Source organism: Triturus cristatus, chromosome 6, assembly GCF_964204655.1.
Source record: "Triturus cristatus chromosome 6, aTriCri1.1, whole genome shotgun sequence".
Lineage (NCBI taxonomy): Eukaryota > Metazoa > Chordata > Amphibia > Caudata > Salamandridae > Triturus > Triturus cristatus.
In genome coordinates, this window is record NC_140589.1 from 1,614,919,068 (window position 1) to 1,614,991,156 (window position 72,089).

Below are 72,089 nucleotides of genomic sequence, written 5' to 3' on the forward strand. Positions count from 1 at the left end.
AGGTCGAATCTTTATTTATGGTCAAATCATCTGTTTTTCTCTCAAGCATGTTTGACAGATTCATACCAAGCAGCTGGGATTATTCTAACCAAACACTAAGCAACCACAACAAGAAAATATAAATGGAATAATTAACTACCAAATAAAATATTAGCAGAAGTTACCCGTAATACACACTGGACATAGAGATCTCGCTGGCATGTGTGCACCACAACATTAGTGACATCCTCAACAATTTGGCTACCTCAAATTGAGAGCAAATGTAAAACTAGACTGAAATCGTCCACTAAGAGATTTACTGAAACACTGGCCAAACTCAAATGTGAACATCAATGGCACAAGCCACTGTCCAAGGAGTATGGAGTATGCTGCAAGAGATACAATAATGCTATAGTAAGTCCTTCATCTCAATTGCATGCATGAAGACCTAAATCTGACAAAATATATCTTCATCATCTATCTCGAAATGACCAGCCCAGAAGCCATAACTGGTGCCCCTCGTCATGAATAACAAGAGCACAGAGAGGACCTTCTAATGTGCTTTGAATCCAAACGTTTGAGACTCTGGCTTGCTTAACCATGGACTGTCAATGCACCACCCAACCAACTCCACCTGAAAAACCATCCGTCTACAGAGATCTGTGGGAGTCTTTCTCAATTTTAAGTTTCACATGAAAGGCAAATCCCTCCTTCTCATGTGAAACTCCTAACAGAAAAGCTTGGAGACTGTTTTAACCATGTGACATAACCTTTGAGCTACTTACATGCTCCTTGACTTTAGCTGTATCACACTCTGGAATGACATGGCTGTGGAACAAAATCAGGGATTTTAACTTGGGGCTGATGGTGACTGTCTGGAGTAGTGTTTTAGTTATTTCTGTTCTTATTTGGTCTTAATGTTTTCTTTGATGCCCTTTATGTGGAAACTTTGTGGGTGTCAATTAATGGGATTGTTTGTTCTTTGTGGGTTTCTTGACTATACCAGGGACATGTATACTCTTGTGGTTCTGCGAATGGTTGAACTTGCATAGGTGCCAGTTCAGCAGCTGCCTCTTTAATACATCCTCATATGGTGATGAAATGCAGTTTTGACCTATTGGGTTTAGTGGGCCACATGTGCACATTTCGTCATGTGTTCCTTCGGCAAAGTACCCGCTCAAGCTGTTAATACTCTTGTGTGCCACATATTTTGCTATTTCCAGCAATTATGCTTGGGCATTCTAATTTCGCAAATGCGTATATGTGATAGTTCCATATTTCAAACTTAGCTGAAAGGTAATGTCCTTTAAAGAGAAGTATCTACAACTCTTTCCTAAATAGGATCATGGTTGATCAAGATCCTGGGTACATAGACTGAGGAAAAAAAATAGTATTGTGTTTTATTCAAAAATCTAGTTTAATGCTTGTTTCATGCGCAGGTGCTATGATCTTCTGTTAGCTCATTGTTCGTTCTCGGCTGAGGCACTGCACTCACCCTGTCTTTCGAGATCTATTGTATCTGAAACAAACCTAAAGTGGGATTACAGCCCACCCACTACTTACCATTGGTTGGCAGCTTCATCACTCTCACTTTGTTTTTCTCTTTCTTGGTCAGTGACAGCTGATCTGGTTCCATGTAGCCGGCCAGTCTTGCTCCAGACTAATTTAGATCTCTCTCTCCCTCTCTCTCTCACTTCACTCTATGCCACATTAAGCCACTTTACTCCTCTATAAGCCACTTCACTTCACAACACTAGACCACCCAACTTCACTCTAGTCCACTCCACTCTACAACACTCTTCTCCACTCTACTACAGTTTGCACCACGCCACTCATTGGCTCTCCTTCACCATGAGTCACAGCAATTTACCAAAAAACAAGTGAGAATTAGTGCCCTTCAGTACCAGGGCTTTAGGGCAAATCTCTCCTTTAAGTTTTTTACTAATTTTTATACTTTTATTTTCTTTTTTATAACTTTGCGAAACATGCATGTTTGCTAATGCTTGTTTTTAACCCAGTCTTCTCACAATAACGTGTTCAAAACACAGCGTATCCTTTTGTCAGAGAACTTTAGCTAATACATGCAAAATGATACAATTTGGGAGAGTTTAACCAAGCTATTCTCTAGGGGTGCTAATTTAGTCCTTTTGGACTACTTCGAGCAACCCCTGTGAGCAGACCAACTTGATGGCTAGTCTTTTAAAAATGTATTTTACTTATATTTTTTTCTTTTAGTTGGTGGGTTGCAGGAGTTGTATGTGATTTCATAAAATAAAGATTTCATGGAATATCATTACTGAGAAACACATCAACTGTTATTGAAAATGTGCAGGATGAATGACATTTACCATTTCATAGAAACAAATTAATAGAATGATTTTTTTTTAAATGCCTTTTTGCATGCTTATTTTTTAAGGTGTGAATACAATGGTCTTGGGCCTTAATGACATTTCAGTTGGTGGTATTTAGTTCATTGGTTTTCTTCAGGGTATATTACTTCGGATTAAAAGGTTTTATGTTGTTAAACAATTCACTCAGATGCTCCTAATTTGCTGATCCCCGCCACTAAACAGCATTGATCCCTGACCCTCTTCACAACCCATGAGCACCTGCATCCCTAGAGCAGTGGTTTTCAAACTTCTCAATGCTGCACCCCCCTGTTAAAACAAACAAAAAAAATGTACTTGGACCACCTCCCAATTTTCTCACAATTATTCTGTTAAATTGGCAACGTATAGCTCTTCAATCCCTGGTTGGATTTCCCAAAGGGAGTATTATATAGGGGAAAGTCAACCTTATTTAATTGACACTGTTTTCGTGAATATGGTATAACACGCACTTTTTTCAACATGATTACTCCACTGCAAACAAAAAAATTTAAGTAAAAAAAACATGTCAAAATGTTTTATCTTATTAGATTCAGGTTTGGCATTTCACACTTTTTGGTTTCTTATCCTCGCAAAGCTTACTGTGATGCTAAGCTGGATCTATGTCCATGTGATTCCAAATCCACACAGAACACGCTGCACTTCTTATTTTTTTTTGTCAACTTTATACCAAGCTGAGGCGGGATTTTATTATACCCCTGTTAAAATGTTTAAATATCAGGAAGTCTCGGCTGGCCCTATTCCATCCCCAGCCTTTAAATGATGAATATACATGTTTATTAGTCTATAGATATATATCCACAGTTGTCCAATTACGGAATCTGGTTGGGAAATGATTGTTTTTCTCTCTATCGGATTATGTGGTTTTAGGACATAGGGTTGTCTTAAAGTTTAATATTCGCTGTTTGTATCTCATGCTGCTATTTGCTGAAATACTAACTTAATTATCACTGTCACATTTCTGATTTTGAGTTTTCATTGTTATTAAGCCTACTATATATTGTCTGTATTATATTTTAAATGTTTTTTAAAATATTTTTGATGTACTCTTTTACGGCTGCAAGTCAGCCGAATAAAGATATTTGACTGACTGACTGAAGTAAAAAACATTGTCATTGACAACGTCAGTAGCTCTAACTTTCACAAATGTAAGACCGTTTGCGTTGCAAATGCTTGTTTCTTTTTGACGGTTAAATAGATTAGGAAAAACACTGGCAAGGCAAAAGATGAGACTTATTGACTTTGCCATTGCTTGCAAAACTACAACCTATTAATGAGCACCCACTTTAGTATGACAAGTGTGTTTTGTAAAGTCATAATGCCACTTTGTAACTTTACCCCTTCCGATGCTGCTTCTACCAGAAGCATTCACCTATCATAGGAGAGTTCTTGTGGGCGAGAGAGGTGAGGAAGAAGGCAGTGGAGCAGCAGCGGCCAAAAAATGGTGGCACGCACATATGGGAATCTTCGGCTAGCAGCCGAAAGCTGTGTCTCAATAGCACAGGGACAGCTAACGAGACAGCATAAAGAAGAAACATGCTGAGAGACACTGCACAGATGGATTGACAAAGTAGAAACAGTGTGTAGAGCAGGGTCTCCTACTTTTTTGTACAACGTGAGCTACTTTTGTTTAATGAAATAGTGCTGGGTTACTAATGGCATTTACCATTGATGTAGTAGTGACCGCATTAAACCGAATCACAATAGTGACCACAGCTTGAAGGATTACTAGCATTGACCTCCAGATGTATGTCACATAATCAAGTAACAAAATATTGTCATGCCAAAATATCATATCTAGAATAGTGACTTATAGATGTAGGGAAGTATAAATTTACTATTTTTAACTCCACATCTACGTACCCTGAAGATACACATACCTTCAAGATAAATAGATGTGGAGTTAAGAATTTACATAAAGTTAAACTTGCCTCTAAATACCTACTTTCATGATATTGTCAAAGTTGATATTCTGGGTTCAATGTTAAGATGGATGATATTTAAAACTCAATATTGTAGTAGGACACCAACCGCCCCAGTGCATAAGAGTGCGTTACTAACAGCAACATAAGTAAATGCTTTAACAATGTAAAACTCCTCCACACAATTAATGAATTGACAGCGACAGCATAAAGTGGCCACTGGCACTAAGGAAAAACATACAGCTATAAATCTCTACTGTGTTTGAACTATCATTCAAAGAGCAGCTATAAGTATGTTCTGATTTTTAACCATTTTGTTTTTAAATATCAGCATATTAATTTCTCAAAATACATGATTTTCTACCTAATAGACATGCCTAGACTCTCTCTGGCAGCCCCCACTTTAGAAGCTCCACTCTGGCTATTGCTAGTACTTCTTTTCTGGCTCGGGTTTTACAAGTAATGTATGACTAATAAAGTGGCTCTGGCTGGCAGTCACTCGAAGGATACGGAGATGTGTAGCGTTGCCATCTTCAAAATGGCTAGACCCTCATGAATTATGGACTGTGCTGGGCTGCACTTCAGGGAGCTACTTCCAGGGTGTTGACAAGCTACAAGTAGCTCCAGAGATACCTGTTGAATACCCCTGATATAGAGAAAGAACAGAAAAAGTGCACAGAGACAGATAGCAATGAAACAGAGTGAAGAGACTGAGGGGTATATTCGCAGGAACGTGTGATAACAACCGCAAGAGTAGCGTAACGCAACTTCAAATATTGCAGCCTATTGTGGGAAAATAACCCCGTTCGAACGTGGAATTCACAACAAGGCGGTACCATGCGATAGTCCGCCGACACCGTGGACAATGTCCGCGGTACAACCACCACGACGGAGATCAAACCACAACACCAAAAAACACGCGATGGGCTAAAGCGCGATGAGGAAATCAGCGATAAGCAGCGCCAGGCCTGCAACACACACCTGCCAGGCCGAAAAAATCACCACGAAAGTAGAAAAAACACACACACACAATCTGACCTACACCCAAGCACCATGGAGGCAGCCGGAGCAGGCGCAGAGGACAAGCACAACCCCACAAGCACCCCGGACGACCAGCCAGGGACATCGGGGACAGGGAAGGGCAAGCACAAGAAGACGAGAAAGACGAAGTTCAGTCCGCAGGCGAACAGGATCATAGTCACGGAGGTGATGGAACACCATCAACAACTCTTCATCACCTCCAACGTGTAATTGGGCACCAAAACTGGAACATGGCGGGACATCGTCGACAAGGTGAATGCTGTCGGAGAGCACACACGGACAATGGGCGAGGTCAAGAGGCGATGGAATGACATCAAGCGGAAGACCAAGGAGAAACTCTCCGCTAACCAGAAGACAGCAACGCAGACCGGAGGTGGGGGCCCAGCGCCACAGCTCGTGCTGGATGACATGGAGGAACTGGTGTCGACAGTCATCAGTGTGGATACTGTGGCTGGAGTCAGGGGACCGGACACTGCTCGACAGGACACAACACAACGGCAACAGGGTGAGTGACCACCAGGTACTGGGGGGACGGGTGGAGATGGCCACGATGGCACACATGCACAATCAAGCAGGGCACAGTACACACCCACAATGACCCTGGCTCCTCGCATAGACCCACAGACTGTCACAATGTACAATGCCATGCTGTCAGAATGTCAACCTGTACCATGCAGCTACATACATGTGGACACATTGTAATACACCATCTCCCCTTCACATTGCAGGGGCATCGTCAACACCTCCTGCAGAGCAGTCCCATCCACTCTTCACTGATGACGAGGAGGACAACACCAGCATCGACGCACAAGCCCTCCTAGACATCATTGACCTCATCCGCGACTCACCTCCAGGATCAGGGCAGTCCAGCTACATCGAGGAGACCCCACCCACCACCCAAAACACCCATCAGGAGGCACCCACAGCCCCGGCACCATCCCAAGTCCCCCAGGAACAACAAATGGCCTTCCAACGCCGTGTGCTGGAGGGCCAGAGGGAGACGGCTGAGCAGGTGCGGGTGGGGTTCGAACTCATGGCTGCCAAACTGGACGCCATCTTTGGGTGTCTGTGTCCGCCCCTGGTCTCCAACGAGCCCTGACTGACATCGCTGGAGTCTTGACGCAGAGATTAGAACAGTTGTACGCTCAGAGTGGCTCCAGCGATACAAGCCATGAGCTGGCACACATGCGGAGGTTCATGGAGGACATGGTGCGTATGGAGGCGGAAAGGATGGCAGCCACCGCTGCACATCATCGAAATGTAGCAGGGATCTATCATGCCCTGCAGACCTCCATCATAGCATTGCCGCCACAAGGTGTGGCGCTGATGAATGCTGCTGCCCCCACACCATCCATATTCCCGCCCCCTGGTGTGTCAGTGCCTTCCAGTGCGGCAGGCGTATCCACTCAGGCACCTGATGTGTCAGTGGCACCTGATGTGTCAGTGGCACACAGTGCTGCCGACAGTCCCCCTCCGGCCCCTGATGTGTCAGTGGCACACATTGCCACAGCCGGTACTGCAACACCCACAGGGGGGGGCAGGGCACACATCCGGGGACGAGGACGTTGATGGGTTTGTGATCAGGAGGCACTAGCATTCATTTCCGCCACCTGCCCTGTTTCTGCTTGGTGCCGCACATGGCCTCATGACCTTCCACTGACCCCCGATACACTCCGATGCACTCACCTTGGACAGCGACATGGACTGCCACATCGTGTTCGACGACCAATGACACGGTGGACAGACTGCGGACTGTACCCTTCCTCTTCTGCAGTACATGTCATCCCCAGATGGACTCTGGCTGGCCCTCCACGGGCCCATATTGTGTAGTGTGCTCGGCATTGCCCTGTACCGCGCCAGCTGCAGAACTGCACTGGATGTGCAAATAAACATCCAGTGATGCATGCTGTGTCATGTCTTACATCTATCATGTATGAATGTGTGGATGAATGTAGGAACAGTGATTTCCCTGCGTCAATGATGCTCATCTTGTGGGATACCAGTCAGAGGTTGCAACATTGCATATTGTGTACCGGGTCCCGTGAACACTACAACAGGAACACACGCATCAGTCACTTCCTTGTCTGGACATGGACTGGCCAACGCCCGAGCCCATGAGTCATTGTGGCAAGCCCTGCGCTGGTCCGGCGTATGGCAGGCCAGACCACTTTGATGACGCACCGAGGAGGGGCCATCATTGCTACCCAACAAGGGTGTACGCGCTGGTGGTGTGCAGGTCACTGGTCTAGTCGTCAGCATGTCACAGCCACTCCCTGAGGGCAGGTTTGCACACACACCACACCCATCCGGCGCAGGCGTCACTGGCCATGTGACTCTGCCAACATAAGGGGCCGACGACATCACATTCCCCTCTTCCGGTGGTGACTGGATGGCGGCCGCTCCACGCTTCTTATTCATAAAGGGCCCATGAGTTGTTGTGCACAGGGTTGGTGGCATCCGAGGCCTGGCGCACGACACGGACCTACTGCCACGTGGCGCTGACTGGGCTTGCACAGGGTTAGTGGCACCCGAGGCCTTGCGGCTGTCACAGGCACCCTGCCACGGGTGGGTGACTTTGGGTGTACTGAGTCAGTGGCACCTTAAGCTGCTGAGCAGGTGTGCAGCTCAGGTTTAGTGTACCCTGCTGGACCGCAGTGTAGGCCAGAGCCAGCGGGCAGCGCAGGCCTACCGCCACGTGGCGCCGCTTCTGGGATCCCAGAGTTAGTGGCACCCATTGGGCTGAGCGGGTGTGCAGCCTGCAATGGTGCCGGGTGCACTGGTATGTCCTCTGCCATGGAGTAATCAAGACCCAGCACCAAACGTGAGACCTGTGTGCCTGCGGAGCGTGGCTGCATGGTGTGGAGGGTACCATGTCCACGGGCCCCAGGCTTCTGGCTTGCAGCGGCACGTGGTGGGACCTTCCGTCTACGCGCCGGTAGCGGGAAGGTGAGCAGTGAGGCCTGGGTGTGCATGGGCGGGCATGCTCAGATGGGCGGCGGGAGGGATTGGGGTGCCTCTACCTGGGTGTGCATGGGCGGGCAGGCGATGTTGTCTTGTGCAGGTGTGTGTATTGTGCCAGTCATCAGCAGACAGCTCTGACTCAGATGTGTGACCTGGTGAACTGAGATGCATACCGGCAAGTGGTTGGAGACACACCGGTGGCAGCAGGTGAGCAGTGTGGCCTGGGTCCGCAGGGGCGGCACTCTCTCTCTCTCTCTCTCTCTCTCTCTCTCTCTCTCTCTCTCTCTCTCTCTCCCTCCCCCTCTCTTCTTCTCTCTCTCTCTCTCTCTCTCTCTCTCTCTGTCTCTGTCTCTGTCTCTCTCTCTCTCTCTCTCTCTCCCTCTCTTCTTCTCTCTCCCTCTCTTCTTCTCTCTCTCCCCCCACTCTTCTCTCTCTCTCTCTCTCCCCCCACTCTTCTCTCTCTCTCTCCCCTTCTCGTCTTCTTTTTCTCTCCCTCTCTTTTTCTCTCTCTCTTCCCCTCTCTTCTTCTCTCTCTCTCTCGCCCCTCTCTTCCCTCTTTGTCTCTCTCCATGCTCTCTTCTTCTCTCTCTCCATGCTCTCTTCCTCTCTCTCCTCTTCGCTCTCTCTCTGTCCTTTGATGTGCGTAGGACACACCTTCTCCTCATGTTTTTTGTCTTGCAGGCTGGGACCTACGGATTGTCCAGGGGGAAGCCGCCATGTGTCTTCATTTCGTTTCAGTGTTCATTTTAATAAAGTTTCATTTGTTGCTTTGAAAGTGAATGTGTGCTGCTCATTTCTGTGTCGACACATGCATGTAACCAGTTGTGATTATGCCACGTCAGGCGGATTATTTTGTGCATGTTTAGGTGTAGCTGATGTGGCATGTCTTTGGTTGGGGGTACCAGGGAGAAGTGGTCCTGGGGGTGGTGTCAGTGGGTGTTGTGGCCCTCTTTCGTGTCCGGGCCGCATGATGGGTGGCTCCATGGCATCTGTTGCCTTTCCGATGTGGCTGTGGGCTGTGTTCCCTTTTGTTGTGCAGGCTGCCGTCCGACTTTACACAAGGTCAGAGCAGGTGTAGATTTCCTGGTGTTAATGCGCCTTATCGCCTGTTTTGTGTTTTCATCGCAGTTCTTTCTGGCCGTTGTGAATGTTGAGGTGTGATGTTGTTTCGGCTTTTGGCACGGAAACGCCCACTCTGCATCTCATTACCGATAGTTGTGGGGGGCCTCTGTGGCGATTTTTTTTTTGCGGCTGCTATCGCGGGTATACTTGTACTGTGGGCTGTTAACACCAGCTTGTAATGGGGCGATATATTTCTCTCAACTATGGCTGCGATAAAGTGCCATTGACTCGGTGATAGTTTCTTGTGAATATGCCCCTGAGTGCATTGAGAGATAGACCTACAAAGCGAAAGGCAGTTCAGAAAGAGTGCAGAGTGTGAGAGTAACAAGGAACATATAGGGGGAGAGTACAGAAGCACAGACCAAGTATGCAGGAAGCTTTAGACAACAGACAGACACAGGGAGAGCACACATTTTAACAGACAGTACAGATGGTGTGGAACAAACAAAGACAAAAGTGCAGAGAGAGCTGAGATGAGGATTATTCTGACTGGGGAAAGAGCAGAGATAATTTGCTAGAGAGCTTGGAGAAAGTGCAAAGTTCAGAGGGTCTTAGTGCAGACAGCACAGAGAAATAGAGACTGCATTTAGACAGATTAGACAGACACTCGGTCGAACCTTTCCTGAGTCTGACAAGATGCCAGTCAGGGCATGGTAGAAGGTAGTCCCATTTTATGGTCTTGCATTGTGAACACTTCCGAATAAATCTTGTGCCATAAGCAAAAGACCTCAAGAAGCTCCTGAACTCTAAAGATGTCAATTGTGTCCATTTAGGAGACCAGCATTCCCCAAAACCAGCTTGTCTCTGCCCACCCAGTCGCTCCTCATCAAGGTATTTTAGGCCAAGGAAATGCAAGATTGTATTGTATTGTATTTCAGACTTATAAAGCGCGCTGTAACCCTATGGGCATCCTGGCACTGCGGTACAAATACTCTACCACCATACTTCCGGGCTAGCTTGTTGCTAGGCTAAGTCTGTACTCTAGGGAAAAGCCAAGTTTTAATTTTTCTCCTGAACTTCATCAGATCCTGCATCTGTCTTAGCTCAACTGGCAGACTATTCCAAAGGCGTGCTGCCGCATAGCTAAAAGCTCTTCCGCCAGATTTAACTTTCTTAATCTTGGGTATATTCGCCAGATTAGTCGAGGAGGACCGAAGGCTGCGGGTGGGGTTATACCAGTTGAACTTAGATTGCAACGGTATCGGTCCCATCCCATGCAGAGCCTGAAGACCATGCACAGTGATTTAAATTGTATCCTCTGGAATACCGGAAGCCAGTGCAGCTCCGCCAACACCAGGGATGTGGATGACCGTCGTGGTCTAGATAGGGCCAGTTTAGCCGCCACCGTCTGGACTCTCTGGAGTCTCCCAATCCGGTATCTAGGGGTTTCCAGCAGTAGCGCATTACCATAGTTCAGACGACTCAGAATGACGCTCCTTACTACGTGTGCTCGTACCTGATATGGGAGTAGCGGAAGAATCTTCCGGAGAACCCTAATGAGCGAAAAGCTGCTTCCCACGATTTTGTTGACTTGGGTTTCAAGGTTCAGCTTATCATTAAAACTGACCCCGAGATTGCGTACCGTCGTGACGGGTAGCAAAGATGTCTCTGTGAGAATGGGCCAGAATCCTGAAGGGAGAGAACAGGGGACTTTACCTGCTGCACAGCAGAGTATCTCAGTTTTTTTCGCAATTAAACTGTAAGGAGTTGTTTTTCAGCCAGTGCACCATTTTTAGCATACAGGCATGAAATGTTTCCAGCGAAACCGCTTGGTCTCCCTCCAATGATACAATGAGCTGTGTATCGCCAGCGTAGTTTACCAAGCTGACCTCATATGATTTAATAATCGCGATCAGGGGGCTCGTATAGGTATTAAACAGTATTGGGCTGATTGCTGAGCCCTGGGGAACCCCATGCCTAATCTCAGCAAACTCCAAACGATAAGGGGGACGGCCACCTCCTGTCGTCTAGTTGTCAGATACGATCAAAACCACTCCAGTGCTACACCTCCCACCCCTACTGTTTTCAGCCTGGCCATGAGAACTATGTGGTTGAACGTATCACATGTGGCAGACAGGTCCAGTAAGATCAATATAGCTGATTGTCCCCTGTCTGCTCGCACTCGAAGTACTTCCAAAATGATCACCGGAGCTGTCGCTGTCCCATGACCTGGGCGACACCCAAACTGCACATCCTCCAGCTTGTTGTTACACTCCAAGAACTGGGAGAGTGCCCTACTAACCACACATTCTATGATCTTTACTGGGTAGGGGAGGAGGGATATAGGTCTGTAATTCTTAGGGCAGGCTGGATCAAGTGTGGGTTTTTTCAGCAGAGGTGTAATTATTGCTTGTTTCCAGCTCGCCGGGACCTGTCCACTGCTCAATGATTGATTGCACAGCTGTCGGAGTATTGGAAGTAATTCACCTCCCAGCACCTTCCAAGTTTTGGAAGGTCCAAAGGAGAGCCCGAAGAAACTCCTGAGGCTATCTTTTTAAACTCCTCCTCAGAGGGAAGCTCAAAATGATCCAGGTAGACTGCCTGATCCTCCGGCTCAGCCTGCCATTCCCAACTTTTTTGCTTACTCGTTGACGGTTGTCCCTCTATCTCGCCAGATATAACTGCATCGTCAATTTCCAGGCCTTCTATGATTTTTCTTATTTTGTCATCGAAAAATGTGGCTAGGCTATTACGTAGCTCTTGACTAGGTGGGATTCTTTTATTAGTGCATTCGGGACTAGCAATGTCCTTCATGATTTTAAAAATACCCCTAGTGCTATTGGGCGCCTTCAGGATAGTTTCAGCGTAGTAGTCTGCCTTAGCATTCACAATTTTCTTTTTATAGTTGGCTAATTTCTCCTTCCATAGGGCTTTGTCTATCTCTGCGTATGCCTTCCTCCATTGTCGCTCTGCCAGTTAACATTCCTTTTTTATAGTCAATGTTTCATTGTACCATGGGGCAGAGGGTCTCCCCAACTTCCTGATTTTCTTGACCGGGGCAATCTGATCAAGAGTTTCGATGACTGCCCTGCTCCCACTTCAGAGCCGCTTTAACTATGACCACGCACATAAATGTAATCATTCATAAGATGAGGAATTTGCAGAAGGAATCATCCATTGAAGAAAAAAAAAAGTTACCTTCAGTAATTATATTTCTAGTGGATACCATATGTTCTTGCAGATTCCTAACCACCCCTTCCTTCCCTCTTTCTGAGATAGTGGCGGTCATTATAAGGTCGTAAGGTATGTAACTGTTGTTTCTGCTTTATTATTCAGTTGTTATCGTTTTTTTAACTTAGATATTCACGGCTTTGTTGTATATAAAAAAGAATTAAGAAAGTAATTCCAGAGCACCATGCATCACCTTATGTGGGACCATGTCGTCACATCCTGGGTAAAAGGAGCCACGAATGGAGTCTTGCGGCACCACCTGTCAGCCCTCTAGAACTTTTGCTGAAGTGAAGGTTTTCCAGATCCAGTCTGGAATCTGTGGGAAGATACTGTATCCACCAGCAATATTACCAAAGGTAAGTAACTTTTTCTTCATAGCCCTCCTTGTACGTACAGACAAACTCATCAAATCCCATCTTAAGCACCAATGCTTGCAGTCCTCCCAGGTATGTCATACATTTTTTCACTAAGAACTAACTTTGTCATCTCTGTCACACCTGAACTTCTGTGGCCACTATGCACTTTCTTGTCACCACATTTTACAGTTTCACTCTTTACCTTTGTCTTCCTCTAACAACCCCATTCTTCTTCAAGAGGTTGACACCACTAAAAGTTTATTTTGTCTTCATTTAACATTTCTTTTGCTGTGCGTTTACATGTCACATTTCTGGCTAAACAAACATGTTTTAGGACATTTGTTTATTAAAAAACTTCTAACACCTAAAAGAGAAATAACAAATCAACAAGCTGTACACAATGCATTCATTATCATTCGAAGGAAAGTGTTTATATCCTGTTGACTGGAGCTGATAAATTGATTTGAAAAATGGCATTGGTAAACTGTAACCATCTGTGTAAGGTTGGGCTGACGAATTAGTTTTTAGTTCCAGTGAACTGAGGGATCCAAAGCTGAAATGGATGTTAAGGATAGCATTGAAGAAGGCATACTGGCACCTGAAGTGTTAATTGACCTCATCGGACTGTACCAATCATCATGCGGGTGAGAAGGTGGTGGAGCAGTAGACAAATGTGGGTGATTGCTTGAACATGGAAACTGACCAACAGTAGGATGCGGAGAGTAGCTGGTACTAGCTAAAGAGGAGAAGCGTGGCATGTGGTTGAGGGAATGTGGATACTGAAACTGGCGGGATGGAGTAGAACCTGCGCATACTCCCGGCATTAGACTACTGCAGGAAGGAATCACGGAGGACGTCAGTGATTTTTGGATCACCCTTTCGTGCTTGCGATGCTTTGCTCTTCGATTTTGGAACCACACCTTTAGAAAATATGAAACATAACTTTTATCACTACAGTATAGTTAGCAGTGACCACACTTCATTGCATGATAATAACTCAATATACATAAAAGAATGACAAGAGAGAGTTAACAGTTCTGGATATTATTATACTTCTTTAAATAAACTTAACTTTTTCTTGTACAACGAGTCATGTCTTGCACATGAACAAGGCAGTAAATACATTACATAAACAACTATTTGTGTGTGTCTGCTAAAAGTACAATAATCATCTTTACTAGACATTATGTCAATCATCTGTAGCATCAACATTTCTGTATACAACTAATTCCAATACAGTTCCAGTATTGTTTCAGACTTCTAATTTGCCTCCTTTTTGTCTTCAGAACTTGACCGGGTGGGAGCAGATCACCAAAACTATAAACCAGACAGCTGCCATAATATTGTTTTGTTGGTTTCATAGCTTTGGAAGCTCATGGGTGATAGCTCAGTGTGGGTCTGCTGGGGGTATGAGGACTGGGGACATAGAATTGGATTGAGGGGTTACTGGGAGGGCAGGTTCAGGGCGTTGTAATTTACTGAACCCTGAAGGGTAATCCAAATAGCTCGACCAACTGCTTGTAGAAATGTTGGTCTTTGCGCCATATAATTTAGTCTTGCTCAAAATCTCTGTAATTTCTTGTTGGAAATTTGGTTACTGATTGAGGGGTTGAACCCCTACTGAAGCAGCTACCCACAATCTCGGTCAGGGTGAACAACAAGAAAACCCCAGAATAGCTTGTGGTTAACCCTCAGGTAGCTTGGCACAAAGTAGTCAGGCTTAACTTAGAGGCAATGTGTACAGTATTCGTACAGCACCACTACCAGTAATAAAGTAAAAACACCACACAAGAAAAATCCCACACCAATTTAGGAAAACAAAGTAACATTTACGAAATATTTGAGATCAAAACAACAAAAATCCAATCCGTAGAAACAGAGATATGTAATTTTAAAGTTTAAGTGAAAACAGCGCTTTAGAAGCACAAAGTGCCAACTGTGGTTACCTGATCACGCCGGACTGGGAAAAAGTCACAAATTCGGGCTGACTGCGATGGAGTGCGGACCGGATACAGGCACCAAGTTAGGCCTGCCTAACAAACTACCTTAAATACTAGTTTGTGGAGCGTTGTGAGATCCCACATCGAGGATACGTCACGCAGCAGTAGTTCAGAGGAAGTTGCGGGGCTGCATTGTGGAGTCCTGTGTCATTGTTGAGGATGCCATCGACGAGGGGCTTACTATGCAAAGTCCAGCATTGAGGTTGTGTAGCACAGCGGCAGATCAGAAGAAGCTGTGGGGCTGCGATGACAAGACCTGCATTGTCTTCGAGGATGCCGTCCACAAGGGGCTTGTGATGCAGAGGCCTACATCGAGGATGCGTTGTACAGCGGCAGATCTGAAGAGACTGTGGGCTACGATGCGAGGTCCAGTATAGGGAATGTGTCACGCTGCGGCAGGTTCCAAGCTGAGATGAATCGTGCTGCATCAGTTCTACCCACAGGACAACAGCTGTCCTGGCATATCGCCTTCAGGCCCACGTCGAAGGGTCCAGGACTGGGGTGGCACCACTCGAGGGTAGGGCTCATAGCAAATAGAGTCCAGGCAAGGTGTTTGGAGCCTTTTCTGTCTCTGAGTCTCAGACCAGGAAGCCAGCCAACTAGCCTTTGGAGTCACATTGGTGGTGCTGGGTTCAAGATACAGGTCCAGTACTCTTCACTCAGGCAGCAGGGCATCAGAGTAGCAGTCTTTCTTGCAGGGTAGCACAGGTGTCCTTTTGAGTCTTCCACAGGTCCAGAGTTGTACTTAAAAGTTGGGTCTGAGGGTCCAATATTTATACCTCGTGCCCACTTTGGAATAGGAGACATTTCTAGAGGTTTCCACCCCAGAGGTGTCTCAAATGTACTGCTTCCCTGCCCTGACCCCAGCTTGGCTGAGGTCATAGAAGACTAGTTGTTACATGTCCAGGACAGACCGTTCATCACTCACCAAGTCAGATGAAGCGGAAGGTGTTTTGGGAGCGGGGCGCCTCCGTTTATCAGGCACTGAAGGCGGCATGTTCACAGGAGGAATCAGAAAATCCAGCATCCCAGCGATATCGGGAATGTGAACCTCCCTGGCAGTCTCCAAACACTACAACACCCATGAGCCTGTGTGGCGCGTCGCGCGCACACAGGATGTGACGAGGGCGGAGTTCCCAGAAGGCTTGAAAAGCCCGTTCTGGATGCGAAAACGCCGCAGATTATTCTGGTTGGAGTTTGTATGTGCCAGGACAAAGGATCGTGAGTCTAAAGTATCCGGTGGGGTAAGAGTGTCGTTGACACCACCGCTCCTGTTCTATTGTAGTCATGCATTGTTACTGGAATTACCACATCTTGACATTCTGCTGTATATAGTGCCCTGATTATATTTGAGTTTACGGAACTATTCAACAGATGCTCTTAACTGCGCAGTACCTAATACAGGAGTCTAGTGATTATTGCGCATCTAAAGTTACTCCAATATACCAGGTGGTATATTATCTACCAAGCATTACAGTGGCCATACCCGTATGCACAGGGTGTTGTTTAACCCGCATTTCCTTTTGGATAATGTCCAGTTTGCTCGAATAACATGGCCACATGAATGTTGAATATCGTGTGTCTTTTGTTTGTTTTCTAGCAGGGGGACAGAGAGAGGTTGCTGCCTAAGCCTAACCTTCCTCCCTTGTGAATTACAAATTCACACCACTATTGGTGAGTAGTAAGTCCTCACAAAAAACGGCGTTTAGGGGTTATGTATGTTATTGAACCTGGCATAATTATGTTCCCATTTAGCAGTATCTTATGTCTGAAACCCTGGGGTTAAGCCAACTCTTAATCACGGAAGTAATGGTATCCCTTGGAAGGTCCTTGATGAAAACCTAATCGTCCTCCTTGATGAAAACCTAATCGTCATTCTAACGAATTATTACAAGATCTTTTTATTTTATTTTACAGGTATATAAGGAGATAGTAATCCTAGTGTAGTGTAAAGAAGTGTGAAGGTGTTTAATGAATAGTATTTCTATAATTAGTGTTTTCTCTTCACAGGTCTCCTTTCCTTCCCCCGATTGACCTCCTTAATCTTCCGTGCCATAACGGCACTTCAGAATTGAGGTTGTCAATAGGTGGAGCCATTTGAGCAACGAGCCGATCCTGAGAGGCCTCCAAGGGACACGTGACACTAGTTTTAACCCCTTGGTGAGTGTGCTCAGGCAGAGCCTTTGTGATGTGCAAGTGTGGTAGGTGACAGCTCCTCCCCCTCATCAAGTCAGAGATGGCATATCCTGCCAACATCTATTCCCCTTTTATCTCACTGTCTGGGAGCAATACACAAAGACCACCTACCAGCTACACCTAATCATGTGAACTAGGATGCAGGTTACAGGAACCAAATGGTTAGGACAAGAAAATGCCATCTTTCTATAAGTGGTAGTATCAAAATTGTGACTTAAAATCTGACTTTACTATTAAAGAGGGATTTGAATTACAATTCCTTAGTCACCAAACTCAACATTTGTACCTGCTCCCAATTGAAAGTTGTCACTTATTAAATGTAATAAGTTAAACCAATGTTATCCTATGGAAGAAGCAGGCCTTTCAGTAGTGAAAAACAAATGTAGGTGTTTTTCACTACCAGTACATGTAAAAGTTAACAGTACATGGCCCACTTTTTTAAATACATTGCACCCTGCCCTTTGGGCTGTGTGGGGCCTAGCCTAGGGGTGAAATTGGTATTACACAGGAAGATTGAGCCTTGGCAAGAGGTTTATTTTGACAGGTCGAAATGGCAGTGTAAACTGCACACACAGGCTATAATGGCAAGCCTGAGACATGTTTTCAAGGCTACTTAATTGGGTGGCACAATCAGTGCTGCAGGCCCACTAGTGCCATTTAATTTACAGGCCCTGGATACATGTAGTACCACTTCACTAGGGCTTACAAGTAAATGAAATGTGCCAATTGGATGTAAGCCAATTTTAATATGTTTAGAGGAGAGAGCACAAGCACTTTAGCACTAGTTAGCAGCGGGTGGATGACCATGCAGAGAGGAGTATGTCTAACAATTCTGTACTGACATTTAATATGCATCAAAAGCTTTGCTTTCCTTTTAAAGAAAGCTCATTCTGTACAGGCTCATTTTTGTTCTCTGTACCAGCAAATATGCTTAGATTTTCTTCTCTAGCCTTCCTTTTTGTTCTGTCAGAGAGAGCTTTAGCTGTCTGTCAATTGGTTTGAAACCACTAAACAATGATACATTGCAAGAGTGTCAAAGGATCAGCCTCCCTCAGCCACTGCTTATTGTGTCATTCACTTTTTTAATGTGTGCACAATACAGTCATTTGGTGTGGGTAGGGCCACTCTAGACACATCCACGGCCCCTGCACAAGCACCACAAGAGACAGCAGAGAGTGAGTCTGCCACTGACTTTCGCCATGTGTTGCCGAGTACCACCAGGTTTATTGGCACGAGGTAAGCTAATGATTGATTGGACCCAAGACTTTCGGTCACCCAAGAACCAGCCTTGAGCGCAGCACCACCTGAACACCTGGCTGAATGATGGCAAGAATTTCCTGCTCTGTAAATATGTAATATATAATTGTCCAAGCCTAATCGCTCTTAAAATGTAATCCTGAGTGAATTTGTAATTTGTATATATATTTATTTCTAACCACTCGTATATGTAGTAGACCTTTGTACTTACTACCATTCCTATGTGATTTTAGAGTTTATCTGTGTGTATCTCTTCCTTGAGTGACTTTACATCTTGTACATTTGTATTTTTATCCCTCCTTTCGCTTCACTTGTACATTTGCAATTCTTTTCCTGTTTATATTTCTTATGTAACTCATGTAATCCAAAGTCCTTATGTAACGCAACTGGTTCTTATGTAAAGCTCTCTGACACCTTCGGGTAATGTTCGCGCTATATAAAATCTCATAAAATTAATATGAATAAAATAAAATAAAATTTATATGACCTCTAAGAGACCAGTATTTTGCCACATTTATGGCCATATTTTTCTTTTTTTTAGGCAGGTTTTTATGAACGTCCATTAGACTGTTGGTATTCTTATTCTCGTATACTTTTCTAAGATGGCATCCGCGTTAAATGTATATGTCGTTACCGAGCCTAATATTTCTCCTATTTAACTTTAATCCATATTTAACGTGTTACTAAGTATGCCCTGGATAAAAAGGTGGGCATTCCTGTTTGTGCTCCCCCACATCCCACTTCTAGGTTATTGTAACTACTACTGAGCAAGTGGTTATAGAAGTGGCGGGGTATAACACATGTGGGTTATTTATACCGTGATAAGTTATTGCTTCCCCTACAGCAATTCGAAAAGGGCAGCCCATTGGGCGACTTTATTTACTTCAGATGTAGACTACTAAGGCACAGGACCCTTCCTTTCCAGAGGAACCCCCTGAACTCATACTCTTAACCAGAGTATTACAATTGAAACGGACTAGGGTTTGGGTAGCTATTTAATACCACTGGACAGTACAGAAATTCTATCTACAGACACTGGGAGTTGGTTGTGGGGGACCAGTGGTCAGCTGAATAGTGGGACATACTACTGCTTCCAAACTGCCACCACTTCTATAAATTACCTACACAAAGTTTTGCCCTTTAAATTCTTACATAGATTTTATCTTACATTCACTTTGCACCATAAAATTGATCACGTGCTGATCATGCCTGTCCCAGATGTGATGTTCCACATGCCTTGGCTCTGGCCAGATGTTCAGAATTTCAGGAGAGAATCTATTCAGATGATATCGAAGATCATAAACTCTGAAGTTCAAAAATCCACATTAGTGACCCTGCCAGGATATTGAGCAGTTATCTTCACACCATTGAAGAGTAGTGATGAGATGGATCAAAGGCCCTGTCCCACTCTCTAAAGGGTGGCTACTACATGACTTGACAGAGTAAGATAAAAACTCCAAAACATATGGTTCTCTGTAGCCTGAAGCAGCCAGGCCCCTGTGATATATGAGCCACAGTTTAAGCATATCTTCATTGCAAGTAGGACTTGATAATATATCAACATATTTACTAAAATGGAGGGCTTGTTCCCAGAACGTGGAGTAGGTATTTGGAGGGAGACATGAAGTAGGCCGAATTGCAATGGATTTTCTATATATCCAGTCGCATAATCCAAAATGATGGGTCCCCCATGCAGAATGGGATGACGGCCCTTAAATCTCCCATGTATCACAGATACTCATTAGCCTTGGGCTGATTGCGGGCTCTCTAAGAGCTGCCGGACTCTTGAAGGGTTGTGGGCCCCCTTGCACCGCAGGGGCTGCAGGGGTCTTCATTATGCCCTTGTATATATCAGGGAATGTCCACTAGCATGTATATGCACTGACTGTATGACTTGTAATGCTGTCATATATCATGATGTTGGTAGACTAACTGTGATACGTATTCTGTATAAGTCTTGCTTAAATGCATTCTGGTGGAACAGTGGGCTACGGTAGGGCTTCGGCATATATGGCGGAGCTGCCCAGGGTCTAGTCTTTTAATGGCAGGTGGCAGCCGAATGGGGAAGCCTTGGGCTCCTCTTGAAGATGGATCCAATCTAATTCAGCTCGTGGGCATGCGGGAAGAATCACAAGGCATTGGCAATGGAGCATGTACTGTACAGCATAAGATTTGCGGCGAGTAGGATCGATACCTGAGATATGTCAACAGGCAATTGTGATTTTTGTGTGGCCACTCTATACAAGTAAAATTGGGAGTTTGGTCCCATCTGGGAATTCAAGCGCTGGGCCTCAATATGATTTACTATGAGCAGGCCAATTTGTTTGTGCTTTTGACTGGATCTTTCACTGATCCTGTAGGTGCGGGTGCGGGGGGAGTTCAATTGAGGATTACATTTACAATGCTGGCCTTGCAGCTGAGAAAGTGCTGTTTATAAAAGGGTGCACAGTAAATGATTTGAAAAAAGAATATAGCTATTAATCAGGATCTGTGTAGTCAATATATTTTATATGAGGTTCAGATAATTGATAATGAAGGCCCTTGGATATTATGTGGCCTCCACAAAGCATAAAGACACCTTGAATTGTGGGCTTTCTGGCAGATGCAGAATCACATGGCGGAATTATTAGGAACTTGTCCAGAAATGCACGGGCTGGAATAGACTCAAGCGGATGTATGTCATTACATTGCATACTAATACCACGCGTGCCATTACAACGCGGGTATTACTACGCGATGTCAATGACAACGCATGCCATTACATCGCAAACTATTACCACGACTATGCCTTTGCCTCGCATGCCATTACAACGCAAAGGCATGCGTGGTAAAGCCATACTCGTGGTGAAAGTTTGCAAGGTAAGTGACTACCCTACCCCTACACAACCCTCCCCCCGACCCCATCCTCTCCCTACAATAAAACTACACTACCCTGCATGACCCCACAACACTACACTAAAACACTACACTACACAAACACTACAATACTACCCTAAACCCTAAACCCTAAAACACTACACAAACTCAACAACAGTACCCTAAAACACTACACTACACAAACACTACAACACTACCCTACACCCTAAAACACTACACTACACAAACACTACTACACTACGCTATACCCTAAAACGCAACACTACCCTAAACTCAATAACACTACACTACACTAACACTACAACACTACCCTAAACCACTACACTACTCAAACACTACTACACTACCCTAAACCCTAAAACAATACACTACCCTAACCCTTAAAACACTACACTACACAAACACTACAACACTACCCTAAACCACTACACTACACAAACACTACCCTAAACCATAAAGCACTACACTACCCTAACCCCTAAAATACTACACTATTCAAACACAACCCTAAACCCTAAAACACTACACTACATAAACACTACTACACTACCCTAAACCCTAATACACTACACTAAACAAACACTACAGAACTACACTACACTACACTACAAAAAACACACTAAAACGTTATTAAAAAAACCCACACAACACAAACATTACAACACTACTTTTACACTACCCTAAACCCTACAAAAGTAACCCCCACCCCAAGCACAAACCCCCTTACCTCTTTCCTCTCCAGCGTCGCCGTCTCTGCTCCCGGTTCCTGCTTCCTCCTTCCTGCTTGGTGCACGTCGTTGTGAGGAAACAGCCTCAGTTTCCTCACAACGACTTGGATAGCCGCCGCCATTACACATTACATTGCATGCGTTGTAAAAGCGCATGCGATGTAATGGTATGTGTGGTTTTTACCACGCGTTGTAACATCGCATACATTGTAACGCATGCGATGCAATGGCAACGTGTGGTAAAAACCACGTTGTAATGGCTGTTCCCCGATTCAAGCTGTTCCATGTGAATATCATTCAATTGCCCCACGGGCATTGCAATGCGTTTACCATTACAATGTGTTATAATACCACAGAGGTCTTTACCACACAATTGCAGTGGTATTGACTGATAAGTATCTATTTTAGAGGAAATCCCTCAAACCTCCCTTTAAAAAAAGATATATAAATTTCCCCAAACCCCTTTAAAAAAATAGATATACATATATTTCAAACATATAGATTGTTTTTTCTCTCGCCGATACCCTTTTAAATGTACCCCTTACTACCTTGTAACTTACCCTTTCCTGAATCCTAAAAACCCCTTAGTACCCTGTACCCTTACCAATGTCTGAACCCTAAAACCCCCCTTTAAAGCCCATACCACTCTATGCCCTTACCCACTTCTGAACCCTAAAAATCCCATATAAAACCCTTACCCATCCCATAACTCTTAAATCTACTTTTTTTTTAAATTACATAATAATTATGTCATTTAGAAAAAATACCTGCATGATTAAATACTTGTGAGATAATCTCCTGTAGGTTAATCACTACTGGGCAAAAGTTGTATACCGCTCCAAGAAGAATCATGTTTATTTGTCTCAATTTAACGAAATAGAAAAGCAGAGCTTTTTCACAACTAGTCCTGGTGAAAATCCCAAGATGTGGCCACGAGAAAGACACTGGTGTTGTGCAAAGTCTCAGATATGCAAGTGAAATTCAGGATCATTGGCCTTCGTGATGTTTGCTGCTCTTCCTGCTTTCCCTAAATCTATCCTCCAGTGTGCATTTCCCCTTTATCTAAACTTATAGTATGTAAACTCACAAAAGTTTTGTAAACAAATGCATACCTGGCAGAGCTTTTTCTCTGTAATTCGGTACAGAATATTCAAATCATTGTGAAAGTCCTGTTTTATAAAGTAAAACTCTTAAAACTTTGTGGCCTCCTTATATTTTTAGTAGGTTTGCAAGAAACATGTCAAGGTGTTGGGAAGAGTCTTTTCAGACCCTAAAATACACCCAGGTTGATTAGTATTTATTTCAGTGCTACCCCGATCAGTATTTTGCTGAATCCTAGGGTTTAGCAGATTGTCATTGGGTATTCTTAAAAAAATCAGGACATAATAAATAAACCAAGAAAAAAATGTTGAACCATGAACTATTCCAAGCATCCATTAAAATATTGTAGGACATTTCTTCCAGCGACTGTCAGTACAGGAGTAAACCTCGAGCAATACCAACCACTCTTAAGGGCTTATTTATGGGATTTTGACATAAGGCAACCCAGCAAGGCACTTTTCTGCACTGCCATATGCCAAAGTGAAAGGGCTTGAATGCACAGTTTTTAAGCTGTTCAGTGCATTCCTGTCCTTTCGGCCTGCACTGGCACCATTTCGGCAGCCTAGCACCAACGTAGGCACAGGGTGCCTCCGTTGCATGCAGGATTGTTTTTGTGCAGGAAGGGGCACCTTCCTGCACAAAAACAATCCTAAGAGGTGTATTCCTTTTTCTATGTATGCTGCAGAATGGGGGGCGTACGGATTTGGCGCTTCCCCAGGTTTACATCACTTTGTAAATCAAGGGCAGCGTCAAATTCCAAGGGTGTTTTGTACGGGAAAACCCACTGCAGTACCCATGGGATGCATCCTGGGTGCAGATTAAGGCAACGCAGTGATTTGTGCTGCATTGCCATATTCATGATTTATGAGGCAACTCAAAGCCTCACTGGATGGCTTTGCATGGATTCAGACATGTACCACTTTAAGTGGTGCAAAAGTGAATCAGGGCTCTCACAAATAAGCCCCTTAGTTTATTATCAATTTGCAAAAGGCTATATTTAATGTGTTAATACAATATAGCCGCTTCACTAGTTATGACAGAATGGTAAGCCCTCTGCTGCCAAGAGGAATAAGAGCAGTATTGTCTGGAAGCGGTGTCTGTATCTGTAGGTCAAGTTCATAGAATCCCTATTATCTGCAGAAGGCTTTCTAAAATTCTTTGGGATTCTTGTCTTAGTTTTCGATTTCTAATGCCCAGGTTGATTGAATATTTCTTTACTTAAGAGTGATGATCTGGTAACCAAATCAGTCTTGAGTAGACAGTAGGGGCCTTATTTATGAGGAACTGGTGTAGGGCAGCACCGTAAGTCTTTTTGCTGCGCGACGCCAATGTGAAAGGGCAGGAATGCACCATATGAAATACTGTTCACTCCTGTCCTTTCCCACTGCGCTGGTGCACAATTTGCTGCCTAGCGCCAATGTCGATACCCTTGCACCATGCTGCAAGGGTGCCTCTGTTGCATTCAGGATTGTTTTTGTGCAGGAAAGGGCACCTTCCTGCACAAAAACAATAGTGAGAGGCATTTTTCTCTTTATAAATGCAGCACACCAGGAAAGAGGAAAAACCAAGGAGAAATCAAAATATTTCTCCTCGTTACGCCTGCTCTGAGGAGGCGTAAGGTTTTGGTGCTATCCAAGGTTTACGTGATTAAGTAAATCTGGGGCAGCGTCAAAATCCATGGGGTCTGCTTGGGAAAAACCTACTGCAACACCCATGGAACGCCTCCTTGACACAGAATAAGGCAAGGCAGTGATTTGTGCTTCTTTGTCTTACTCCATATCTATGAGGCCATGAAAAGCCACACAGAGTGGCTTTGAGTTCCCTCATAGATATGATAGGCTTACGCCGCTGGAGCATCAAAAAAAGTGATGCTCCGGCAGTGCAGGCCTCTCATAAATAAGCCCCTAGGTTCCTTGGCTCTCAATGAAAGTGATACTAAGACTGAACGATTTTCAGTGATGGGTTCCTGAGTGGTGCTTGCTACGTGTTACGGTTTGTTGCTCTTTTGTAGATTTTTAGTTCACATAGTTTTGCAGCTTGCATTTTTACCGCAATCGAAGTTATTTTTGTTTGTCTAAAATCTGTCTAAAATCCCTCCCACAGCTGTGGAAGTTTGAAAATGTTAAGATAAAGCAGAGGACGGGAAAGTGAACCAAAATTATGGGACCCACATACTAGTCTATCAGGAAAAGAAGTGGCCAATACTAAACACGAGCCTTTATAATGACATGTATTTTTGACAAATGATCAGTCATTGTAAATTCTGCTCCATTTTATCAATCTTTCCTTGTCTGTAAGCATTTTCCTATGAAGGGGTTCCAAGGGGTCTGAAAATGTATTTTAGAGGATCCCCCATAGGTAACATGTTAGTGTGACTGCCGTGAGGCCAGGCGCCACAAATAATATATTCTCATGATAATTGCACATGGAAGATGTCATATTTTGTTGATATAATTCCCCTTAAGTATGCTGTGATACCTGTATCCGGGCTTCGTTCAGTTTGGTAATCCTGGCGAGGTCTTCTCTGCAGTAGATGTCAGGGTAGTGGTTCTTCCCAAACGCTGCTTCCAGGTGCTCCAGTTGTTCTTGGCTGAAGGTAGTTCGATGGCGTCTGCGTGTAGGTGTTGTGTAATGCGGCGAAACATGACCGCTGCTTGAAATTAAGGAGTTGTCTCCTAGGCCAGAAGTATCTTCAAACTTCTTATACACGTTCTCAATGCCTTAAAGGAGAAAGATTGTTTTCTGTTATCCAGAGACATAACTAAAATTATAAAAATTAAGGCTCTGACGATATATTTTTTTGTTGGAGATTTCAGTAAACAATTCAGTATAAACATGCTCAGTTGGCTGCAAGAAATTCAAGACCGGAGCATGAACCAGTGATGGTATGTCATTGTTTATGCAGACAGGATTACTATGTCTTTAAGACATCAACAGCCGTAAAGAAAAATGGAACACATTTAGATATTCTTTTACTCCAAAAATTATGTGAAGGACATCTAACATGGGCTTCAATTGGAATTCCATAGAGCATATTATCAAGCCCCTTATTGCCGTTATAGCAGTAGTTTTCTGCCGCTAAAGCGGCGATAATTTTATCGCCTGTCTTGCTAATATGCCCGTTGATCTTTTTTATTGGAGAAATCCACTTAAAATTGATGGATGGTAATTGGCCACCCCAAAAAACCCTCTGATTATTTCCTTAACCTAATAACATTTTATGTCTAATTTGTGAAGCAAATTTATTTTTGTTGTGTAGGGTTTTTGTAAAACACCACTAACCACCCTCCAGTAGACTTATGGCACTTCGTGGTGTGGTTACTTAAAAGGAGTGGGTTATTACGGTAGTGCTTTGCAGAACCTGGTGATGGATTTGGGTGAGGGTTGTGTGTAGCACAGATGCTCGCCATCAAATGAGTCCCAAAAGAGGAGACAGTCTTCAAAAACATGGTCCTGAATGCTACAGTCTGAGGAGGAATAACTTGAAGATTGTCTTATCTATATGCCAAGGAGAATTTAAAAAAAATATTTGTTCACTTTTTTGCGGTTTGGCAAGATTTTGAACAGGGGCCAGGCCAACAAGCAGTGCTCTGCTTGAAGCTCTTGTGAGGCCCACTCCCGCCTCACTCTCTCTTGTCTGGCATCCTCTTCTGTCCAGCTCATCTTCTGTCTCTCTCATTCCCTGTGCCTTCTGATCTGGCGCTCGTTTGGTTCTCTTCCATTCGTTTTTGTGCTTCCTCACTCCTTTTTTTTACTCTTCCACTTGTTTTGTGCTCTCTCTCCTTTTTTGTACTCTGACTAGTGTTGTTCTCTCTCACTCTCTTTTAGTGCTCTTCAATTATTTTTGTGCTTTCCGACTCATCCTACCGCTCTTTCAATATTGTTGTGCTTTCCAACTCCCCTTAGTGCTCTTTAATCGTTTTTGTGCTTTCTCAACCGTGCTGAGGTTCTTTCTTTTTTTTTTTTTTTTTTAATTTATTTTTATTATTCATGACAGTACATTTAAATTCATACATCACATACATATTTTGGCAGTGGAAAAGTATCATTAATTAATTGAAAGAATACAGAAAATTATTCCTAAATAAATCCCATATCTCCGACTTCAACCATTCTCTAAAAAATTTGTTAACGCTCCCCAAATTAATAAACCGATACGTTTTTTCCTAGCTCCCCTCAATGCGTATAAATTCCACTCAATTTCATAAATACGATAGAGCTTTGATCTCCAAATTCCGAAAGTAGGAGCGTCTGGAGATAACCATTCTGAAGCAATACATAACCGTGCCACAGTCATTGCGAGGAATAAAAAATACTTATAATCTAGCAAATGACTATCCGGTTTATCCTCTGTTCCCAGTAACATAAGTGTAGGTGAAATTTTAAAAGGACATGCTAGTAGCAACGATATAAATGATTCAATTCCCTTAAAAAAATCGGAGAGTTTTATACAATAAAAAAAAATATGCGCTATATCAGCGTCCGGGTCCCCACAGCGAAAACATTTTCCATCATATTTGTTTCCCCAACTTGCCATGCGTTTAGGAGTATAATATAACCTAAACAGCGTCTTATAGACTTGAGCTTTTAGATTAGCGGCAAGACAAATTTCTTTTGACAATTTTAAAGATTCAGATATATCAATTAGGGGATCTCCCAAATGTTCTATCCAATACAGATTATATTTGTGTAAATCATCATTTCTATATTCCATCAAAGCTTGATAAAGTGAAGCAATCCTCTTTTGAAGGCGAATCCCTTCTAATATATTATTAGAAGATGCCGCTATCTGATTTTTAAAACAGAAGTCTCGAAGTTGGAGATATTTGAAAAATGAGGATTGAGAAAGCTGATATTTCTCTATCAGCTTAGCATATGTTAAAAATATTGCTTTATTGTCATATAAATCGCCAATTTTGGAGATCCCCTTTTTGACCCAAATTTTCGCATTATTGTCCCAAAAAACTGAGGGGAGTATTTTATCCGCATCGAAAGGTGTGTAGTATGAAATTCTACCAAAATTAATCAATTTCTTAATATTTCTCCACACTCTAAACGCTGAAACCAATACCTTGAAGCGAGTATGCTTGTAGTAATGACCTTCCAGTTCCTTTAATAAACACCCTTTAGCATGCTCTCCCAGCATCAAAAAAAAAATAGAAGGAGCTTCCGCCTCATTTTTCGGGGGGTCGCCAGTCAAAATATAACTCATTTTCTGCAGAAAGCAGACATAATAGTAATATAAAAAGTCAGGCAGATTTCGTCCACCTCTTTCTTCTCGAAGTGTTAACCATTTCATACCTCTTCGAATCTTACCAGGAGCCCAGAAGAATTTTCCACAAATAGTTTGTAATTGCTGTATCTGTTTGTGAGAAAATTCAAGTGGAATACTACGAAATAAATATAATATCTTGGCAAGAACACTCATCTTAATAATATTTCCTCTTCCAACTATTGATAGTTGAAGTCGGCTCCATCTATCTAATGATTGCTTGATTTGAAGTGTAATTTCTTTCCAATTACTGTCAGTTATCTCTGACATTTGAGTTCTGATCTTAATACCTAAATAAGTAACCTCTTCTATTACACGCGATTCGTTAAACTGTATGCTTTTTGTACATAGTATTTGGGTTTTAGCAGAGTTTAGTTTATACCCTGATATAGCTCCAAAAGTTCTAGCTAAAGATTCAATCTCCACTATTGATTCCCTGGGATCAGTTGTCGTTATTGCAATGTCATCTGCATATGCAAATACAGAATGAGGAATACCTGAAGCTACAAACGGTTTAATATGGAGCGAATTTTGTAAACTAATAATAAAAGGATGGATATACAGTGCAAAAAGTAAAGGTGAACAAGGGCACCCTTGTCGTGTCCCTCTAGTAATATTAATCTTATCGGATTTAAGACCCATAGCAGCAATTCTCGCATTAGGAGTTTTGTACAGAACTTGAATTGCAGTTAAAATAGCTTTCCCAAATCCCATTCTTCTCATCACTTCCCATAAATAGTCCCATTCTACCCGGTCAAAAGCTTTTTCTGCATCGAGCAGTATCAATGCCAAGTCTCTCTTTTCAGCTTCTGCAATATCAAATAAGGTAATAACCTTATTAATATGAGAAACCGTTCCTCTTTTAGGTATAAAACCGTGTTGGGTAGTTGTGACTAGTGACGAGATAACTTTGGATAAACGGTTCGATATCATCTTTGAGTAAAGCTTACTATCGCAATTAAGTAGGGATATTGGTCGATACGAGCCAGGTAGCTCTGGTGGTTTCCCCTTTTTTACTAAACACTACTATGGATGCTTCATTCCATGTATTTGGGGCAATTCCCTTTTGTGCCATCCTAAATGTTTCTAGCATCACAGGCTTCATTGACTCAAAAAAGCATTTATAAACTTCCCCCGGGATGCAATCTGGACCGGCAGCTTTGCCATTCGGTATGTTCTTAACTGCAGTCTCTAATTCTGCCATAGTAAAAGGGCTATCCAAGGCTTCTGCCTCCATTTCGGTTAATTGATTTATTATACAAACATCCGGGATTTGAACTACATTAGACTTTGATTGCTGAGTATAAAGGTCAGAATAAAATTGATGAAAAATATCTAATATAGCCGTTGGTGATTCTTGTACTATCCCGAATTGATCTTGTAGTTTGGGGATCAGTCGAGAACTTGTTTTCATTTTTAATCTTAGCGCTAATGAGCGACCTATAGTTTCACCATATTCATGAATATGTCTTTTATTTATTAAGTATTTCCGAGCATTCTCTTCCGCCCAAACCCCAGTTATCTTCGCCTTACATTGTGCAATTTTTGCTTCGGCTATAGTAACCTGTGATACGTTGTCAGGTCTTTTTATTGCTTTAGCAAGCTCTACTTCTGCAACCTTTAATGATTCATAAAGCTCCCCCATGTGAGACCGTAATTTATTTTGGTTGTATAAACCAAAACTTATAGCTTCTCCTCTAAAACAAGCCTTGAAAGTGTCCCAAAGTATTGAAATATGAGCGGTACCTAAATTAATTTTGAAAAATTCTGTCATCCATCCCCTCATATAAATTCTATATTGTTCGTCTAAGCACAGCTTCCTATCAAATGAAAAGCTCCTTATACCTCTATAGTCCCCTAAGATAGAGCATTCCAGTAATAAGGGGGAATGATCCGAGGTAACTCTAGGGAAGGTTTGTATTTTAGTTTGATGTTGTATAGTTAAGGACGTAAAAAAGTAATCTAACCGCACAAATTTCTTATGAGGTGCGGAATAGAAAGTGTATCCCGGGAGAGTAGAATGCCATTTACTCCATACATCAATCAACCCATGATCAATTACTAAATCATATAGGGCCTTAAATACGCGTGGTTTGCGTCCATTATAATGTTCTAAACCAGCCATTAGCTCACAGGTATTCAGATTAATATTGAGATCTCCACATAAAATTAACGGAGTTTTCCAATAGGCAAGTTCAATATTTAATTGTTGCAAAACTTCCGCCTCATCTAAATTGGAGCCGTAAATTGTACAGATGGTAAGAGCCATTCCAGATACTATAATTTCTAATAAAGCCCATCTACCCCATTTATCCGCTAATTTACGAATCACCGTGCAATATCCAATTCTAGAAAGAATCATAACCCCTCTGGTATTATTAGTTTGTTGAGAGGCAACCATCAGCGTATAACCCAAATCTGTTACCAATGTCCTTCTGTCCCAAGATAAATGTGTCTCTTGTAGACATACAATATCGGGACAAATATATCGTATTTCTGCAGCTATTCTGCGTCTTTTATTGCTACAGTTAAGCCCTGAAACATTAAATGAGCAAATCTTAATACTACGTTTCATGCTAACTTTTTTTTTTTTTTTTTTTTTTTTTTCCCCAAAATCAGAGGATAGCCATTAACATTACTTAACCAGTAATTGAACAGTTTTACACCTTGGCTATTAACAAGTAAAACAAACATAGCCTTTTCAACGCCAACACTCTCCCATGTTACTGTCATGAATTTTTTTTTACCATTGCTCCCCAACCCTTCCCAAACCTTACACCTTACCCAATGACCCTTGCCCCTCCCAAACCCCAAACCACCCCCCAGCCTCTGCAAGGGCCAACCCCGTGCTCAGGTTCTTTCATTAGCCTTCTGCATACTCTGTTGCACTCCCCGCAGCCCCAAACCAGCTCCCGTGCATTTCTCTTGCCTCCCACTGCACCTTAAATGGTCTTCCTAGAGCGTCTCCTGCCTCATCTTTCCTGCTTCGTTCAGCCCAACCCACTGCTCCGCCCTCCGCCCCCTCCCATTTAATGGCAGCTGCTGCGCAGTTGTACAGCTAGCGTGCCACTGGCATGCCAAAGGCAAGCCTATCTGCGCCCATTTACATTTGTGCCTGGACTGCGCCCAGTGGCAGGAACCCTGGTCCTGTCACCCCAAGGAATACTCCACAGCACTCCTCCTGCTGCTCGACCTGGGACACCACTCTCCGCGCTGCTGCCACACCGCGCCCCTCACATCTGCAGGAGTCTTCAGCTGCACCCACTGCTAGTTCATCTACAGTAGCCTACCCAAACAACCCACACAAGCGCAAATCACACCAACACCACAAGCATCAGCAAACCCACACCCCAAAGTTTACTTCCATGCATGCTACTCAACACATGGTCTCTCAGAAAACACACAATCAAAATCTGGGACCTGCTGAGTAGCAAATTACCGGACAGCCTCTTTCTTCCAGAAACCTGGTTCAACTCAATCTCAGCACCAGACATCGCCATGGCAATCCAAGAGGGGTACAAAATTGCATTGACAGGAAGTCCTTCACAAGCCAGGAGGGGGACTCTCAGCCATCTACAAATACTCCATTAAGTTCTCAACGTCCACCAAAAGCAACGCCCCATTCATGGAATACTTGCACTTCAATCAGCAAATTTATAAAAACATCACCCTAAATGGAACTCTTCTCTACTGACCACCCGGACCATGAGCCACCGTCACCAACCTAATCACCGACTTCATCACCTCCCCATCATTGACTCCAGAACTTTCATATTCCACAGCAACCTCAGCTTCCACCTAGAAAATAGAACCAACACCTGCTCCACAGAACTCCTCCAAATACTCAACAACATTTGCTAACCCAGCTCGCACACAGAACCAATGCACATCACAGGACACATCCTTGACCCCATCAACAACTCGATTACTTACTGCGGAGACTCCCTCACACCCATCAAACACAACAAGCAAGGAAGAACTGTGCCGACCTATCCAAATTCTTTGACATCAAAATAGCAAGCATCTATGGCTTGATTGGTTTGCAAATTTGCACACCAACCAGGCCCTAAACACTTATATCTGCATACATTGTTAATAGATTTCTTCAATTGAGAATATCACTGAGTGATGCTCAGATTATTCAAAACCTGCTCCGCTTTCAAGCGTCTGTGTATCTGATTCATGGCACTCTGGGGCTACCCCAAATGTTCTTTTTTTATGCAATGCTTTACAAAGAAAATAAACTAACTAGAAAGGCATTCAGATAAGCACTATGCAACAGTGGGAAACCGTGTTCTGGGGCAGGGAAAAGACCAGGGGCCATATTTATGACCCAGTTTGTGTTGCTTTCACACCACACAACATGGTACATGTGCAACGTAATCCCTAAGTGAGATTTTATGAAGCCACGCAAGGCCACTTTACGTGGCACTGAGTGACTTCATAAATCTGGAGTAAGGCAACGCAGTGCAAATCGCTGCGTTGCCTTACTCTGCCCATGGAATGCTTTCCATGGGCATTGCGTGGTTGTTCCCATGCAACTCCAATGGATTTTGTCGCATTCCTAGATTTACCAGAATTGGTAAACCTGGGAATGCGCCAAAAAGATACGCCTTCCCAGAAAAGGCATAACAAGGAGAAATATCTTTATTTCTCCTTGTTACTCCCTCTTTCTATGTGTGCTGCATTCTTCAGCACACATAGAGGAATATGCCTCGCAAAATTGTTTTTGTGCAGGAAGGTGCCCCTTCCTGCGCAAAAAACAATCCTGCTTGCAACTATCGTGCAAGGGTGTCTGCGTTGTCGATCGGCTGCCAAAAGGGTGCCAGCACAGGGGAAAAGGCAGGAATGTGCATTATTGACTTAAATATGGTGCATTCCTACCCCTTCTCTGTCATGCAGTGTAGCGCAGCAAGGTGACTTATTGTGCTGCACGCCGTGACAAGTTCGTAAATCTACCCCTAGGTTTTTATAGAACATAGTTTTATTGAGGTAGGTAACTAAACCATGGTCTTGCCAGGATAACTGCTGGGAGATAATAAGGAGTTCAGTAATCATGGAAAATAGGTCAAAGCAATGTCTCTGTGAGTGAGTTGGGGCCTTGATCAGCTGGGAGAAGGTACGAGAGCTCATTTTTCAATGATGTTTTGACTGTACATGTTGAGAGGATCATCTACCAAGATGGTCAGTAGTGGGCAGAATATGCCATCTTACTGCTGTAAAGGCACATTTCACTAGTAATGAAATGAACAGGGGCACAGCTAGGGTGTCATGGATCCTAGTGAAAATGAGGAGTGTATCCCCACAAGCCAAAGACTGAATACCGCATTAGACCATTTAACTCTCTAATCCTTTGCCTCACCACTCTTCCTTGCATCGCCACCACTTATCATGTCTCCTTTTTCCCTCTACCTCATGTTCTCTCTATCTTCCTGCTTCTTCCTCTACCTCTCTTTCTTTAGTCTCTCCAACCTCTGTCCTCTGCCGTACTTGCATTTGGGATGAAAAAACTGCCTTTTCACCTGACCATTGAGGGAAACTGAAGAGAGAGAACAGGTAAAATGCTCAATGCAATGTCTTTCTTTTTGGATATCCAGGGTAGGGCCATAGTGGGGGCTTTTTCTGCAACGGTCCTATTAGCTAGTGAAAGTCAGAAAGTACATGGCGTGTAACAATCATACCACTGCCTGCAGTGCTGTCCATGCAATGTTGTGGCCCAGTCCCAGATAACTCTAGACCACGCCCTCACTCCTTGCTTATTATTACCTTTTCAGGGGGCAGTGGCAAAAGAACATGCAGCCCACCCTAAGATGGAGAAAAGTCTTAGGAAGGAGGGCGGACGCAGACAACTGTGTTTGCTCCATTTACCCCGAACAGTCCACACAATATGTTCTGAGGATCGAATCACTCCAAGACTATGGCATCCAGTCTCTGGGCCAGGCTGCTTTTTTAACTCCTCTCCCCAGACCCCATCATCTGCCTGCCATTTTTTGTTGGCCATCACATACAGACACCAATGATTTCTTCAGATCTGTGCTGAGTGACCGGCATCAGGTTCCTGTGCAGCTAGTGCAAAGAAATATTTCACTAGATTAATACAGATCTGAATGCTGCTGTTCATCCCCACCCAGCTTGCTGATTTGTAATTTCTTTTCAATTGACTTTGGCGATAGTGATTGCTAGTCCAGCTTTAGGAGACATGGAAGGAACAATACAGGACCTATGCAGGGCCGGACTGGGAACCAAAACCGGCCCTGGCAAAGTGCTCGGCCGCCGCCCCGTCCCCCCCCCCCTCCTTCCCGGGGGTTGGGGGTGCCGCCGAGCTCTTTCCCAGGGCCAGTTTTCAGCCGATTTTGTTACAGGGCCGATTTTGCAGCTATGCTGCAAAAACGGCCCTGTAAAAAAACGGCCCCCAGGGGCCCAAAACCGGCCCCCACCCGTGCGGCGCACCGGGGGATTGCCCTTTGCCTGCTACTGCCAGTCCGGCCCTGGACCTATGCCATTCACTTCTGTGCTCTGCCTCTGTTTTCTATTGTCTAAAATGGCTGCCATGAACAACCTTTTTCCCATGCCCGCAGCTTTCCTGTAAAAGGAATCTGCTTCCCTATAGGGGATATATTTTCACTTTGGAGAATATTAAACCGGGTGGTTAAACTTTGGTTGGCTGACTCTGCCGCCAACCCAATAGTCTCCCAACACTTGTTTACTAACTTACCTCCACCACCAGTACGATGCCAGCTGTCGCGATTAAAAATAAAAAAATAAAAATAAAAGCAACTGACCATTTCCTTATTACAGTCACCAGTCATATATGTTGTGCTCCTTTTGTCCTGATGATGACGACCTCAAACAGAGGAAGGTCGAAACAGCGTCGACATCCATATATATTTATTGTGTCATGATACTTTATTAAAATAATGGACTGGCTTTATTCATGCACAATATTTATTAATAGGGTCCTTTTCACTGTTCACTGTTCCTGTATGTGTCCTTCACGAGCACTATATGTTCACTTTGCGCCCTGAGCACGTTTATGATCAATATTTGATGCTGCTTTCAGTTATATTTTCTAAATTGATCAAATACATTTGATTACTTATTGTGTTGCCATATTTTATTTGTGTTGTCACAATCCAGTGATTTATACAAAACATGTTTTCTTACTGATACCCTATAGCACATTTTTGCATGATATAAGTTTTACCCAGGTCTTAGTTGGGGTTTATGGGTTACTCCTGTGGCACTCATCATGCCATCGACAAGACCCACATTTTCAAGAGATAGGAGAAAAGCATATGTCAGAACTGCGGGGCCACGCCGCAGAACCCTCCAAATTTGAAATATGTCCAGGGCATTATCAGATTTGCCAGGGGTAGTTTAATAGTTTGACATCTGACTACCTAAATGATGACATGCCCTTTACAGCACCCTTTTGTTAAAGGTGGTGCAAATATAGACACACAATCGTGTCTACCTTTACTTGCAGTTCTACATACCACTTGTTTCTACAGGCGCATAGCTCAGTAGCAATGTTAGCAGGAGCTAAAAGTACCCACCTCAGCAGTGCTTATTTTATTCACCCTAGAAAGATGAAACGCTGAGCTTGTAGCAGACGAAACATTTGAATTCCTAGAGAGATCTGTACATATCCTCCTGCTCGCAAGTTTAATAATCGCAAAACATATTGGAGAGTTTATGTGCCTGCTTCTAAATAATCCCATAATCTGTGGATCACATTTCTGAATCCAGTATAAGAGGGCGCAGTCTCCCAAAGCGCTGAGTGGGACAGTCGAGGTGAAAAAGTGGGACGATGAGAGAGGAAAAAGGGGGTCAATACTGAGGGGATGTAGAAGGTGCACTGTGGATGCTGTTATAGTGCTGCACGTCAGCTTGGAGCCAGAGGAAGAGGTGCCATAAACTCACCAATGGGGTGAATGTGTTGGGGGTAGAAGTGCACACCATGGGGTGTCTGAAAAAGAAATGGCAAAATGAGAGGCAGTGTGTCAGAGACAAATTCACCAGGATATGGGTGACAGATGTAGCCCCTAGCAGAGAGACGGGATCTTGCCTTGGACTCACCCTTGTGGAACAACCTTTCTGTGACACGTACAATTGCCCACAGTATAGTTAGTGGTACTTCCCATCTAACAGCAAACAATTTCTAGGATGTATGCAAATACCATTTTTTAGAGATCCAATTTTATACCTTGTTTATATTCAGATATGTATGGTTAGTAGAAAAAATACATACACTTGTCAAACACATATATAAGGTCTGCAAAACAATGTTGTTGTGCTGTGTGAGGTGAGTGATCACACGGTGCAAGTGAAAGAAACAACAAACAAAATATATCCCAGAAGCGCAGCGGTAGGCATCATAACGCCGCAAACTAATAAATGATTTAATTACAAGAAGCATTTATAGAATAGAGAACTTTGCCAAATATAATGCTCCATACGGGCCAACAGAATTCTCAACAGTCTTTACACCATCGAATGTCGGTGGTGTTTCGACCCAAACAAAGTTCCAAGGTCATCATCAGGACATGAAGAGTGTTTGGAGCACAACGTATCTTACAATTCATTGCTTGACTGGTTCAGTATATGGTTACTTGTTCTACAATAACAGAAAACTTGTATTTCTGTCCTACATCAGTCGGGTATGTCTGTTGCCTCATGGCCTCGATAGCACAAACTGTCCTCATTGAAAATAAGGTCTATTGACAACAAATCACACACCTGTGTAGTTGATATTTATTGAATACAACATGTCTTTCAGCTACATCGAAGTGTCTAGATCAGTGTGCCTACATGTATGTCAGAGTTGCCTGGAGTGAAATATTGTTCTACACCGCCTAATTCATACAGTTCTCTTTTTATTTTCCATTACTGTTCCTAACAAACAGACAAGTCACCAACTTTGAGCTCAGACCATTGGAGAACAATTTACATCATAAGGTTCATCTATGCACACAACATCCATAGTACTAGCAGGTACGATATTACTGATATCATGTGGGTGTATCTGTCATCTCTTTTTTTCAGTAAGTGAGATGACAAGAGTGGTGTCGTAATTCAGAATAACAGGTTGCAATTTCAAAGCTGCATGAGGTTTCTTTTGTTACTACACACCTTGCTCCTGCACAGACGCACTTCCCCGTGGTTCCTCTATGCACTAGAAAGTGACACCTGAGCAAGGCATAAGCTGAAACACTACAGTTTGCACAGGTGTGTAACACAAAAACATTTGCACAAACTGACCAGCATTGAAAAAAAATTGTAACAATCGGTCGGTGCAAATATCATCCTAAAACTGGTGCAAAATTAGCAAACACTACTACAAAGTTCCCCAACGCCAGTGGAAAATTGCTTTGCTCTGGTTCAATTTCTGTGATGCTGCGCTTCGTGCAGAATGGGCGGTTGTGTCACTTGCTATTTCAGCACAATGCGTGTTGACCAATGACAGGCGCTGCAGCAGCATTGAACCAACTGGTCCAAGAAGAGAGGCCAATTGTTCTTTCTCGTGGAAACTGAATGTCCTAATTATAAGAATCGTAATCACTCGCTTATTGTCAGGGCCACTGGAATTATGCGATTCTGCATCTGTGGTGTTTTTGCATGATTATGGATTTGGTGCATTTGCCACATATTCCATCATTGGCTACATAATCTGCTGATTTCAACACTAAAAAAAAATTCTAGCTCAAACAGTTCAAACATAACTAAAAACTTCTGCCCCTAAACACTGAAAGTCCCTTCGTAAATGTTGACTGGTAATCTTTGAATTGCTTGTTGCTGTATTAGGGTATTAAATCTGTATTACTACGGCCGGGCCGGAGCACTATGCTGAGGGGGCTCCCTGGAGCTTGCCCCCCCCCCCCTCCCCCGCACTGCGGGGTCTGCGGGTGCCTTTGTTACGCCCTTGACTACGGCGAAATCTTTTCCCAGATAGTGTTACCTTTTGTAAAAATGACAAATTAATGAAGTATTACTACCATTAAATTTGCCACAATATGCCGCATAATTTGCCTTTCCTTGCCGCATAATTTTGTCAATCTTGTTGCAGAATTTGATCCTCCTAGTCTGCATGATTCAGTGCCCCTGCTCACAGCTCTTGTTTTAAATGTGGGCACTAGACGTATTTCTGAACATCTTCTGTGCTGGCATCCACTACCCCACGGAAGAGGTGTCCTAAAATATATATGTCTAATATACATGAAAATGCGTAGGGCTGACTGAGCGGTCCACACTGGTGTGGAGTCCTGCACCACAGGGTCGGCAGAGTCTTAATTTGCACCCTATCTATAAACAAATGTATTTTGTGCCCTAGCATGCACTCTTAAACTGAGAGGTAGCGGGCAAGACTAGGTGCTAAAAGGAGCCCTGGCAAATATGTTCCATCCATTTTCTGTATCTCTCCTTCTCTCCTGTTTCGCTACTCCCTCTTTCTCTCTCTCCGATCTCTTCCCATCCTCGCTTTTTCCCTCTTCTCTCTCTGCTCATGCCCACACTGTGCTAGCTATAATGAAGTACCAGAGGTGCCAGCAGCGGCCCAAGCCTTAAAAACGCAGCCTCCAGAGGTCCCAGCCCACCCGGGAGATGCCCGGAGAGTTGAAAGGCCAGTCCGGCGCTTAGAGGTAGCAGGCACACGTTTGCCTCTGAAGCAGCATACCAGAGATCTTGTCTTGGTAGCTTTGACTGCTCGTGTTTTGTTTTTTGAGGCCGCATATGGTTGATGTGCACTTTTATCTGTAATGCTCGACAGCCGTCGGCTGCGCCTTGTTGCAAGACCCTAACCTGACTGGGTACTGCCAGCAGTAACGCGGACCTCATGAGAGGCAAACAGGCCCCTAGCGACAAATGTATAGATTTTTTTTAAATATAACACATGTATTGTAAATAAGAAGCCTTCGGGGTGCATCATTAGGGAATTGCAAGTGTAACATAAATTAATCTTAGGGTAAATGCTACACAAATAATTATTGAGATTGGATTTGCACCGACTGAGCTGCTATGGCTGTTCCGTCAACAACTCGGAGAAAAAGGAATATCGACATTTCTTGGCGAAAATATACAGACTGCATGTAATGTTTTTTTGACGTTGGGAAAAATTTGCTAAATTAAGACCATTTTTGCTTAGGAGAAAAATATTGAACATCTAACGAAATCGCGCAGCGTTGAAAGCCTTTAAAGTGCAACAAACACACACAGTGATACCCAACCATGCCCAACCCCTGTTTTCGATAAACTCCTTGCAAAATCAAATGAACAAAATGGACGATTTTCAAAGAACACTTTCCGCGAAATAGGTTATTATGGAATCAGCTAATATGCAAAATGTCTCTCAGAATCATGTGAAAGGTACATTTTATGTTTACATTGCACTGACCTCCAATTCCATACGTGCGGTGTCAGACCATCACAAAAAAAACCTCAAAAAACTACACCCAGCCCATTTTTAAAAATTCACCCTGCGGGTCAATTTATTGAAACTTTTCAGTGTCATGTTTGGAAATGGAACTCTGGAGTCTCTATGTATTTGTTTTTCCTAAAATGGATCAGGTTGTATGATTTTCATAAATTAGGGCCTACATTTACTAGGGGTTGGAGGGATGCTCACACGGTGATGAATAATTTTGCAGTGCGCCCGCAGACCTTTTTAATGGTAAGTACATCGATGTAATGCTTTGCGCCACTTTGAGCCAGGCGAGTACCCAAGCAAAACATTGCTACATAACCGTCTAGATTTTTAGAGTATATGACACCTTCAGACATTTTGCGAAAAATGAAGACAGTCATATAATAAAATATTATCACTTTGTCCCTCGGGGCTGCTTCATCTTGAGGAATTCATGCGTAAAGACATGCAACAGAAAGCATCTATTTTAATTGAAGGCTTTGTGCTGACCTGGACTTGAAGTGACAACAGCCATCTCTGAATACACCTCGTCAAAGTCACTGCATTTCTTCTTGCTTGTCCTGGTTCCAGACCCATCCATATTATCCGCAGTGTTTTCTCAACTACCAGTGGTTCAACATTGTGCCACACCAGCTCCTTTCCACATGAGGGGTTCCTTACTGTGCCTTTAAATTCGCAGATTAATGATGTCACACAGACATTGACCAAACTTCAGCCAATTACCACAGAGGAAAGAAATAGTTTGGGTTTAAGGCCAATCAGAGAGGGGACAGGAGACAACAATAGAGAAGGTAGCCAGCCAAAGAATGGCAGATGCAAGCAACAAGAGAGAGTGTGAGTGGTACAAAGAAGAACGGAACCATATCAATGGATGATTCGCGAAGACTAGGTTCGAAAACCAGAAATCTACTGCTTTGTGTGTCCTCCAACAATTGAAGTGGACTTCTGACTTTTATGCAGGGTGACTGGAATTATGTGATTGCGTGGCCGTGGCGATTGTCGCATAGTTATGGATTTGCTGCATTTGCCACATAATCCATCAATTGCTTCATAGTCTGCAGATTTTAACAAACAAAAATGGTTTCTAGCTCAAACAGTTCAAAAGTTACTAAAAATGTGATGACACGTGTTGCCGCGCAGTGGAAGGCTCTTTGCAAAGCTGGACTGGTCACCTTTCTGCTGCTTATTGCTATATTTGGGTGTCAATCTGGTACTAACGAGGTGCAACCAGTGCTCAGAGAGTGTTACCAAGTTAAAAAATGACAAAATATTGAAGTAATACTATCACAAAATGTGGCACATTATGCCGTATAATTTGGCTTTTCATGCTGCATAATTTACTCAACCCTGCCGCATAATTTGTCCCTCTCCTGTCGCATAATTCCAGTGGCCCTGCTTTTATGAGACTCATAGAGAATCTCAAGCAAATCCGAGAAATATCAGACAGCCGTGTATTACTAGGAATACTTCAATTATGAAAACAATTTTTGTGCTGCTTTTCCCCGAGAGGAAAATCAGCATTCAACAATCATGCTGAAATGCGTATTCACACGTGCAACTTTTTCCCCACAGTTAAAATATTTTCGTGTGCACGCTCATTAATGTTAGATGTTGTAGAATCGTGTGGTGTGGAGTTTATTGTCTCAACATCCAATGTGGTGTACCTAGGTATCATTTCAGTGTGCACAAACATTTGTGGTTCGAAGTGTCAGATTAGCAACCTGTAAGAATGAGTGAGGAGAAGAGAAAAACAGAGAGGTAGAAAGAAAGAAAATAGAGAATTTGGAGCGAGTTACATGAGAGAGGGCGAGTTGAAAGCGTAATTGAGAGAAAGGATCGACAGAAAATTGCAGAGAGAAGGGGGAAAAAGTGAGAGAGAAAACAAGAAAGATGAGACTGAGCAAAACAGTGAGAGGACTACGATAAAGCGCGAGAGACAAAGAAGGAAAGATGACAGAGAAAGCGAAAGAGAAGAAAAGGTTAACAGAGAAGAAGAGCAGAGAGAGAGAATGTAGAAAAAGTGTGAGAGAGTGAAAGCGAGTGAGAGAACACAAATACAGAAATCACAGGAAACACAGATACAGTCAAGAAAGGGAAAACTAGATTATTAACGGGTTTCCAAAGCAAGGTAAGAATTACACCCTCGGAGACAATGTACTCACAATGTAGAAGCCGAATGATAGGATACCGATGACAAGGTAAAGGCCCAGCGATCAGTGCCAGCAGACCCGGAAAGACTAAAACCCCTAAGGATGTCCCCTCGGCCCCATAGACGCCCTCACCGCCTCGAGCGCTGCCCAGTACCAGGCCCCAGGTAACCAGGGGGCATGAAGCAGCCACACCTCTGCAGGTCAGGTTTCCCATTCCCACAGCCAGGTACACACAGGCCGTGGATGGGGATAAGCCAGGCGGTCTGGGTGGTCAATCAGGCAGAGAGCGGAGGGATAGCGTTCTCTTGTGTTCCTAAACCCACCTCATTACCAGAAGGAACTATTTAATCACCGTGGTACAAATGGGACTGTCGATAGAAAAAAGAAAACATCCAATAGAAAGTCTGCTTTATGTACAAACAGCCCTCCAATCCCACACCAGACGCATCGGTGTGCACTCTCGAAATAAGTAACACAATACGTAGCCCTACCGTGAACCATATTCATGTGTTAGGGCCCTGCGCATATTGACACACAATTGTCGAGCCAGCAATTGACTCGGAGAGGTTTCAGTGTTTACCAAGTGCAGGTTTCCTCTGGCAGGCGCTGCATTGGATTTTAATGCTCCTTAGAACTACTGAACAGGGTGCAGTCCGCTACAATTCGTCCTTAGTGAAGGAATGAATGGATTTGTATAGCGCACATCGCCTCCAAGGAGTGTCCCGGCGCTGGGAGTCCATACTAAGGTACCCAAAGTTCATCCTTGATGTAACACATTGCAATGCCGTGTGTTTCCTGCATGGCCCATTGTGGTTTTCTTGTGTTAGCCTAACTGTGCACATTTTAGGCCTCGTTTTTCATTGCACAAGTTCCTATATAAAAACACTTGCTTTTGTGCCACATTGTACTTTCACACGGAACCTCCATATGTTTTTTGCTTTCTGTTCTTTTCCTGGGATTTAGTCTGCACACTACTTACAAGAGCAAACAACAATGTTCCTTGATATTCTTTTTGTTCAGGCACTAGCACCTAGATATAACACATGAATGCAGCGGTTGTTTATTTGCACACATGTCCTGTCATATAGATGAGCACATTAGCCAAAAACACGCACATGGAACAAGAGTTCTGAGACAGGAGCCCTGTGTCTGCCTAGATGTAGAGCGTCCATCTGTGTATGCTAGGGAACGGGACCTGCCAGTAATCCCAGAGATCTTTCATATATAAACATTGAGCTTTAGTAGGAGGGGAGGGGGGTTAGGTGAGTCAGTCCTATAAAATGACAGATCTTTTCATGGTATATGGCTTATTAACCATGCTAACAGTATTGTTATTATGCATTTGTTTTCTAATTGTGGCACGTATACTGCATTTTAGAGCACAATAATTTAAATAAATATTCTAAACTTCATTTGTGTTTCATGATTATCTTATTGTGAACAAGTACGAGTGAGAGAGCAAAAGGGTGTGTCCTGTTACTGCGATCCGTGAGAGGGCCGAGAGTGATGTGCCACTTGTTTCTCAGGTAAGGCTAGGAGGGCAGGTGAGGCACTATAACTAGTCAGACTCAGAATCATAGATGCTGAGGTGGTATGGTGACTCAGTCCCTACCTACTGATGTTCTATTGTTCCAAGTAAAGTTCTGTTCCAGAGCAGAATCCCTGCAACATGGCGCCGTCAACGTTTGGTCTGGAATGTACTTGCGGGAAACCTGAGGAGTGCTTGTCCACAATACCCTAGCAGCTTTTTCCTGACACGTCTGTGGTGCTAGGGATTTCACCTCCACAGTTATTAGGCAGCTCCTAGTTCTGTTGGTTTTTCAAGCTTGAATATGAAAAGGTTTATGCACCTTGATTGTGCTACGCTTTGAATCCCTTTTTGGTTCACTATGGCTCAACCAGTAGCTATTTCCATTAATTGCCGTCCAGCGGTAACTCAGCATTTAAGGCGACACAGATTTCCTAATGCAGGGGCTGCTGTAATTTTTGTAATTGACGTTGATGCAGCGTTCCGCTTTGAAGTCTTTTATAATTGGGTCACATTCCCGGCTGTCCACGCTAATGATAATACTTTCCATAAATACACAATACAACCAGTTCCTGCTGAATATCACCCATTTACACTTACTGAAGTTCCTACTACCGTCTGGGAACACCAGACTTGGTTTAATGGTGCCCTTCCCCTTATACTCGGCACTGTCTGAAGGGGTCCCTTAAGTCTTGAAGTGGCCACTGGGTTGGCACTAGCAGGCCATACCCCGTATCTAAATTCAGGTAATATCAATTTACTACAGACTCAAGATTTATATAATGTTCTTATTTTCTTATATAGATGCATGACCCAATTTATTGCACGCGCCTTGCTGGCTGGAACAGCTAGGGTTGCCTTGTAAGGACAACCTCAGGTGCCTGCCGGTCATGTTATCAGTTCCGTAACTGCTAATTTAGTTATGGGCAAACAGCCCATAAATCGCAAAGAAATACCCTTCTGGATTGCCCAAAAAATAGATCAACGTAAAGCTGTGTTTCGCCTTACGGCACCACGAGACGAGCACAGAATTTTGACTATGTGCTTACCCAATGATCTGGTTCTTCCTTAAGCTGACTGCAATTCCTGGGGGACTATTTTTGCACAGTTTACACCCTTTGTCATGGTACTCCCTCGATGGCCATTCCACAAATGCCCTCAAACAGATACAGAATGAGCATGGGGCAGGTCCTGCCCTCAATTTGGGGATGAAACTTGTAGGAAATTTTCCCTTTGTCTCCAAAATTATTTTTCTAATGTTAAAAGTGAAGTGATATCTTTGCCAATACGCCTGCGACTTGCCGTGGTGGCAGTAACCAACCACGAACACGAGTTGCGGGTCATTATTGCTAATGTATATGCATCTTTATGGCGTAATAGTTTGGAAACCAGACCTTCGGTACCACTGCTTGGCAAGCCTAGCTCTGACAAGGATGCCAGACCTACCCGTAAGTTTCCTAAGTAACCATAGGACGAATCTAAACGACAGCTAAAACCTATACAATGCGGAGGCACTCTGCCCCCAGAATTCTCTGAGAGGCGATACAATTTTCATGTTCGCACACAAATTAAAACTCCTGACAGGTATCAGATTGCTGATCCCCATTCTCCTCGTTCTCAGGACTCGTCTGACCAACAGTACGAAAGACGAGGGCAATCTGATCACAGACAATGAGAGTACACGCAACCAAAACGGGAAACACAACCGTCATCTGCAGTGAAGATAAAGAAAGAGGATAAACCTCATCCTTATAAGCCTCTTTTTAAAAATAGAAAGTTGCAGCATTAACAGCTAATGCCACAGACGGTGACAACCCTACTCCTGAGCAGGTTATGGGTGGTGATTCTCTTTGACAGTGCAGCAGAGGGTACCATAGTACGCTGGAGTCTCCACCAATTTCTGGTAGCGAAAGCAACTGAAACATTTTTTACAGTTGGAACCGCGGACACATGCGTAGCTCCCCCGGACAGACTATGGGGCATATTATCAAGAAACGGCGTTAAAATTATTGCAGCTTTAGCGGCAGAAAACTGCTACTAAAGCGGCGATAATGGGCTTGATAATATGCCCTTGAGAATTCCCATGGAAGCCCATGTTCTGGTGTCAACATGGGCTTCTATTGGAATTCTCTTCGGCATATTATCAAGCCCATTATCTCCGCTTCAGCGGCACTTTTCTGCCGCTAAAGCGGCGATAATTTTAACGCCGTGCTTGATAATATGCCCCGATATCTTTTGGATTTTCAAATTGAAGGTGATTTTAAATGCACCATTAAAGCAATCTTCTGATACAATTTAACTACAATGTATGATATTCTCTTGGCAGAGGTCGACTGGCCACCACCGTTCGTTCTTTCATGCCCCCAGGGAGAGGATGTCATTCTCCCTTCTTTTTCACACCTTGTGCCTGACGAAGTCAAACAAGCTTAAGCTTCCGAATGGACCCTTGCTTTGGCCCCTGCACTTTATATTAACCGTACAGGTTTGGATAAGGATTCTCCTTACCACGTTCTTCGTATATGATCTACACCTCAGGTACAACCACAGTGTCCTATCAAATGGGAGGCTAAAGCACCCGTTAAGGAAATTCCTTCCCAACTGGAGTACCAGGGGGTAATTGAACCCTGTGTATCTCAAATGAATAATCCTATTTTTCCTGTTTTGAAAACGTATCATTCAAATCGCATTGTTATGGATTACAGACATTTAAATAGTCATACACGCACTTTTGCAGTACAAAATATACATGGTACGGCACTCATTGATAATGTTGTCCGCAAAAAATATAAAACTACCTTGGACATTTCCAATGTTTTTTTCAGTCACAATTTAGCTCCAGAGAGCCGCTACTAGTCTACATTTGGCACCCTTGGTTTTCAGAGGCGCTACGCACAACTTCCTATGGGCTACAAGAACAGCCCAGGAGTCTTTGTGACACAAGTTATGTCTTCATGACATCGACCCTGGCGCTCTGTCCTATAGGGATGATATCTACGTAACAGATGACAAATTAAACTGACATTTGGCTAGAGTAGAACGAATAATACCTCGCTTTGCAGACCTTGGTTCAAGTTTAACTTAAAAAAATGTACATTGCCTTTGTCAGTGTCCTTTTCTTAGGCTATGAACTAACCAATGAGGGAAAAAGTCTTGCCCCTTATTTACTAGAAAAGTGTGCTCAATTGCAGCCTCTGAGTACACTTAAAAAATTACAGTCTCTGCTGGGATTTTTGAATTTTGGCAAGACTTACATACCTGACTATGCACAATGTGTTAAACTTATTATGCCCTCATTTTTCTGCTTCATGCTTGATGTCTGAGCATACTCAAAAACTCAGGTCTTTACTGTCTGACTTACTTGAAACACGCCATTTACATACATGTGTCAATACTACAAACTTGGTCATCCGGGTCTTGCCAGGTGCGATTGGATTTTGCCACCTTTATTGAAGGTGAAACAGTACGCAATGCATATAAATCAAAATTGTATTCTTCTGTAGAACCGCGCTTTGCTTCTATTGAAAAAAGTCTCACTGCTGTACAAATGGCGATCCTTGAGGAATGGCCACTTGCTCAAGGTAAACGCATTATTGTTGTTTCTCCAGTGCCTGACCTGGAGACTGTCACGAAAGCCAGCGTTCCTAATGCAAAAGCTCTCCATCCTCGTTGGATACAATGGGCTATGTCCTTATCAGCCATGGATGTCGACTTTGTCTTTGACCCTTTGCAAACACAATAATTTCTGCAATATGAACATGTTTATCCTTTGCCTTCTTTAGCTCCTTCCTCTTGACCAATATAAGTCCGGCATTTATACGCATGGATCAGTACAACCGGCTATAGGATCTAAGCAGCAATATTCTGCTGCATGTGGCATAGTTCGAGGCACTATTTTCAATGGCGCCTTTCACCCTCAGACTACTCGCACACTGGGAGATATTCACAAGGGGTGCCACTCGTAGCAGTTCTCTGTGTGTTTTACCGGACTCTCTTACCTGGGCACATATCGCGGGACTGCGAGGACCAGCAGCCTCAGCTTTCCACACAGCTGGTACCTCTTCCCCGTGACTACCTACAGCCCGCCTGCCTGCCTTCATAACTGCTCGCGGCCCCCGCTTCGCGGGAGCCACTCGTAGCAGTTCTCTGTGTGTTTTACCGGACTCTCTTACCTGGGCTCATATCACAGGACTGCGAGGACCAGCAGCCTCAGCTTTCCACACAGCTGGTGCCTCTTCCCGGTGACTGCCTACAGCCCGCCTGCACTTAACCATGCCCCTTACGCGCATCGCGGAACGCGCGCGGGCGCGCGCGAAGCCCGGGCCAAGGGCAGGCCCGTCTGAGCCCGTCCGAGCACGACAGAGGAGGGGACGGGGCCATTCTTTTTATATCGGTGGCCGAAATCTTGTGAGACAAGGTAATATTATATACGAGGGATTGTGTGCTATACCGAAGGGGTGTTTAGATCATGTACGGGCTGGTAGTCCCGTAATCAGCGCTCGTGATCCACCGGCTGGAGATAATGGCTGCACCTGGTTTGGGGAAGGGACGTAAGTCACTCAATGGGGCCGGAGTGGCTGGGACTTTGGATAATTTCCTCATCAGGGCTGCGTCCGTGTTACAGAGAGAAATTGAGCTGACTGAAAAAAGGCTCTCTATTGAGCAAGAGTTGGAAAAGCAGTCTTTGTTGGGCACACTTGCCTTGGTAAAGTCCCCTGTACCTCTAATTAACAGCCAGGCCAATTTACTGTTAGATCCCATTTCTGTCGAACATGAAGGGGAAGGAAACCCACCTCCAGTTGTTGCTTGCAGCCTGCATAGTCTAACGGAGCTGGCGGATCCAACTGAAAACAATCCTTCCATACTAGTGCATAATGTGGGAACCACAAGATCCGGGTTGCCAATACAATTGATACCGGACATGAGTGTGGAGGCAAATGGTCAGATGTTAGAACAGGTTGTTAGACGAAAGCAGGGAGGAACAACTTCTTTGGTCAATAAGAAAACGAAAATCCAAAAACGGGCAAATGCCGGGAATAACGAATCTGCGGTTAATTTAGATGATCAGCATATAGCGTCTACTGATCATTCTATAGCCCAAGGCATTGATGACCCGATTCCGAAAGAGCACAGAAGAGACTTTTGGGCCATAATGGAGCAGTTATTCACAGTGACCTGTCTTCCGATTCATGATAGACTTGACTCTATTGAGAGAAGACTTTTTAAATTGGAACAAATGTATGCTACATCGACAGGGGGGAAGGTTACAGGGGTTGGGGAGGGCCCAACTGAGGGCCAAGGTTCACTGGTTAAAGAATTAGATGGTTGTCAGTGCCTTGACCCTAGAATAGCAAACAAAGTGATAGATTTGATAGCCCAACCAACCCCACAGGGAAACAGAGTGGGTATTGTTGATCAAGTAGAACATAACGTGCCAACTTCACTAGTCCTACTATGTAACCAAAGGGGAAAGGCGGATCATGCTGTAGCCAATACACAATTTGAGGTTAGAAGTCTTGATTCGATCCCTTACAAGACAAACCAATTGAGGGCGGTGGTTGTATCGAAGCCTGTGCTACCATGTCTGGATCTGCCCCCAGAGTCTATTCCCTATGTAGTGATTCTTGCGGGGGTTCCTATTCTGAATCATGGAACTAGGGAGGCATTTAGTGACCTTAAAAATAAGTGTATCCACTGGTTGAATTACAACAAACCCCTCCCCAATCAGAGTCGAAGTGAAATTCTATTTGCAAGACGTGTAGATTGGGTGGGTCTTAGAGCCAAGGATCTACAGGGAGACTTTGTTGTAATCAATTTCAGGGATCCTAGAACAGTGAGGCATATTTGTACAATGGAGTCAGGTAGCCCTGAAACAGTAATAAAAGCCCTTCCACTTACTTACTTCTACCCGGGTGCCTCCAGATATGGATGTGGTGCTTCCCTGGGGGGTTGGGTGGATCGGCCAGGAAATGATCTGGAGGGTCGTATTCCTTACCCTGGAAACAACAATCAAATTAAGAACCAATACTGTCCCCCCCCCCACTTGAAATCTTCCACCACAATAATAGATTTAGTATTCTGGACCTAGTTGATTGACGCCCAGAGTCTAATAAGTTACTCTCTGTGGCTAGGGACTATACAGGTTTACAGAACACTAAGGAAGGGTTCAAGGAGTTGAAATATAATTTTCGTAAGCAGGGGCTCTTTGAAGTACTGGCAAACATGAATGATATAGCGTGTCCAATTTGGAAAAGCCCAAGGGGTAGGTTTATTGAGCCATTAACAATACCAGTGTTGAGTGGGTTGGAGAAGGAGTGTGTGCAGGGAAACATTGATAAGGTAATTTTTCCATCTGATTTAAATAAGCATGCTAGTAATTTAACTACTACTATAGGGGAGCCTAATGCGAATACTAATATACTTTCCTGGAATGTGGCAGGATTAAAAAATAAATTGATCAGCGAAGAGTGGGGCAAGTTTATAGACACATTTGATATTTTTCTAATGCAAGAGACTTGGGCTATGGATAATTTGCAGCGGACTGGTTTTGTGACTTATAATATACATGCAATAACTAGTGGCAGGGGAAGACCTTCAGGGGGGTGAAGTATTTGGGTGGCTCTGCATTTGGGAGTTACAGCTAAACAGCTTCCAACTAGCTCACATGATATTCAATGTGTTCTACTTGACCTGCCAGGGAGCAAACATTTAGTTTTATTGAATGTATTTTCTAGACCTTCTTTGAGAGGGCTGGAGTCTAAGGTTATTACTCAGTTGAACGATTATATTTTGACCTTAGACCCAGAGTACTTTGTGATAATAGGTGGTGATTTCAACTGCCAGTACGAACCACTCAGTATATTGGATTTAGATGATCCGATTGTGGAAAACATACACTGGAATATTCCTGAGCATTTGATCCCTCTGGCTAAAGCTTGGACTCCACTGGCTTTGCAGATTACTGCTCTCACTCTTTCTTTGTCCTTGAGGTCTTGTAATGGTAGATTTAACTCTGATAGACCTGGTCATGCCACCTTTAACAGAGTAGGGCAAACTTCCATTATAGATTATATTATGATTGAAACAAGATCCTGGGTCAAGGTTTTAGACTTTAGGATTCTTGACCGGGATGATAGCGAACACAATGCCCTGGTCATGACCCTAAAACAAGGAAGTTGGGGTTTGACCAGCTATGAAATTGAGCCCAATGTGGAACCGCAGGCTCTCATTCTGCATAACAACAGACGGAGAGTAAAATGGCCACGCAAAGGGTTGTGCCCCACCTTAGTGAAATGGCCGGGGAAGGGTTGAATTGTACTATCACTGGGTGGGGTAAAAGGCCGGTTGAAATTCACAGCCACCTGGCCTCTAAACTATCGGAGGGGTTCTTTCCGGCTGGGAGCTCTAAGGATAAGTTGGTTAAAACCAACCCTTGGTATAATGTTGAGTGTCGGAAGTTGAAAAGCGACCTGATCCAAGCAATTAAGGCTAAGGATAAAGAAAGGATCAAAATATTCCGAGCACAGTATAGACAGAAGATCGAAAGGGAAAGAAAGACTTGGGAGGATGATAAGTGGGAGGAGTTAAGATTAGCCCTGCAGTATAAGGATTTTAAATCCTTTTGGGCCATTGTTAGCAATGGCAGGAAAGAAAATGAGATGATATTATCTTCTAATATAGCCCCAACTGCTTGGGAAGATCAGTTTGGGAGCTTATACGCATGTACAGGCCCCAATCAAGCAGCTTCAACTACTTTACATCCCCTTTATGAGTACCGAGCAGAGGATGTTCCGGTGATTACGATAATGGAAGTGGAAACCGCTATTTATAAATTATTACCCAATAAAGCGCCAGGCCTAGACAAGGTCCCAGGTGATCTTTATCGGTCAGAACCTAAAGTATGGGCTCCCTATCTCTGTGTTTTGTTTAATTCTATACTATTAGGTGCGGAACCGCCAGAGACCTGGCGTGGAGCAGAGATAGTGCCTATTCACAAAAAAGGATGCCCATTGTAACCTTCAAATTATGGGCCCATAAGCCTGATCGACACTACCCAAAAGCTGCTTGGACGCATAGTCCTGGATAGAATTCAGACTTGGGAGGTGGATAATAATATATTGAGTATCCTGCAGGCGGGTTTTAGAAAGGGCACTTCAACTTTTGACCAGTTATTCTGACTCCAGGTCCTCTACTGGAAAACCGTGAGTGTGGAGGGTGGCAGCCTCTACCTCATTTTTGTTGACCTGAGGTCCGCATTTGACCTGGTTCCACGAGAAAATCTATGGAGAGTTCTCCAGGAACTCGACGTCCCTCCGTATCTTCTGGATGTCCTGAGAAGGCTCCATACAGAAAATGTTGCCCAGGTTAGATGTGGGAAATATGGAGAGTTGTCTGCACGTTTCCCAGTGAACAGAGGAGTTCGCCAGGGATGCGTGCTGGTGCCCACCCTGTTCTGTTTGTATATTAATGGGCTTATTAAACATCTTGAAGGCATTAAGGACACTGATGACCCAAGACTTGCTACAGGTAGGGTACCGGCATTGATGCTCGCCGCCGACACTTTGTTGCTGTCCCGGACATCTGCCGGCATCCAGCGTATTTTAGACGGCTTTGTGGACTTCTGTGTGGAAAAGGGTTTGGAGATTAACTTAGCAAAAACAAAGTTTATGATCCTCAATCCCCCTAAGCACACACGCCCGAATCCAGTTCTGAATGGCACTCCGCTTGATCGAGTTAGGACGTTCGGATACCTTGGGATCACTCTTCAAGAACATCTCGGGTGGGAGGCTCAAGTCTCAAACTCAGCATTAAAACTGACCCAAATTGTAGGAGGAGTGTCCAAGTTGCTTAGAGGTTCGATCTTCAAGCCTGCTGCGCCAGTGGTAGAAATTTATAAGACACAAGCTGGAGCAGCGTCCATTTATGGAGCAGAATTATGGGGACACAGTAGGCCTCCAAGCCTAACTAGGATTGAACATTCCTTTATGAGAAATCTGTTAGGCTTGCCTCCAAGCACCCCGTTGGTTCCTATTAGGTTCGACCTAGGGGTGCTACCTGTGAAGGAGGAGGTGGCGTTGCGGCCTGTGACATATTGGAAGAGACTTTGGTCTACCCCGGAGTTGGGCTCTTTTCGAGAAGAATTTAAGGGGGTTTGGCCCCTAATTAAAAATAAGAAAATTCCCTGGTTAACCCATATCAGGGATACTTGTGACAAGATTGGTCTTTCTGAATTATAGGGTTCCCCGGAGGATTCATGTATGGTACTCTCAAGGGCAAACCTGGTAGACCAGTATAGGCACTATAATCTTTTGAGCCTTCATGTGAATTCTGGTGTTGGCAGACTGACTGCTCAGTTTCTCCAAATTAAAGATGACTACAGGAGGGAGGAATTTCTTGATCTGATCTTCCCAGCTGTTGCTAGGAAGTTGCATTTCCAGCTGAGAATAGGCAGCTTACCGCTCAGGTCTTTTACCTCCAAATGGGAGCTGAACAAAAATACCGACTGGCCTGCCTCTGGTTATCGAATGGAAAATGAAAACCATGTCTTTTTCTTTTGCCCAGTGTACCATCGGTTACGTAATCGATGGGTAAAACCCATCTGTAAAAATCTGGGATTCAGAGACTGTTTAAACGCCATAAGAGTATTGAAATATGATACCCACCCCCCCCGATTGTCTTAGCAGTTTCCCGTTTTTTAAATGGTATGTGGATCAAACGCAGAATCTTCTGTAACTAAGCAATAGGTTTAAACGTATTCCACATACTTTATTGTATTTTTTGTATAATCTTTTTTTGATTTGACTTTGTTTTTATCATGTTGTACTTCTATTTAATTTATTTATTGTATAATGATGAATTGTATGTTATTATAACTCACAGGGTTTTTTTTTTTTTTAAGAATTGTATCTGTTTTATTAATTGTAATTTCTACTTTTATGGCCTTTGTGGCCGAAATAAAGACTTTGATGATGATGATATTCACAAGGATCTATCGCCGAGTTAACGGCGCATTATCGCAGCCAAAGTTACGATAAATTTATCGCCCCATTCACAAGCTAGTGTTAACAGCCCACAGCACCAGTTTACCCACGATAGCAGCTGCAAAAAACATCGCCACAGATGACTCCCGCAACTATCGCTAAAGAGTAGGCGTTCCCGTGCCAAAAGCCGCGACAACACCACTCCAAAACATTCACAACGACCAGACAGAACTGCGATAAGAACACAAAACAGGCGATAAGGCACGTTAGCAGCAGGAAAATAACACCTGCTCTGACCTGGTGCAAAGTCGGACCACAGCCTGCACCACAAAAGGGAGCACAGCCCAGAGCCACACCTGAAGAACAACAGATGCACCCGGGCAACTGAACATGCAGCCCGGAGGGCCAAAAGGGCAACAACACCCGCTGCCACCACCCCCAGGACCCCCCCTCCCCAGGACCCCCCCTCCCCGGCACCCCCCGACCAAAGACATGCCACATCAGCTACACCTAAACATGTACAAAATAATCCGCTTGATGTCGCACAATCACAACTGGTGACATGAATGTGACATCACACATTCACTTTCGAAGCAACAAATGAAACTTTATTAAAATTAACACTGAAATGAAATGAAGACACATGGCGGCTCCCCTCGGGACAATCCTTAGGTCACAGCCTGCAAGACAAAAATCATGATGAGAAGGTGTGTCCTGCGCACATCAAAGGACAGAGAGAGAGCGAAGGAGAGAGAGAGGAAGAGAGGGAGGGAGCGAGATAAGAAGAGAGGGGGAGAGAGAGAGAAGAAGAGAGGGGGAGAGAGAGAAGAAGAGAGGGGGAGAGAGAGAAGAAGAGAGGGGGAGAGAGAGAGAGAAGAAGAGAGGGAGAGAGAGAGAGTGCTGCCTCTGCGCACCCAGGCCACACTGCTCACCTGTTGCCACCGGTGTGTCTCCAACCACTTGCCGGTATGTATAGCAGTACACCAGATCACTCATCTGAGACAGAGCCGTCATCTGAAACAGAGTCCAGATTCATGAGTGGCACAGTACACACACTTGCACAAGACAACATCGCCTGCCCGCCCATGCACACCCAGGCAGAGGCACCCCAGCCCCTCCCGCCGCCCATTGGAGCATGCCCGCCCATGCACACCCAGGCCTCACTGCTCACCTTTCGCCACCGGCGTGTAGACAGGAGGTCCCACCATGTGCCGCTGCAAGGCACAATCTCAGGGCCCGCGAACATGGCACCCTCCACACCATGCAGCCACGCTCCGCAGGCCACCAGATCTCACGTTGGTGCTGCGTTTTGATTGCTCCATGGCAAAGGACATACCAATGCACCCGGCATCATCACAGGCTGCACACCCGCTCAGCCCAATAGGTGCCACTAACTCTGGGATCCCGGAAGTGACGCCATGTGGCGGTAGGCCCGCGCTGCCCGCTGGCTCTGGCCTACACTGCGGTCCAGCAGGGCACACAAAACCTGAGCTGGTGGGACCGCCAGGACGGGGCATCATTGCAGGCTGCACACCCACTCAGCAGCTTAAGGTGCCACTGACTCAGTGCACCCAAAGTCACCATCCCGTGGCGGGGTGGCTGTGCCGGCCGCAATGCTCCGGGTGCCACTAACCCTATGCAACCCCAGTCGGCGCCACATGGTGGTAAGCCCGTGACGGCCGCAAGGCCTCGGGTGCCACCAACCCTGTGCAACCCCAGTCAGCGCCACGTGGTGGTAGGCTCGGGACGGCCGCAAGGCCTTGGGTGCCACTAACCCTGTGCGCAACAACTCAAGGGCCATTTATGATTGAGAACCGTGGAGCGTCCGTCATCCAGTCACCACCGGCAGAGGGGAATGTGACGTCGTCGGCCCCTTATGTTGGCGGAGTCACAATGGCCTGTGATGCCTGCGCCGGATGGGTGTGATGTGCGTGCAAAACTGCCCTCAAGGAGTGGCTGTGGCATGCTGACAACTAGACCAGTGACCTGCACACCACTAGCGAGTACGCCTGCGACGGGTAGCAATGAGGGCCTCCCCTCGGAGCGTTAGCGGAGTGGTCTGGCCTGCCGTATGCTGGACCAGGGCAGGGCTTGCAACAATGAATCGTGGGCTCTGGACGTGGTTAAGTCCATGTCCGGACATGGAAGTGATTGATAAGTGTGTCCCTGTTGTAGTGTTCACGGGACCCGGTACACAATATGCAATGTAGCACCCTCTGACTGGGCAACCCACAGGATGTGCATCATTGACGCAAGGGAAATCACTGTCCCTACATTCATCCACACATTCATACATGAATGATGAAAGACATGATGCAGCAGTGCATCACTGGATGTTTAGTGCACATCCAGTGCAGTTCTGCAGCTGGAGCGGTACAGGGCAATTCCGAGCACACTACACAATATGGGCCAGTGGAGGGCCAGCCAGAGTCCATCCGGGGATGACAAGTACTGCGGAAGAGGAAGGGTACAGTCCGCAGTCTGGTCGCCTTGTCATTGCTAATCAAACAGGATATGGCAGTCCATGTCGCTGTCCAAGGTGAGTGCATCAGAGTGTATCGGGGGTCAGTGGAAGGTCATGAGGCCATGTGCGACAGCAAGCAGAAACAGGCCAGGTGGCGGAAATGAATGCTAGTGCCTCCTGATCACAAACCCATCCACGTCCTCATCCCCGGATGTGTGCTCTGCCCCACCTGTGGGTGTTGCAGTACCGGCTGAAGCACTGTGTGCCACTGACACATCAGGTGCCAGAGTGGATACGTCTACCGCACTGTGAGGCAAGGGCACATGAGGGGGCGGAGATGTGGATGTTGTGGGGGCTGCAGCATTCATCTGCACCATGCCTTGTGGCAGCAATGACATGCTGATGATCTGCAGGGCATGGTAGATCCCAGCTACATTTCGCTGATGTGCAGTGGTGGCTGCCATCCTTTCTGCCTCATCCGCACCATGTCCTCCATGAGCCTCCGCATTTATGCCAGCTCACAGCTGGTATCGCTGGTGCCCCTCTGAGCGGACAGGTGTTCTTCTCTCCGCGGCAGGTCTCCAGAGATGTCAGTCAGGGCTCGTTGGAGATCATGGAGTGGGCCTAGACAGCCATGGATGGCGTCCAGTTTGGTGGCCATGAGGTCGAACCCCACCCGCACCTGCTCAACTGTCTCCCTCTGGGCCTCCAGCACACGGCGTTGGAAGGCCGTGTGTTGTTCCTGGGGGTCTTGGGAGACTGCCAGGGCCGTGGGTGCCTCCTGTTGGGTGGTTTGGGTGGTGGGTGGGGTCTCATCGATGCAGCTGGTCAGGCCTGATCCTGGAGGTGAGTCGCGGATGATGTCAATGATGTCTAGGAGGGCTTGCGCGTCAATGCTGGGGTTGTCTTCCTCGTCATCCGTGAAGAGTGGCTGGGACTGCTCTGCATGGGGTGTTGATGGTGGCCCTGCAATGTGAAGGGGAGATGGTGTATTGCAATGTGTCCACATGTATGTAGCCGTATGGTACATGTTGACATTCAGACAGCATGGCATTGTACATTGTGACAGTCTATAGATCTGGGCGATGACCCAGAGTCATTGAGGGTGTGCACTGTGCTCTGCTTGATTGTGCATGTGGGCCATCGTGGCCATCTCCACCCGTTCCCCCCAGTACCTGGTGATCACTCACCCTGTTACGGTTGTGTTGTGTCCTGTCGAGCAGTGTCCTGTCCCCCTACCCGGGCCACAGTATCCACACTGATGACTGTCGACACCAGCTCCTCCATGTCATCCAGCACGAGCTGTGGCGCTGGGCCCCCACCTCCAGTCGGCATTGCTGTCTTCTGGTTGGATGTGAGTTTCTCCTTGGTCTTCTGCTTGATGTCATTCCATCGCCTCTAGACCTCGTCCATTGTCCTCTTGTGCTCTCCGATGGCATTCACCTTGTCCACGATGTCCCGCCATATTCCAGTTTTGGTGCCCAATGACACGTTGGAGGTGACGAACAGTTGTTGATGGTGTTCCATCACCTCTGTGACTATGATCCTGTTCGACTGCGGACTGATCTTCGTCTTCCTCTTCTTCTTGTCCTTGCCCTTCCCTGTCCCCGAGGTCACGGGCTGGTTGTCCGGGGTGCTTGTGGGGTTGCGTTCGTCCTCTGCGCCTGCTCCAGCTGCCTCCATGGTGCTTGGGTGTTGGTCAGTTTGTGTTTGGGTGTTTTTTCTACTTTTATGGTGATTTTTCCCACCTGCCAGGTGTGTGTTGCAGGCCTGGCGCTGCTTATCGCTCCTCATCGCGCTTTGGCCCATCGCAGGTTTTTTTGTGTTGTGGTTTGTGTTTTTATCTCCATCGAGGTGGTTGTATCGCAGACATTGTCAACGGTTTCGGAAGACTATCGCATGGTATCACCTTGTTGTGAATTCCACGTTGACACAGGGTTATTTTCCCGCGATGGGCTGGGATGTTGAGAGTTGCGTTAAGCTACTCTTGCGGTAGTTATCACACGTTCTTGTGAATATACCCCACAGTCTCTTGGAGTCTGCACTGAGCAGTAGCTGAATTGAAGGCTTTACTTCTTGCACTTGAAAATACTGATCCTAGATTCCCCACACTTATTGTGTGTATGATTCGTATTACTGCGGAAAATCTTTTAATGATACCTTACATTTTTGGAAGCAAGATGACTTCAGAGATTCTAAAGGTAGATCAATAAGGCACAAACTGCTTTGGGTTGAAATGGCAGATTTTTAGGTTAAGTTGCCACATGCTCATGTAATAGATACTTTGACTCATCAATGTGTCAGAACACATACCGTAGGGAATTCTCTGGCTGATGAAGCGGCCAAAGCTGCAGTAGCCATAGTGAAAATTGCAGCGGTAACCTGCTCTAAAACACATATCGACAATTATATATTGGCTGCCGTGAGTGCTTTAAAAAACGGTACCCCTTTGCTGAAAGGTTTCCCAAAATGTTCCTTATGTAACTATTCCTTGTGTTGGTGATCATATGATTCCCAATACAGACTGCAGACATGATTTAATTATAGCCGCACATGAAGGTTTAGCTTCTGAGCATGCCGGTGTGGCTGCCATCATTTTGCTCTTAACAACAAAGATATTGGTGGCAAGTCGTAAACCAACAAACTAGACAATATGTTTTAACTTGAGACATTTGTAAACAGATCAAAAGTTCCCCTGTGTCTCGTCCACCACAGACACATCTATTTTCAACCAGCATTTTGGCTGCAATTATTTAGATCCCTGCGGTTCTCTGATTTCTGATACTCCATTCAAATATATTTTGGTTGTAGATGATTCTTGCGCTAGATACCTCTGGGTTTGGTCACAGCACACGGCTTGCAAACCTTTGTCGGAACATATGCCTGTTGCGCATGCCACTTACACCAAGTCCTACTTTAACTTCTAAAGCGTAGTATGATTCAATGAAGTCCATGGGTGTGTAAGTGCATTGTTCTTCTCTGTATAGACCCAAGGGTAATTATGTTGTGGAGAGAATGAATCATGACTTAAAGCAGTACTTAACAGCTAGAGTATTAGGTACAGGGTGTGGTTGGTTGAACCATCTATATGAGGTTCAAAACCTTTAAATAACCTCCCTAAAAGATCTCAGGGTGGGTGGACACCGTATGAAATACTTTTTGGCATCAAGATGTATGTTCCAGACTGTGATGGTCCAGACGTTGTGGTGGCTGCCACAACCTTTGGCGTAGATAACCATTGTGCTGTCTTAAAGGCATACAAGAGTTCCATGATGGTAACTCACGCAAATATTTGCCTGCATCTCATCCTTCTGCAGTTGCTCTTCCAGTTTCCGACTGGATTCCAAAAATAAGGGAGATGATTCAAGAGAAGGTGGCCATCCACCCATGCTCCTGTTCCAATCCTTGGCCTTCAAGGTAACAGAACTGTGATTTTGCCACCTCACCCTGGATATGAAGAAAATCGTTTTGTCACCATTGAACATGTCAAACTACAGAAATCAAATATGAGTGAGAGTTGTATTCGAGGCGAACATTTTGAAAAAAATCTGTGGGATCCTCAACAACTACTTTCAGTCAGTGGTATATGCTTTGCTACTGACGTATAGTGTCATCATTGGGTCTTCTTGCCTCCAACCATAAGGTGATCTCTTGTGTTCAAAGAGATTTTTCGTGGGGATCCACAATAAACTGAGTGCTCTAAAATTACCTCTTGTCTATTATTCAAACAAAATTTTAATAAAGATTAGACAAGGGTAAGGTTAAAAAAGAAATTGAATGCATCTAATGGACATGATAGGAATCCATTGCATCCTGTAGTGTGGTCTAGGTCTACATGTTTCAGCTTCTCTGCGCCCTTAAAGGGTCAGCGCCTTTCGTCAGGACTGTTCAAAACAGAAAACGTTTCCTTTTTTCCGAGGGGATCCCTTAATTCTATTGAGATAGGTGGAATATTGTCCCTTTAATAATTAAAAAGGGATGAAATATATTCCCTTGAGTTCCTACACAATGGTAGAACTATTAGCATCTTCGACTAGGAGCACATTGTCTCCATGCAACTTCTGTGATTCTTATTCGGGCTCCATAGGAGTAGAGGAAGACGTGGCTGCTGCTTCTTTTAATGAGGTGCCTCCGTCCTGCGATCGTTCCTCCTGTCCTGTCCAAAGTAGTTGTTGAGGGTCCCAAAGATTTTTTTTCAAAGGGATCGTCTCGAATACAGCTCCCACTCACATTTGATTTTTTTCTGATACATGCTTGGGAGCCGAGTGGGACCTCTTGACTCTTAGCTCCTCATTTCCCCTACTTGATATTTAAGGCATGTCAAACTGTACCATGTGGCCAATACTTCATAGTATGCCATGGAATAGCACTTCTTTCCCACAAGACTTTTCTTTGCTGCCTGTAAGCACAACCGATGCTGATACTCCTTGGCTGAGACACTATAGCTAGTCGGACTCGCACTCATAGATACTGAGGTGGTATGGTGACTCTACTGATGTTCTATTGTTCCAAGCATATTTTTTATTCCAGAGCAGAATCCCTGCAACAGGGAGGCAGTTCCATTCTTTACCATCAAGAATCGTGAAGGAACTTCCACCCTGTCTAACAGGCTGGAACCTCAGAGTTAGAGCTAACTGAGACAATGCAGACATAAGGTTCCTAGCTTGGAAATTATCAACCACTGTGTCAGAGAGGTAACTTGGACCGCATTTGTAAAAAATCAACCTGATATGTCATCAGGAGGGCGTTAAACTAGATCCCAAAACGGCGATAATGGGCTTGATATTATGCTCTATGGAATTCCAATTGAAGCCCATGTTAGATGTCCTTCACATCTAACATGGGCTTTAATTGGAATTCCATAGAGCATATTATCAAGCCCATTATCGCCGTATTAGCGGCAGTTTTCTGACGCTAAAGCGGCGATAATTTTATCGCCTGGCTTGATAATATGCCCCTTAGTATTGTGAAATATGAATTCTGCGACACTTTGTATTAACAAACCACCACTGTCCCGGCTTTATCCACATATAACCAGAAATCATTGTTCCTCAACCACATTATAGTTCATTCATGAATATGCCAGAGTTAAGAGTCATTCGACTGGACCAAATACCACCTTAAAGTCTTGCATTACAAAGGTGGAATCTAGAAGCCCTAACAAACACCTATAGCCATTATATACACTAAGGAGGAGTGCAGTTGATCTTTATCTAATAGACGTTAAGCTCTCACAGCTGCCTTCACCAAATATTATTTTGGAGCAATGCCATTCTTGCTGATGCAATGGCTCATGTAGTCCACTCCTATTGCATCACTTTTACATTTGGCATTTTTTCGTCGTTCATGCTTTACCCAAATGCACACAATTAAGTCTATTGAAGTCTATTTTATCTATAAACATCCTGAGGCTCCTATTGGCATGCTCACCATAACAACAGAGGCAAGCTACTCCAAGGCCTCTATCTCTTCATTTATTTCTTCCTCTTGCAGCCTTGCCAATTCTTGCTAAAAATTATCCCTTGCCATAACAAGAATGTTCTGCATTTGATGGATGTGCAGAAGCACTCCCTCCTTCAGAATTATCTTATGGGCAAACATTAACTTCTCACAAATACTCCTGGGCACACGTTTCAACTCAAACTCAGACCTCTCATCATGACTAGCCTCAATGCTCAAAACATGTTCACAATAATTGAGATCAAGGTTTACCTTTAGATGGTGGGCGGAGCTTGCCGTGCATCCAAATGTCCACTTACTAGAAAGGCTCTGCCGGCTCAGCGAACAATCCAACATTATCCTGAGCCCACCGGCCTTTAATAATGCAAAGAGGAGGATGCCCACATCCACGATGAGTTTGTGCACCCGCTGATCTCCAGCGGAGTGCATATAAGTCGATATTGCAGGTACTGTGACAAGTGGCGCACCAGACCTCCGCAGCCGGGATGCGCCATCTTGCCCTATAGTATGCAGCAACGAATGCCGATGACTGTACAACACGCTGCGAAGGAGATCCCTAGACCCGGACCTGCTGCCACACCAAACCTGTGATATCGAGCTGAGCTTCTCGTGACAACTCCGCACCCATGACTCTGGAAGATGAATCAGACTCCTGGGCCTGGTGGCTGACTGAAGCACTGCTGTGCCAGGCTACGATGTGTGTGCGCAGGCCTGAGAACTAAGCCGGTGGGCCTCTGCATCAAGAACCGAGACCTCCTCGGCCCTTCCTTGCGGGGGCTGAGGAGGACGCGACTGTCCGGTGGGGCGTGTGGGGCTGTGTCTGGCCTGGCTTGTGGACGCGGGGGGGACGTGGGGATCCACCGAGAGGCCTGCATTAGATGCCACAAGAGGATCAAGGGACTGATATGACCATTTGAACCGCATTACGGGAAAGGAGCTGCAAACACAGTAAGTGGCCCGCCAGCATAGCGAGGGGGTCCTGTCAGCTACTCCGCTCTCCACCAATCATTATAAAATACCACCCCTGAGCCTCCCATGCGACAATAAAGAGATTTCATCTCTCACCTCCATTTCTGCTCTCAACTCTGCTGGCTCTCAAGCCTGTGAGACAGGTAAAATAATATAAGCGGGCCCCCCGAAGTGCAAACAAATCCAACAACATACCGAAGGGGAACATCAGAGTCTAGGCCCAGGCAATACAGAACTAACCCCAAACTGCGACCCGAAAAGCCCCAGGCCCAGGTCTGCAGTAGGGGCGCCACCACACCCTATCAGATACCTCCAAAAGTAGATCTGACATAGACGCTAAGGCCACGCTGCAAACTACTATAAATCAGAATCGGGCTGAGAGCCATTGTAACTTCACCCGACACCTGGAATTATACGGAGCACCCCATTGACAATTGCACAGCACTGGGAGACACTTCTTGAATAAAATGGGCAGGCATGACATACGCCAATCAAAAATCTCGTTTGAAAGAAAATCTACCCGACAAACAGGTACAGACCAACCACAGGGACAATCCACGGACCCCCTCATGGAAGAACAGAACCAAGATCAAGATCTCAAATCTATCCTCGTGGACGTCAAATTCAGCCTTAAAATGAATGACACTAAGTTAGACCTAATGCCACACTGGTTGGATAAAATCAACAAGGGGGTCAACAAGCACGGAGATTGTATAGACCACCTAGAAACTCGATTTTCAGATATTGACGACACCCAGACAACAACCAAAGAGCAACTGCTGAAAATGGACAGAGTCCTAGCCGTCATTAAGGCCAAAAATGAAGACCTTGAAGACTGCTCGAGGCGAAACAATCTTCGTATCATAGGTGTGCCAGACTCCACCACCATCGACAACATGGAGAACGACATAACTAACGTGCTAAGAGATCTTTTCAATTAATTCCTGTCCCCTGTGTTTATAGTTGAAAGGACGCACAGATCCCTGGCACCAGGACCGCCCCCGGGCGCAACGGCTCAACCAATAATTGCACGACTACTAAATTATAAGGACAGAGACATGGTGCTGCGCCAAGCGAGAGAAAGGGGAGAAGTGCAACATGGGGGCAATATTGTCTCCTTTTATCTGGGCTTTACCATTACCATATTCACATGGAAACTCACAAACATGAAATTAGATCCAGAGGGTAGCTTTGTTCATACAGCTGGCATACTGCACCATCACCCCATAATATTTGCGTGTATATACGGACCTAACACCAACTGCCCTGAATTCTTTAGTGAAGTATGGCGACATATCACTACTCTCGGACTGAGAACGGTCATATGGGGGGGTGACTTCAATGTTATACTGGACCCAGATGAGGGCAGATCTAGCACTACTCGCCACCCACGCTCTTGAGCACGTGCTCATGCACACCTCACACCGCAAACTTGTCACTAGGTTATACGCAGTGACGCAGGACAAGTCTCCAATATGTACCCCTAAGGCTCTAACCCAATGGCAGCGGGATACAGACCCCCCCCATCACCACGGACCAGTGGTCCTATTGCTGCACGCAGTCAGGGGCATGATCCCCTCACTACTGATTGCACCTCATTCATTTCAAAGTTTTACATAGACTATACCGCACTCCCCTGCAGCTGAAACAAATGGGCCTTAATGAAGGGGCACAATGTGAAAGATGCTTAACACCACTAGCATCATTCCTGCACTTAGCCTGGGAATGCCCCAATATACTAGGCTACTGGCGGGAGATACACTCCACAATTCAACAAATAATAGGATATGCAATCCCATTCACTCCACTAGTTAGCCTCCTTGGCTATGTTAAGGATATATCCCCTCACGTCGCCTAACAGCCATGCTGCTACTACTAGCTAAACGCTAACTCGCTAAACACTGGGGGAGGAAGGGTGTCCCCAAGGCTGCCTTATGGCTACAGGACACACCATACTGCCGGGAAAAGTTGGCCCAGTATTGGGAACTATTGCCCCTGCAAAGTCGTTTGAAAGATATTTGGGAACCACTCCTAACATATTTGCCCTCATGAGCTACTACATCCCCTTGGAAAACCAAAAGCAGCAAATACAACCCTACATTCCCACACCTGGTTAAGGGGAAAAGATTAGCACAGGTCAGCTGTGAGATGAAGTGGCCTAACTCTATGCTCTGCAGGAAATTCCGACTTGATCAAGATTTCTGTGTAATTCATCCTATATACTAGAATGGCCTCTGAGATAATTACTTGTAAATGTCGGCCTACTATGTAACATCTAATCGATGCTTGAGATGCACTATGTAGCATACTTGATGTAAATGCCATATGGAACCCCCTTCTCTTTTCCTTCTTCCCCTTCCCCACCACTGTTCCCTGCTCTTACTCTATTGTGATGCATCATTTGTACTGAAAGATGTCACTTTTTCAAATGCCAATAACATTTTTTTTTTTTTAAATGCCTTTCTTGGACCAACCCAACAAACACAAATTATCATTTGTAACATTAACCACGGCACTAGCGCTGCCTTTCAATTGAAAGGCAAACAAGCATTTGCAATGCAATCGGTCTCGCCTTTGGGGCCTTATAAGTATCAAGCCATGCAGCACATTATCCTGGGTGTTGAGACATCTACTGTTCTTTAACATAGAGGCTTTGACACTAATAGGCACATTATCGGACTATACATTATCGCACATTACTGCAGCGTTGCCGTGCTCACATATATCTTCAGCGCAATGACATACCCAGCTTATGGTAATCACCACAACACACGGAAGACACAACGACTTCCGGTGATTATTATATATATATATATTTTTATCACAGAAGCAGGAGTAAAAGCAGACACTGAGGATCTCTACTTGCCTTTCAGTCTGGTGATGCCTGTATATGCTGGGGTGGAAATGGGTCACATTCAAGTTTGTAACTCCACAACTCACAATTTGAGGGTGTTCACAAACTTTCAAGCCAAACCATTCCTTGATCCATCCACTTTCCACCATTTGCGTGGAGTTTACTATTGCAGATTACTTTGCATTTATTGTTAATAAATCTGAAGTAAAAACATTTACGCCTCTCGAATCTTTTGTGATTTCTTGACAGCTGCTAAGGAAGATATTTTCGCCCATAAATTTACACTCCTAGCCGAAAAAGGCTTTGTGCATTAGATCTATTGTATTTATGTGAGGACAGTCACTAGTTTTACACGTAGGCCTTGTTCAGGAAAGTACATTACGTGTGGGTTCATTTTTCTGATTCACAAGAGACATAAGCATGCGTATGTTCGTTCCCCCTCTGACACTTGCACGCCTAGGAAAGGCTACTCAAATCAGCAGCACAAATAGAAGAACGCAAATTAAAAATACCCGAATTAACTAGATACTCAAACGAGATTTGCTATGCTTTGGTACACCTGTTCACCAAGGAAAGTTTCATGGTGCTTTCGAAAGCCCTCCCACAGTCACTTCGTCAAAGCACTTCATTGAGAAGGCACTCATTTACAAATAATATTTAAAGCTCTATCCACTTTTTTGAAGTTCTTTTTGCAAATGTTACCTTCAGCCTAATTTTCTAGGATAAATTTAGATCCCACGGCAGTCAGGAAGAACACTTAAACACAAATTATCAGATTAATAACAGTTTATCTTAAAACAAAAAAACACGTGCACCAGCTTATTTGATACAGCCCTACACTTAGTCTTGAATTTACCATATGACTCCATGTCTTCAAAGATACAATGCTCCAGTCCTAGACTTCCCTTTTACAAATCATCGTTTTCAGGCGTGTTGGTTCAATTAGATCAATTGAAATGAACCAGGACTACGATGCCCAGAATTCACTAGGACGTTAAACAGAACTTCAGGAGTGAGACATGCAGACTTTTGGTCAATGTATACTTTTCAGTTTTATTTTACTAAGCGTCCTTGCTCACTAAGCATTGTAAAGCTGATACAGCCCTGCTATGTTTCCCAGATCCATGCATGTTGAGCGCTCCAGTACAGGTTAATTCGATGAATTCTGGGGCTTGCAGTCTTATTTATTTCATTATAGGACCAGAATAAAAGTCCTAGAATTCTAAAACAAGCATTTGCTATGCAAATAGGTCTCGCATTTGTGAGTTAAAGCTATTGACATTGTAAATGGCAATGTGTTTTACCTACACTTTTTATTTTTGGAGTGTATGTATGTAGTGTGCAAAATCCTTTGGAAAGGTCCTGCACTTTGTAATAAATATATTGAAAAAGACGCAAAGTGTGGATTGTGTCAACAATTGCTTGGCACGTACCTCATGAGTGAAGTATCACCACACATGCACACCGTGGTGCTTTACTAATGCAAAACTCATTAATAAAAGTAGTGCTTACAGACTAACCAACGTGATTGGGATCGAGCATGTGAATCCGAATCCCGGCTTCTCTTTCATTTTCTAGACTATTTGACTCACTCTCCTGCATCTTGGTTATCCCCCAAACACTGGGAGGCAATGAAGTTTGCCAAGGGGGCGGGGGCAGGGGGGCTTCGGGGGTACGTGAAAATGTATTCATTGCCTAGTTGTCAAAGATTGCCCGGTGCTATTAGTTAAAAGTGTGCAGATTTCATTAAGATTTTAAGAGTACTTTACTCGCATCTATGAGAAAATCAACATTAACTAAACAAAATGCCAGAATGCGTGTCAGTTTTCACAGTGTTTTAGACAGTACTGGTTGCTTAGTTTCATTGAATTAATTTTTGTATTTACTCTTTTACACAGCATCCAAAGTAGGTTACCTAACCCCAAAGCCCTGAGTTGTTAAATGACTCATAGAAGGGAGTTTTTTACAGTTAAGCAAATGTGTCCAAATGTTATTTTGGTGGTGCCATGGAATAATCAGCCAATGAGGTACTCGATGAGCAGGTATTTAACTACACGTTCAAAACGTACGGTATTGTGGCTGTTGTTTGTTTGTACGCAACCACCTCTCTGAATGTGTTTATTAACACAGAGCTTCATCTACCAGACAGTGCTCACAGAGGGGCGTCTAAAGTACAGAACAAAATGTATTCATTTATCCTGAGTGTGAAGGCACCCGGAAGGCTTAGGTGCCCGCCCGTAGAAGCTAGGGATCCCAGCGCTTCTACAGACTCTGTCGTGCTCCTCTGCACCAGCAGGGCACAGCTCAGAACCTGCCGCTTCTGCTAAGAATAGGTGAGGGGGATGAGGTTGGGGCATGCGGGAGTTGCCGGCAGATTTCCAGGTTATTGAAAGTGATGATTCTGACATGAGGCAATGGAGATGTTTGTCTACGCCATTCTATTTCTCTACCATCTACCTAGCTCACTGTCATGTATCCATTCATTTCTGTTTGTTAAAGGTGCGCAAGCCAATATATTAATTAACAGGTAGAGCCAGCCGGAGGCGAGCCAAGCGTATACGAGCCAGTGGGCGAGCCGTGAAAATGATCGGCATCTTAATCATACAGTAAACAGGATGTAAATATGCGATAATGTCTCTTCAGAATTAAAAAAAGTGCATTTCTTTAGCACGTCACCTCAGTACACAAGATTATAGCACTGAATTGAGAGGAAGTTATTAAAAGTGCTTGTTTTAAGCATAAGTTAAAACACTGCCGCTCCTCCCACCCGACAACAATGCCATTTGTGAACTAAGAGGCGTCAGTTTCCATGCATACCCCGAATGTTTCCTAGAGTCTTATTATATTTAGAGTAACATTAAAATCTAGTTCATTAAACACGAGAAGTTTTTGTACAGCAAGCATCTTGAACTCGCATATTTCAAGGTGGCAATAATAAAGATGAAAACTGAAGTGCCGGCAGGCAAGAAAACACAAACGGGAGTGGGGGGGAGGCAGGGGAGGGTGAGAAGTCACAGACTGAGGGAGGGGGCAGTGGGGTGGAAAGAAAATAGTGTTAGGAGTAAAGGGGCCAATAGCCGTGGACGGATACATATGATGAATGAGGAGGGACTAACAAGCCTCAAACCAATCGGAAGGCAGCATTTAAGACAAGAGCCAATGGGTAGAGAGTGGGCGTAGCTTCCACACTACAGTATATACTGCATGCCTCGCAAAGCAATGGCAACGCATTCGGGCTGCAATGCTAGGCGAGACCTAAAAAGGACTGGAGCAGCACGTCACAGGTGGACATGGAAAACTTGGCAGTTAAGTTGACACGGGTAGATATAATGCCATGATAACAAACAGTAATAAAAATGCCCTGTTTTTACATACATACTTTTGCAGTTTAAGCTTGTTTTGAAGTACTTTTAATTTTTGATAAAAGAAGGTAATCTCAAGCAAATAAAGGGATTTTCTACAGGATCACATAACTACAAGATTAAAAGATGACTTCAGTTAACCAAGAGCAAAATATTCCAACCCTGGCCTTTTTTGTTTGCAAATCATTGTTTGTAGGTATGTTAGTTTTAATGCATTAACTACGATAAACCAGAGCTGCAACACATAGATTGCATTTTGTTGTAATACAAACATTCATAAAAGGTAGATTGTGTCCCTGCTGATGACGTATCTGACACGCTGTAAAAGGAAACAGCCATTACAACGCGGCTGTTACTATGCATACCTTTACGTCACATGCGTTACAACGCATGCGACGTAACCACGCGTACACATTACGACGCAGGGCATTACATCACATGCGATTTTAAAACTCATGCGATGTAATGGCGTCGGAGTGCAGATAGCAACGCTAGAAACCGGAGCAGAGACGACCCCGAGGAAGAAGAGAAGTAAGGGGGATTAGGGTTTAGGGTAGTCTCATTTGGTAGTAGTGTAGGCTTTATGGCTTAGGGTAGTCAAAAGGGGGTTGTAGTGTATGCTAGTGTTTTAGTATTTAGGGCTTAGGGTAGTGTAAGGGGGTTGTAGTGTATGCAAGTATTTTATGCTTTAGGGCTTAGTGTAGTGTCAGGGGGTTGCAGTGTATGCTAGTGTTTTATGATTTAGGGCTTAGGGTAGTCTCAGGAGGTTGTAGTGTAATCTAGTGTATTAGTCTTAAGGGCTTAGGGTAGTCTTAGGGGGTTGTAGTGTAATGTAGTGTATTAGGCTTTAGGGCTTAGGGTAGTGTCAGGGGGTTGTAGTGTATGCAAGTATTTTAGGATTTGGGGCTTAGGGTAGTGTAAGGGGGTTGTAGTGTATGCAAGTATTTTAGGATTTAGGACTTAGGGTAGTTTCAGGGGATTGTAGTGTATGGTATTGGTTTAGGCTTTAGGGTTGTGTAAGCAGGTCCGGTATGGTAGTGTTATATTTTTATTTTAGTATTAATATTTTGTGATTTAAAGGCATGCGGGAAACTTGGATGCGTTGTAAAGGCATATAGTATGCATTTCAAAGGAAATGCGAACTAATGCCATCCGTAGAAAAAACATACATTGTGACGGTACATGTGAACTAAAAACCGCGTTGTAAAAGCACGCGTTGTTTTAGTTTGCGATGTATCGTCATACAACCCGCTGTAAAATGGTGTGTGATGGATGAACAGACAGTGTTGTGATGTGCTGTTGGTGTTAATAATTGGCAATTGTATGCCACTAAATAGGTCATTAGTATGGTATTGATGGACAGATAAGAGGCAAACAAGTTTATTTAGGGGCGGCCTCCTGATGGTCACACTTGCCCTGTAGATCATGAAAGGAGGAGCCTTTTGGGAACCCCCGTTGTTGACAGTACAGTTTAGGTAAAGATACCGTTAAGAATGTTGTCTTCCCAAAGCAGCTCATCAAATTAAAGTTTTTGTTTGCATTTGTGGACTTGTTCTCTTTTTTTAACTATGAAAGTGGGACTACAAGTACCAGAAATTAACTAACTGCTTGGGCATAGACCTAGAAACATTGAGAGTTCGGAGATGACCGAGGCCAACAAACATAATTAAGCAAAAGAAAATCATTAAAGACCAAAACCCGACGAAGGAGACCACTGAAAATTCCACAAGGATTGAAACGCAAACTTGAGCATATGTTATATAAAAAGTAAGAATGGTTGGTGACTGCAACGGCGGAATTTATGATAAATGACATATACTGACCGTAGGTATTCTTATCAACTTTTCTGGAAGTCTGTGGTAAGATCCAGGGTGGATTTGGGGTAAAGAGATTGTCGTTGGCCTGCTTCTTCCTGAAGAGCCTGGTCAGGGTTGCTGATTTGGAGTGGCTCTTCTTCATGGGGTCGGGTGCTCTGGGCCGGACCTTGGGGCTCCGGGCCTGTTGCTCTAGCAGGGCATGCTGCATTACTGGGGATCACGGCATAAGTCACGTATCAAGCCCGGAAGTACTATTACGAGCAGTTCAAACCAATAAAGGACTTGCTTAAGTGTCACAAAGTAAAGTTAATCAAAATAATTGTATTTTGTACATGTGATAGTTCTGAAGTCAGAGCCTATTACATGTCTGAAGTTAGCATTTTTAGTTGCTTTTGGCATTTGCGGCACGCTGCGCTTTAACTTTATATTTTGAAAGCTAAAGCGTGCCGTGAATGTTAAACAAGTAAACAAATAGAAAAGCAAGGCGGCGCCCGCCGTGTTTAAAGGTATAACCGACATAAAAGCTGAATAGCCGACAATGATGTAAAGGCGGCCGCCACCTTCCTTTTGTGTCTAATTGCGTACACACATGGAAAGGAGGAGGAGAAGGAAAAAGCACCTTTGGTTATGTTAGAAGACACTGAATTGCTGACAATAGGTGTACGGGCACCATTCTTAATGTTAAAGTGCGGAACCGTACCGATGTCGAACACAAAAAAAGAGAAATATTTCAAGTTAAAGCGTAACTTTGCAGCGCTTTAAAAAAAATGTTTGTTAAGCCGCGCGACGCTCGTTAAAAAAAACAAACATTGGAAATGTTATTGGTTTAGGGGACAGGGGTGGATGTGCGCAACTGACCGGGACCACCAGTCCAAATCCAGGAAGACGTTCCCCACCAGGTGCTCTGGGGTCCAGCAGGCGATGGATCCCGCCGACTGCTGCCTACAGAAGGACACGGTGGCGGCCAGCGGCATTCCTGGGGTGAAGGAGTTTCTGCAGCCTCTGGTGCCTGCCGCAGGCAGCGGTGTCCCAACCACAGCCTGCAGGGCTGGCAGGAAGATTGCGTCCTTCTTCTCGAGCTCCACCGGGGCGCTCTCGGGGAGCATGGGAGGTGGCGACAGAGCTGGGAAAGCGGGCACTCTCATACTCTCATACTCCTGCGGGGGCCGCCTGTCCAGTGAGATGTTAATAAGGAAAGAGAGCATGTGTCCATGCCGCGCATCCTCGGGGGCTGCGGCGGCGAGGAGTCCAGGCTGCAGTGGTCCTGGACTCTAGCACTGACATCCATAGCAGCCCTCATCACCCTTAATTCCAGAGCAGCCTCTGCAGGGGCCAAAGCTACTGCAGCGCCTGTCCATGCCCGCCGCTGAGGGGGCACCAGCAGATAATCAGCACAGGAGCCAGGGCAGCGTGCTCGGCCTGTGTGTGCACAAGTGGGAAGCGGCGACAGCAGGCACAGCCCTCCCTCTCTGCTCCCTGTCTCCCTGCCTCCCTGCACACGATCACATAACTAAACAAGCACGAAGTCACGGACTGCATGGGGGGAGGCAGGGAAGAAAATAGTGTTCGAAGTAAAGGGGCCAGTAGCCATTGAAGGATACTAATAACGACATGGCTGTCATGAGGAGGGACTAACAGGCCTAAAACCAATCAGAAGCAGCATTTAGGACCTAAACCAATGAAAAAGATGGGTGGAGAGTGGGCGGAGCGTCCACGAAG

General features: G+C 44.5%; 1 protein-coding gene across 1 annotated transcript; it reads right to left on the bottom strand.

Annotated features, from left to right (window-relative positions):
- Window positions 1-13,211: 13,211 nt before the first annotated feature.
- LOC146821718 (homeobox protein unc-42-like) lies at window positions 13,212-42,066 on the bottom strand. Its single transcript, XM_085609374.1, has 4 exons — window positions 41,952-42,066; window positions 40,279-40,454; window positions 25,577-25,818; window positions 13,212-13,859 (listed from the first exon to the last, which is right to left on the bottom strand). The coding sequence occupies exons 2-4, from the start codon at window positions 40,367-40,369 to the stop codon at window positions 13,464-13,466; spliced, it is 729 nt and encodes a 242-aa protein (XP_085465500.1). The 5' UTR covers window positions 40,370-40,454; window positions 41,952-42,066; the 3' UTR covers window positions 13,212-13,463.
- Window positions 42,067-72,089: the final 30,023 nt, after the last annotated feature.

Coding starts and splice junctions, on each gene's coding strand:
- LOC146821718 (XM_085609374.1), bottom strand. CDS start 40,369: ATGGATGGGTCTGGAACCAGGACAAGCAAGAAGAAATGCAGTGACTTT. Junction 25,819..40,278: donor TGTTGTCACTTCAAGTCCAG/GTCAGCACAAAG, acceptor TTCTCCTTTAAG/GCATTGAGAACGTGTATAAG. Junction 13,860..25,576: donor TGAACGAAGCCCGGATACAG/GTATCACAGCAT, acceptor TATTTTCTAAAG/GTGTGGTTCCAAAATCGAAG.